Source organism: Sturnira hondurensis, unplaced genomic scaffold, assembly GCF_014824575.4.
Source record: "Sturnira hondurensis isolate 20B ecotype Veracruz unplaced genomic scaffold, ASM1482457v3 Scaffold0021795, whole genome shotgun sequence".
Classification (NCBI taxonomy): Eukaryota; Metazoa; Chordata; class Mammalia; order Chiroptera; family Phyllostomidae; genus Sturnira; species Sturnira hondurensis.
Genome location: NW_028094426.1, coordinates 11,633,731 through 11,705,556, shown reverse-complemented (window position 1 = coordinate 11,705,556; position 71,826 = coordinate 11,633,731). Strand labels below are relative to the sequence as shown.

At 45.4% G+C, this 71,826-nt stretch overlaps 1 protein-coding gene across 2 annotated transcripts; it reads left to right on the top strand.

Annotated features, from left to right (window-relative positions):
* Window positions 1–25,449: 25,449 nt before the first annotated feature.
* Window positions 25,450–44,680, top strand: EMP1 (epithelial membrane protein 1). Of its 2 annotated transcripts, none has more exons than XM_037033820.1 (5): window positions 25,450–25,606; window positions 39,211–39,322; window positions 41,104–41,200; window positions 41,312–41,452; window positions 42,387–44,680. In XM_037033820.1, exons 2-5 carry the CDS (start codon window positions 39,245–39,247, stop codon window positions 42,551–42,553), a joined length of 483 nt encoding a protein of 160 aa, XP_036889715.1. In that variant the 5' UTR covers window positions 25,450–25,606; window positions 39,211–39,244; the 3' UTR covers window positions 42,554–44,680. The 2 variants fall into 2 exon arrangements, with proteins under 2 accessions (XP_036889715.1, XP_036889714.1); XM_037033819.1 differs by having other exon boundaries at window positions 25,450–25,609; window positions 39,202–39,322.
* Window positions 44,681–71,826: the final 27,146 nt, after the last annotated feature.

Sequence of the window (71,826 nt, the reverse complement as noted above, 5' to 3'; positions counted from 1 at the left end):
CCAGAGCAGAGGCAGTTACAGCCGTTTGAGAGACTCTTACAGGCCTGGGTTAAGGCTTTCAACACGCGGGGAAACGGAAGTTCCAGAACTGTGACTGGGGTCAAAACTCTCCCTGCCCCTTTAGCCGCCTCCCTGGACTGCTGTCTGTCGTCCGTTGCCCTCCTGATGGCTGGGTGGTCCCTGCTCAGTGACAGCACAGATGGGGCAGCAGGTGGGTGGCAGCGAGCGGGCCCCATGGCCCCTCCCTTTCCCGCCTCATTCGGGAGCCAGTAGGAGCCCGCGCCTGGGTGGTGTCTGATTTCAGCTTTTTAGACCTTATGATAAACTGTTTTTTGGCCACTTTTCAAGACATGTTTTAGCTTTTAGTGCAGGACTTTTACCAACTTCTCCCCACCCCCCTCCACACCCTTTAATGGTTCCCTTGGGCTTTTATAGGTTTTTCAGTTTTTTCCTCCTGCCTTGCCAGCTCATCTAAGAAGTAGGATTTTTCCCTCGTCCTTTTATTATTAGTATTGATATTTTTAAAATAATAAAATGGAAACAATGAATGTAAACTTCTGGCCTCCTGCTTTCTAGGTTCACACCCACTCCTCTTCTCCCTCTGAGGCTTGTTAACGTTCTGCCCTGCTGGGTGTGTGTGTCTGTGTGACTAGGAGCCTCAGATGGCTTTATCCCAGTCTCTCCGGTTACCGTTTTTTCCTCCCTGCCTCCTTACCTACTTCCATCCTTGCCTTTCTCCTGCCCTCTGGTTGCCAGGCAACATAGCTCAGGGGCGAGAGAGGCTGGCTGGCAGTGCCCAGCTGAAAAAGCATTGGTGTTTCTCCCTTTTATAGCAGCCTCCTGGCTGGGAGTTGGGCAACCTACCGAAGGTCAAAGACAGCCATCCATAGCTGTGGCACTCTCTCTACTAGGTGTGAACCTGACTGTGAGAGGAAATACTTGAAGGCAGGGAATGGGATGAAGTAGGGCAATTAGTTTTCCGTTCACACCCAAGAGGCACATGGCTCCCGCCTCCTGGCAGGAATGGGTCAAAGTTGAGCTGAACAAGTCTGTGCATTTTAGGAATGTGAATTTCATTTCTCTCTGTGCCTCTCCTTCCTCTGACTGTGATTGAGATTGAGATTTGACACTGAAAACATGACAAATTCCTTTGCTAGCAGAGGTGGAATTTTCCGGCTTGGTGATCTACTTCCTTGTATCACGTTACTCAAAATACAGTCTGGGGACTAATAGCATAAGTATCACCTGGGAGTTTGTTAGAATCGCAAACCTCAGCCCACCCCAGAGCCGCTGGACCAGAACCTGCGTGTTGTCAGAATGGCCAGGTAATTTTTAAGCACCTTAAATTCGAGCGTCACAGAGCCACAGCCTTGGGGTCTCCCTGGGCTTTTGGAGAGGGGTGTGTGCCCATGCAGGGACTGTCTCAGCCTGACAGGAGCCCCTCCCCTTTCTTCTTCAATCTTCACCTTACCCCCGTGTGGGACCATGCGTGAGCAAATAGGTTATCTCGATTTACTCTGGCACATTCATATGGGGTAACAAAACAGGGTTATTAATCACATTTTAAAAAATGGACCCCAATTTTATTGATGTGGAAGTGACTAGTTCAAGTTCACAGAGCTAGGAACTGAACTTCCTGTTGCGATTGCTGAATATCTCCTTTTCCACCTTCCTTTTGCATGTGATCTAGCTTAGGACTTCAAGTCCTTTGCAACATGAAGCTCAGAAAAGTAATTATCATGAAAAGAAAAAGCAATCAGAAACAAAATGCTGGGTTTGGGTTGAGTCATAAATTCCACCACGTAGGGATAAAACTAAAGACTTTTTCCTGAGCCTCTGCAAATGATTCCAGTAGTTCAGAGGCCCTTTTGAACAAGAGGTTACATGGATTGAGTTTCAAAGAAAAAAAAATGTTGAAAGAAATCTTCCAGATGAGAATGGTCTCCAGATGTGAACATCGCTCTTCCAGATGTGTGGAAGCATGGGGTGGGGGGGAGTGAGATGCCTCACATGTCTGCAAAATGAAATGGAAAAACAGCTCTCAGCCACGGAGGAAAGTAGGACAAGGGGAAGAGAACTGAAATGAGAGAAACGGAATCCAAGTTAAACTCTCCAGTGTGGGGCCAGGCTAACTGGAAGGAATCATTCCCACGTGGGCTGACATTTTAAATATGCGGGTTAACATAGAGGCCCCGCCTCAAACCGCGATGCTAGAGAGAAAACAGTGAAGGTCCCGCGCCTGCAGGAACCCACGCTCTTCTAAGTGGATCTGATTCGGCCCTTAGAGGAGGTTCCCCATGCAGAGCAGTCAAAGCTGCAGGGCAGGCAGGGCAGGCTCTGAGAACTGAGGCCAGAAATGCGGAAGGAGAAGGAGCCAGTGCCTGCACAGTTCTTTCTTTCTTCAGCTTCCGAATCAGCAACAAATTCTCTCGGGGATCACCTGGTCTGTTCCTTTACAATGGCTAGGAAGTCCCATGTTTCACGGATGAGTAAACCTGAAACCGCACAAAACAGGCTTTGTGGCCAAGTGATCATGGCTTGTCACATCTCTGAAATCTGCACCATTGTCAGACTCCTGGCTGGAATAAAACCCCTTTATTTTCCTCACCGTCTCCAGAAAGAGGGGCCAGGTTACTGCTCCAGGTGTACGTCTCCCGACGCCCCCTCCACTTTCCCACCAATTTCGTTGTCACTCTGGACATGGAATTTTTATTCCTTCTTCCTTCTATATTGTACAGCAACACAAATAACTTACTGCACTGGTCCCACTGTGGGAATCTACATTTTCATCTCTGTCGGGATTTAAAGAACATACACCAACAAAATCAGTAAATTTAAGTTGCTAATTATTTATGTTATTCAAACATGTACACAGGTAGCAATGCCTATATACCGGTCTGACACACACACACACACACACACAAGGCATAATGTCTGCCCCATATGCTAATAATACAATTCATAATTACTAAGTTGTAAAAGTTAGCCAGCCACCTTCTGTTTCCCTATGTGAGGCCTAATCTTCCCCTGTGACCCATAGCTCGACCCGTTTCTCAAAGCCCACACCAGTGAGAAGGTAGATTATCCAGCTAGAAGGTACGGAGCTCATTGGGCTGGGAGCCCAGGTCCCCTGGGGACATAGACAGTTGTCATTACCCCGGGAGTCAAGTACCGGGAAGGACCGTAGTGTCAGTCGTGATCGCGTTCATCATCACCATCACCATCACCTGTATCATCATCATATCATCTTCATCATCGACTCTGTTGGCAAATTAAGAGTTCTTTAGTTCCTTTTGCTGTAATATAATTGGAGTTGAATTCTCAGGGTACTGTTTAAGCCTGATTAATTTTGATATTTCATTCAGTGCCTGATTCATTTTGTATAAAATAGATTCTGTTCTGGCACACTAGAATGTATGTCTTTAAATTTACATACTTAAACTCACTAATTGGTTTAAGGCTTAGGGAAATAAGTGAGTTAAATTTAGCTCAGCCTGTGGTTCAGAAAATGTACATATTTATTCCTACTTTCAACTACAAACTCAGTATATTTTATGCCTTTGAATCAGATAGATTTTGTTTGGCATTTGTGGTGGCAAATGATTTTGTTCTTGTAAGTTGGTTGTGTTCATTGTTTTTTAAATTTTTAATTTTATTTTAATTGTTTTTCAAGTAGTTTTCTGCCTTTTACTCCCATCCCAGCCCACCCCTCCAGCCCTCTCCACCTCCCTCCCATTTCCACCCCCCCGCTTGTTATTGTCCATGTATCCTTTACATTTGTTCCTGTATTCATTGTTTATGAAAAAATTCCAAAGAGCCTGGTGTTACCATGAGCCTACTTTGCCCCACAATGGTGCACTGTAGGCCTTGAGTCATTGCATCTTGCCTAAGCATCAGGGTTAAAAAGATTCCCCTCTGCTTTTTGGGGGAGGCTTTCCCCATACCTCCTAGCTGAGTCACACATCTCTAGCTCCAGGAAAGATGGTGCTTTAAACATTTTTTTCAACTACAGTTTATATTTAATATTGTTTTGTACTAGTTTTTTTAGGTGTACAGCATAGTGGTTAGATAATCATACTTTTCAAAGTGTTCCTGCTAAAATTTCAAGAATCCACTCAGCATCATACACAGTTGTTACAATATTATTGTCTGTATTTGCTATGCCGTACTTTACATCACTGTGATTATTTTGTAACTCTGAATTAAGAACTATTAATAGTTCTTAATCTCTTCACCTTTTCCACCCAGTCCCCCAACCCTCCTCACTTCTGGCAACCATCAATCTGTTCTATGTGTTTATGAGTCTGCTTCTGTTTTGTTTGTTCATTTATATTGTTCTCTAGATTCAACATATAAGTGAAATCACATGGTATTTGTCTTTCTCTGACTGACTCATTTCACTGGGCATAATACCCTCTAGGTCCATCCATGCTGTTGCAAATGGTAAGGTTCCATTTTTTATGGCCAACTAATATTCCATTGTATATGCAGGGTAGAACAAAAATAGGTTCATGGCCCTGGCTGGCGTAGCTCAGTGGACTGAGTGTGGGCCTACAAACCAAAATGTCGCTGGTTCGATTCCCAGTTAGGGCACATTCCTGGGTTGTGGGCCGGGTCCCTCACAGCAGGTCCATGAGAGGCAACCACACATTGATTTTTCTCTCCCTCTCTTTTTTTCCTTCCTTCCATTGTCTATAAAAATAAATAAGGCCTTAAAAAATTAAAAAACTCCTTTAAAAACAGTAGGTTCACAGTTGTGAATACATAAAACACAGAGTTTATTATTGTATTATTATTGATTAATTATTGTTTTATTTTCCATATGCACAACTGTAAACCTGCTTTGTCCTTCCTGTATGTTCCATAGCTTTCTCGTCCACGCACCTACTGATGGCCAGTTGGGTTGCTTTTAAATCTTGGCTATTGTAAATGACACTGCATAGGGGTTCATGTATTCACTGCACTTGCTTCCCTGGTTCCAGCAGCCTTTCCAGGGAGAGGGCAAATGGCTTTTCTACTATCACAATTCAGGACCTTGCTGGAGAGAGGATCTCAGCCCTGCCCTCCGTAGCAAATCATACCTCAGCAGTGACTAATGCTCAAAACCCAGCCCTTGTCTTTGAATTCCAAAGGCTGTAGTTTTAGATGGAATGTTCCTTTCTGTTGACTTGTCCTCCACCTTTCTTGTCACCTGTCTGTTACGCTTAGCTCTGCCCTCTTGCATGCATGTGTTAATTCTTATCTTTTGGTGACTTAAGCTACAGAACATGCTTCAGAAACAAACTACTCTCCATCCATGAGTTCTTTTCTCCATGCTATGGCACCTGGTCCTCTAACACTAATCTATTAGAATAAATTACCGTTTATTGCAGGCCTATGTGCCAGCAGTTTACTTGCATTTATCACATTTATTGTTACTAACACCCAGTCAGCTAGGTGGTATTATCCCCATTTTACAAGTGAGGCTCAAAGAGGCCGAATGCCTTGTCCAAGGCCCTCCACCTGGAAATCGGGTTAAATCCGGTCCATCTGACTCCAGAACCTCTTCTCTGAAGACTTTAGTTCTGATTCAAGTTACCCCAGGTGGCCCTCTGTGATTTTAAAAAATCCTCAAATGCCCAAACCGATCTACTTGAATTCATTTAAATACATATATATATCATTGATTATGCTATTATTACAGTTGTCCCACTTTTCTTTCCTCTTTATTCCCCTCCACCCTGCACTCTCCCCACCAGTATCCATCCCACCCGCTTTAGTTCATGTCCATGGGTCATACATATCAGTTCTTTGGCTTCTACATTTCCCATACTATTCTTAACCATCCTTGCCTATTTTGTACCTACCAATTTTGCTTCTTATTCTCTGTACGTTTTCCCACATTCTCCCCCTTCCCCCACCCCGCTGATAACCCTCCAGGTGATCTCCATTTCTGTGATTCTGTTCCGTTCTATTGTTTGCTTAGTTTGTTTTTGTTTTTGTTCTTTTTAAGTTCAGTCGTTGGTGGTTGTGAGTTTGTTGTCATTTTACTCTTCATATTTTTGATCATCTTCTTTTTCTTAGATAAGTCCTTTTAACATTTCATATAATAAGGACTTGGTGATGATGAACTCTTTTAACTTGACCTTTTCTGGGAAGCATTTTTTCTGCCCTTCCATTCTAAATGATAGCGTTGCTGAATAGAGTAACCTTGGATGCAGGTCCTTGCCTTTCATGACTTTGAATACTTCTTTTTAGCCCCTTCTTGCCTGCATGGTTTGTTTTGAGAAATCAGCTGATAGTCTTATGGGAACTCTTTCATAGGTAACTGTCTCCTTTTCTCTTGCTCCTTGTAAGATTCTCTCCTTATCTTTTTTTTAAAATATTTTATTTATTTATCTTTAGAGGGGAAAGGAAGGAGAGAGGAAGGAAACATCAATGTATGGTTGCTTCTCGTGCATCCCCTGCAGAGAACTGGCCCCTGCAGAGAACTGGCCCCTGCTGGAAACTGGCCTGCAACCCAAGCACGTGCCCTGACTGGGAATCGAACCTCGATAGTCTGGTTCGCAGGCCCGCACTCAATCCACTGAGCTACACCAGCCAGGGCTCTCTCCTTATCTTTAATTTTTGGTAATATAATTACAATGTGCCTCCTTGGGTCCAACTTCTTTGGAACTCTGAGCTTTCTAAAAAAATATTGAAAATGTACTTGAATTCACTTTATTAATAAAAATAATGATGCCCGTATGTCTCATAGGTAGTGTAATGAAGTGAGAGGGAGGAGGAAAGCGTGTCAGAGCTTGAAAGGTTAGAAACCACCCCCGTACACCAAAAGGAAGATTTTGGGTTAAAAATCAGATGTTTCCATCCGAATGACTTTTGCCATAGGTGTGTGAACTTGCTGCCACCCTTTTCATTGGGTAGGTTGATTTAAGTCTGTAGCTGAACCTGATTGAGGAGATTCCTTTCAGGTTCATGACTTTGCTCTTGGGGAGGCAGAGTCTGTGACTGGTAGGCCCTGAGTGATGGAACAAAGGGCTGGAATTATCGGAGTGAGATACAGTAGGATCAAGGACTTGCTACTTGTTTTTCTCAAACAATCAAAGGTGCAGCTATTCATGGTAGAACTTGTAAGAGGGTTGTATTTTTATTTAAAAAGTGCATAAACCATTTCCCCTCAAATTTATTTTCTTGGACATACCCCTGACACCTTCAAGAACAACCTCTCTTGGCCACCGGGGGACAAGCCTATGTAAGTATGGAGGGGGGCATGGCTGAGGGTAGACTTACACCCTCACCCTGCCTCCTTCTGTAGAGAAGTGGAGGCGCACACACCGAACGCGAGGCCTCAGCAGTGCCATCGCTTCCAAGGCTGACAATCCATGTGCTCCCATGTGCTCCTGGAGCTCGGCAGACACACCTGGGAAGACTGGCCCAGTCCTCGGACGGACGGAGGTCTGACAGCTGAAAGTCACAGTGCCACTCTGCAATCTTATCATGAGAAATGGCATTTCTGCTGGTGGCACAGGGCATTTTTCTTACGGCATTGAAGAGACTATTGAATCCAAGACAACCGTAGGAAAAAAGGTGTAATTTCTAAGCCCCTAAAATAAACTTTTAGAAAAGTGCCTTTTTATTCTTTATTGACTGCAAATAAAAGAGAGAAGGTCACACTTTTCCCAGAACCCACTTTTTGGATGTTTTCCCTTAAAGAGGGGTCAATAAATAAACATGAGGCCACTAGATAATGACATGGAGTATCTTATCAAAATGGCAAAGCAGCCCTGGCTGGAGTGACTCAGTGGATTGAGTGCTGGCCTGTGAACCAAAGGGTCACTGGTTTGATTCCCACTCTAGGGCACCTGCCTGGGTTGTAGGCCAGGTTACCAGTAGGGGGTGCGTGAGGGGCAACCACACATTGATGTTTCTCTCCCTTTCTTTCCCCTCCTTTCCCCCTCTAAGAATAAATAAAGAAAGAAATAAACAAACAAACAAATACATAAAAATTTAAAATAAATGGCAAAGCAAAGCCTATGCAGGGAGTCCCGAAGGGAATGGATATCAGTCTCGGGCAGCGTATCCTGGCTGAGGTTTGAAGGAAGGACGACACAGACTGGTTTGGAGAGTACGGGAAGCCATGTGGAGATGTTATCATGGAGGCAAAAGGGGTAGGAATCTTCAAGGTGAATGGAGGGCTGGGTAATTAATATACAAACAGGACTAGAGCCATAGGGCCATGTCCAGTTAAACCAGGTGGTAGTGGGGTAAAGGGAGGGTATGGGAGTGGGGAAGTGGGGAGCTATGCACCGGTCCTGAATCTGACAGAAAGTGGTCTGTGCAGCTAGTTTTTCTGAAGGGCTCCTTGTGCAATCATTTAACATAAAAAAATCAAAACCAAAGAAATCTCTAAGACAGCTCTAATCATCTAGCATTGAGAAGCTTAAAGATGAGCTACTGTTGGTACGTTCGGAAAGGAGAGAAATATCTCACAATAGGAAGTGAGACAGAGGAACGGTCAGGGGGACTGGGACTGGAGGAGTGACACTGGATGCATTTTTGTTGGATCTTGGAATCTTTGAGCGGGAAGAGCCCTTAGTTCAATATCCAATACCCTCTTTTTACAAACGAGGAAAACCAGGGCTCCGTCACGTCAGTAAAGAAGGTGTCCATACAGGCAGACATCCACCTGGGCCAGTGACGTTCCAGGAGGCCTGTATACTTTTTAGAAAATCATGTCAATGTATTTTAAGGTTTTGACATAGAAACTTCCATAATGTAATCGTGGGATCAGAGGAAACAGAAGGTTGGGCTTGGGTTCGTGACTTCCGCATGCTGATTCCAGAAACTTGACCCCTAATCTGCCCTGATCCTGGAGGCGTTTGGTCGGTAGAGAGTTGCACTGGGGCTGATGAGGATACAGAGAGACAGGTCATCAAAACACCTTTGGAAACATGGTCGGGAGAGAACTGGTAGGGTCCTGGAGCTACTCCCTGCTCCTGGGGGCTCCAGGATCAGGGGCCGGTTTGAGTGACTGGGTCTTTTCCAGGGTGCCCATTCTGGCTTGGGGTCACCTGGCTTCTGAGCAGACTCATGTCAGCTTCACACTGCAGGATGATCTGTGACGCTTCAGCCAGTACCGACTCTTCACACCGCGTTACATCCAGAAGCAAAAAGCAAAAACATCGAGAACTTTCCCACAGACTAGGAATGCATTTCATTGAGCTTCCTTTAACACAGTGTTACAGTTGTGTTCCACAAATCTGCCAGACACTATAAATACGCAGAAGTCACAGTGGCCTCCTACACCGATGGAGAGGCCAGTTTTGGGATGGATAACAGACAGGGAGAATTTTAAGTACATCCTGTTCTGCTAAAGCTTCCGTTTTCCCCCTATTCTGTTCTCCCTCCTTCTTCTACTCTTTCGTGCCCATCAACCTCCCCCACCCCAATCCAACAGAAAAAATAATTGACATGAGGGCTGAGCCTGGTGCAGGGCTCAAGATTTCTTCTTTCTCTCCCTTAAAGTGCTGTGAAACCTTAATACCAGAAGAAAATACTCCCCTACCCCACCCTGTGCCCCCTCAGCCCTCCTCTGGCAAACAGGAAACTGCCCGGGCCCGTGGGGATCCTGAGCCAGGAAATTGGTCTTTGCAGCTCTGGCTACCTTCCCCTTAGGTTCTTCCTGGCCATGCAACACGGTTAAAAATAGTAACCACCAAACCCAAAGAAAAGATGATTTCACTGTCTCCCCACTGCAAATTGTGGCCTGATTTGGGTGGTGGCAGATGGAACTAATCCTCTGACTCGGCACCTTGAGAATTCTCTTAGGGTCAAGGCTGATCCTTCCCACAAGATTTCAACACCTGGTGCTCCGTGAGGAGCCAGCCCATCTCGGGAGGGCTGTGTGAATCAGGCAGCGCTGGCTCCCCACACACGTGTTTGTATACACACATGCGCGCGCACGTGCACACACAGACACACGGTGGGTGAGGCAGCTGTGGAAACCGGCAGTCTCCTTGGGGTACAGCCTGTGTGCAGTGCAGGCAGCACATGCTTGTCTGGGCTCCTGAAGGCAAGCCTGCGGCACGACCTCTCTGTCATTTAGCTCACTCCCGCTGGTCCGGGGCATGTGCGTCCTTACCCAAACCTGGCACACATGAGAATTTGCACCGCATGCTGAATCCCACTCTTGGTCCGAGTGACAGGCCCTGAAGGGACTCAGTGAGCTTCCACGGCAAGGAGAAGAGAAAAATAAGTTGAGAAGGCACAAAGGGTCACCAGCCGTTAATTTTGAGGAGTAAAGGAGAGATAATTTTTCACCACGAAGTAGCCCACCTCTGCCTGCTGCCACGCAGATTAAAACCCTTGGATTGGAAGTAAATTCACAATGATGGAAAGATCCAGGTCACCTCAATATAGTACTTATGGCTCTCAATAATTTTGCTTAATTTGCTACACAATTAATTAGGCAAGTGGGTTTTAAAACAACTTCTATCTCCATGCCTGGCTCCTGTCAGGGTTGGGATGATACAGAAGATATACACAGGTGGACAAAAGTAGGTTTACAGTTGCTTGTGTGGAAAAAGACAAGCAGGTTGTGGTTATTACCATTGCTTTATTAACTCGAAAGAATGTCACAGTGGCACAGTGCACTCAGGTACGACCTCAGGAGCGCTCAAATTTCCGGCTTTCATCATTTATACATTCTTAAAGCCTACCTGCTATACTCTAGCACACTTTCATGTACTCACAACCGTGAACCTCTGTACAAGGTCTGCTTACTACCTTTGAGGACTTTATAGTTACTGAAAGAGGAAGAACTAACTTAGCTGAAGTACACTGGAAACAAAACACATCAAGCCTTCAAACAGTAAGTCCTGACCACCTATTGGACACTGCTCTGGGAAAGGCAACCAAGAGAAAAAGCATAAATCAAAGCCTACCCTCAGGAAGCTTACTCTGCAAGGGAGAAGGCAAGGAATCATGAGGAGAAATCAGTACAATGTATATGCCAGATAGTGTAAGTGTTTAGGAGAAAAATACAGCAGCAGAGGGGGCTAGCAAGTGTTGGGGTAGGGGCGTGTACTTTTAGAACAGGTGACCAGAAAAATTATTACTTGAGGAGATGATATTTGAGTAAAAACATGAAAGATAAAAGTACCGAAACGGCATGGTCCAGGCTGGGTAAGTACTTGAGGAGAAGGACAGACCAGTGAGTAGCCAGAGGAAATTCATGGAGGGGTGAGGCTAGATCCAAACCTTTGAAAATTGAGAAAGCTTTCTCTAGCTGGAAGAAGTGAGAGGGTCAAAACTGAAATCACATACTGAGATTCTGCACACCGCAATAAATGGTTTCTCCATGTGTCACGTTACGTACTTTAAAGAAAAATAACTATTTTGACTGATTATACGGGTAGATATATCAGCATCCTAAAATTTACTAGGGATGTCCAGGCATCCCCACCACTGCCTCTGGGGATGGGGGTGTCCTTTGCTCGAGCAGAGTTTTCTGGGGAGGTGACATGGGCCGAAAAGCAGGGCCCTGCCCTCAGCCACAGGGCCATGGGTTTAAGTCTCGTTTGGCCACTTACTACCCTTGTGACTGGGCATGCTCGTTAATTCTCTGAGCCTCGGTTTCTTCATCTCTCAGTTGGAAATACCGCCCTTAAAAGAAACAGGGCTGGTGTCAGGTACACACGAAGTGTGCTGAAGGTCGAACCCATTATTGTCATTACCATAATACCCCGTAACTATGCGAAATAAACTGGTGGGCCCTATGGTTGTTGCGGAATCTCGTCCTAAGTCAAACTCATATTTCACTGTGGAGCTTTCAGCCTGCGGTAAATGACTAAATGGGGGGCAAAGAGAGGTTAAGTGATATACCTTGGTGACTACGCACTGGGGGTGTGGTTGGGTTATATGTCTGGAGCCACCAGTGCAGAGAGCACTTCCAGGGCCTTGTGGCTGCTGATGGGAAAGGGCAGTCGAGAGATGAGGCAGAGAGAAGGTAGCGGGGCCGACCGAGGACGAGGAGGAGGAGGAGGGCCAAGGCAAGCATCAGCCAATGGGCCAGAGCTCCCTCCTGGAAACCTTCCTACCAGAAGTTGCTAGTTCGCCAGCATTGCAGAGTTGATGATCGCCTACCAGTCCTTCCCTGAGGAGTGACATTCAGGATGGGACCTGGGGGGAGCTGGCCCTGGGACAGCCACCCTCCCCATGCACCACTTCTTCCCCTCTCTTACTGATCTTAGTTCACCCATGTGACTGCTCAAAAGCCATCTGATAAAAAACCTGATAAAACCAACTCTGACACTATGAGAGGTTTCAGGCATCTAAAAGTGGCCTGCATAAGGCCTGAGGGAATGCATCGTGAGTCAGGAAGGCCAGAAAGCCCTTAGAAGTTTGGGAAATAAAGCAGCGGATGGAGAGAGCTGAGTGTTTCAGAGCAAATTAAAGGTCCATGGAGTGTGATATAGGCTAACACTTGGATGGTAGCAAGACGGGGAACTTCTGCAAATACCGCACTTGGCATCTTGAATGTTTCAGCCACTTTGCCAAGGCAAATGCTCACCACTGAGCTCAGGTCTCTCTTTAAGCACAGGGGACAAGACTTTCTGGGGCTTTGCACACTGTCCCTCCCACACAGGATCTAGATTCCATATAATGATGGTGACTCGGACCTGCCTTGGCTTCCCATGGGTCTAATAGACAGGCAGGCATTCAACTACTTGCTGATTCACTAACAAGGCAGTTACTAAGACTTCTTAACCCTTAATTTATTTTAAACATTTATTGAGCACATATCACATACTAGGCACTGTGCTTTGCCTGCATCCTCTTGTCTTGTTCTCATTAAACCTTTATGAAGCATGTACTCATTACATTTGTTTTGCAGAGAAGGAAACTGATCCTTAGAGAGATTACATTATATGCCCAGGCCTCACAGTAGGAAGTTGTAGGGTCAAAATTCAAACTCAGCCTCTGTCTAATGCCCATTGCTGTTGCTGGAGCACAGCTACAGGCTTCACAGTCCATCATTGCTGACTGCATTTTGCTATGTATAATGCTCAGTTTTTGTCCAAATTTTTTAGGGAAAAATAAGGATGCATATTATACATGGGTAGTACCTGGAGTACCTTGTACATGTTCTTGTGTTTTGCAATTATTTGCTACATAACATTTCTTGTACCATAATATGTTCAAAAATAAATGCTGAAATTCCTTTACATTACAAAAACAAGTATTAAATATAAACAAATAAATAAGCTAAATTTAAAAATTAAAATGAAAGATTTTTTTTACTTGAAAGTTTGGGTCAAAGATGTGGGTGTGCATTATACACTTTGACTTTTTTTGTCTATAAAGGTGAGTTCCTAAAGCTAGTGATTTTTTTTTTTTTTGGAGAGAGCAAAGAGATTAACTTATTTACAGTACATTTTCACAATCATCCATTTACTTATAAATATATTTTGATCAGTATAAATAATAGAACACTAACTATGCTTAGACACAGCTGATAGTTTGTGAGGGTTCAAACACAGAGGACCAACCTCGCCTTCTGGGACCTCACCATCTGATGGAAAGGGGGAGACAAACACAGAAGCGAATCTTGTGTTTCCTCGTGATGAGTGTAAAGACACGTGTGCTCAAAGGCTGTGGGAACTCCTAGGAGGGGAACCAAATCCACACTTGGGTGGAGAGTGTCTTCCTGGGGAAGTTGATGCCCAAGCTGAGTCTTGGAGACTAGGCCAGAATGAAAGGGTATTTCATCAGATCAGGACGTTGATGGCTTGGAGGTGTGCCAGAACCACGTGGCTGGAATATGAGGCACGTGGGGTGACATGTTGGTGAGAGGTGGGACCAGTGAGATCGGCAGGGATGGGACCATGAAAGTCCTTGGATACAGCCAAGCAGTGGGTCCATATTCTACCAATGATGGGTTGCCTTTGAATCCCCTTCCACAGAGGAAAGCCATGGTAGTTTTGGAAAGACATTCTGAGAGGAGCTCAGAAGAATCAGGGCAGGATGCTTGGAGTGGGAAGACAAAATAAGAAATGACCACAGGGATCCAGGTGAGTGATCAGGAAGAGGGCTGTGGAGGGCTTTGATTTTGGTAGAGGACTTCGAACACTCAATTCTCCTCCATTGCAAATCAGAAAATATTATACATCTTCTGCCTTCATGTAACATTATTAACATCATACCTAAATTCAAATTGGTATTTCTAGTTTTCATATAGCTAATGTTCATTGATCACCACTCACAGAGTCTGCAGACATTGTTGGCAGCCTTGGTGGTGAGGACCGTTCAAGGTTCCTACGTATGTCATGTTGTTTCTGGGATGGATTTCATCCTCTTTATTTTAGAGATAAAGAAGTTGAGGCTTGGAAAGGTTAAGGATTTGCCCAGGGTCCTTCAAAGTTACAAAGGTGGGATTCAAAATGAGCCCGTCTTCTCAATGAAGTCCATTATGGATTTTTCATATTTGTGTTGGGAGCTAGTTTTTTGCTTTTCCACCCACACTTTAGAACTGTACATTAGTAATCCAGATCTTACATGAAATTCATCTTTGTACCCTCCAATCCTCATATTAAATAAGGGTCACAGGTTGTGCCAGACCCTGGAACGAAGGTCTTGTAGTTGGTAAAATGTTTCACCTCTGGTCCCATCGTTAGGTCCTCATATATTCCAGTGAGGTGGGAAATGCATTATTATTTCCACCTTACCGTTGGGCAAACTGAGGCTCAGAGAAGCAAAAGTTGTGTAATTAGGTGACATGGCTTGCTCTTGATTCTCTGACTTTGTCCTTCTCCTTTTTACTGTCTTTTATTGACCACATTTAAGTGGCAAATGGCATCCTATGACAATCTTTGCTGTATGGAATTCTGGGGGACAGTTGTTTGACCCTCTGGTTGTTTCTGTCTTCACCACCAACCCAACTGATTCGAGAGACACTGAGCACCTACAGTATCTAGGCCCTGGGTGTTCGAAGATGCCCAGCTTGGCCCTTAGGAAGTGAGGGGTGCGAAGGGGGCGTGAGCACGGTTCAGCCAAGGGTGAGATGGGGCGGTCAGCGTCACACTAGAGGAAGGGGCAGAGCCCTCCGGCTCAGGGCGAGGGATTACTCACTCTACTGAGGGTGGGGTGGAGAAGGCCTCCCTGGGAAGGTGCACTGAACTGGCTGTGGAGGTAGAACTGCATTTCTTCAGGGAGAGAGGGCAGGACGACCGCAGCAACCGCAGCCCGGGTATCACTCGGTAAGCCCTTGCAATGTGCCAGGCCCCGCGCTGAGAACTTCACAAGGATTGTTTATTTGCTCCTCCCAATCACCTCACGAGGAGCCACCTAGTATTATCCCCACTTTACAAACCAGGAAATGAAGGCTTAGAGAGGGCAGGCACCTAAGCAGTCTGATTCTAGCACATTCCTTCTGCCACTGCAGCACAAGACTGGGCACTAACTGGGGACTAGAGCTTGAGAAAACGACCAGCACGTTCGAGGTGCGGGGTGGGTGACAGGAGGCCAGAGGCCTGAGAGGCGGATAGGGCCAGTGTGCGGTGGGCCTGGCATCCCATGATTTTACTTTGCCAGCAAAGTTAGATGCAGCCGTGTGATCCGATTTGGTAAGGTCTGTGTTTCATACAGATAACTCTGGTGTCAGGAAGCCACAGCCGCAGCAAACCCCCGTGGTTTGCTAGGTCTGGGAACCAGACCCAGAAAGCCCAGGGACCAGGCCATGTGGGAAGGAAGACATGTCCCTTATTCCCACAAGAAGGGACAGGCTCCTTCAAAGGTGGCAGGCTCCATGCTTGCAGCTCTTCACGGTTTGGTGCTGCCATGTGGGAATGTAGTCCTTTGGTTGCCAGTCCCTCTGATTTTCAAAGACAGTTTGGAAAGCCACCATTTTATTTGAAATTTCTTAATTTTGAAATGTGGAAAACTAATTCCGATTATTTTTAGAACTTTTCAGGGCCCAATTGTGAGTGCCTGCTAGTTTGCCACATCTGGTATAGAGGACGGCGTGGACCAGAGAGTGCTCAGAGGCAAGGACACCAGGGTCAGGGGGCCACTGTCGTGGTCTAGACAGAAGAAGCCCTCAGCACAGGCCACAGCAGGAGGCAGGATGAGGAGGGATCAGGCCTGAAATACACTTTAAATGGATGAGATCGAACTTGGAGACTTTGGACATGGACGGTGGCAGAGGGAGGAGTCTAAACTGACCGGGTGCATCACGAAGCCATTGATTGGCTTAATTTGAGACAGTTGTTTATTGAGCATCTACTGCGTGTAAGGTGTTGTGTTAGGAGCTGGGATAAATCAAGGACTCACATAGTGCTTTGCTGCGAAGGAGCCAAGAATTTTGTGCAGAGGTCTCTTGGAGGGTACGCACAGAGAGATTTGGGGGCGCAAGGGGGCACTTCCTCCAGTCTTAGGAAGTGGAGTGTCAGGGAAGGCTCTGCTAATTGGAAATACAGGAGACACGCACGTGTGAGAGGGAAGATCACGAGTTTGATTTCGGATTACTCCAGCCGAGCCTTATCTGTGATCTGATACTCTCTGTGCTGCTTTTAGTTTTGTGACAGTTGAAAGCCCAGATGGCTGGCTCACTTTTATGAGACATTCCTCTCTCGCAGTCATGTTTTCCCTCTGTCCTCTATTGACATGGTCAGCATCAGTGGGTACGTGGCTGAGGGTGTAGCAGATGCTGATGTCACCACCACCGTCCACAGCTTCCCCAGGTTCCTTCCCAATTGCTGTCTACCTTATGTGTTGCAATATTTGTGAAATGAGCCTGTGCTTGCTTTTTTAGTTTACTCGTCATCGTTGTGGTTAATGATCTGCCTTCTTTCAGGTCTTATTTTTATTTGGTGGATTAATTAAGGGGGAAGTACTATGTGCTGTTAATTACCTACTTCCCAAGAGTATTCCACATTCTTTATTCAAATCCTTTCAAAAGTTTCATTTCATTCACTCAACAAATATTTACTGGGCATCTATTAAGTGCCAGGAACTGTTCTAGCTGCTTGGAATGCATCTGTGAATAAAGAAGGATCCCTACCCTCGTGCAGCCTTATTTTACCGCAGCCTAAATGATTGGGCTCTTACTGATTTCTGTGTCGCTTTTTTGGGGTGTGCATAGATGGATGCCCACCCGCTTCCAGCCAGGACAATATTCCTCTAGCCCTCTCACAAGCGGGGCTGTGTGCTTCTTCACCTGAACCTCTCTACTCCCCTAGTGTGGATTTGCCACAGAATAGCAGCTTCTTAACTTGGCAACTGGGACTTCATTGTCCCAGACAGAAACTTCAGTGCTTTGCCCAAGTTCTAAACATCACTTCCACTGTCATTTCTCTATCACTTAAGAAAAAATCCTCACCCAAGGCTATGTTCTTTGATCTTTAGAGAGAAGAGAAAGGGGGTGGGGAGAGAGAGAGAGAGAGAGAGAGAGAGAAAGACTTGGATGTGAGAGAAATATCAATTGCTTCCTGTACGTGCCCCGACCAGGAATGGAACCCACAACCCAGATACATGCCCTGGCTAGGAATCAAACCTACAGCCTCCTGGTGTGCGGGATGACGCTCCAACCAACCGAGCCATTCTGCCAGGGCTCTGACCATAACTTTTCAAATCCCATAGGTGGCAGCCCCTCTACATAAATTGATAACAATTTATGTTTCCTTTTGAGAAGATGAATCTTCAATCCTCCCATTACCTTAATCATCAGGTGCGCACTTCTGTTATAAAGCCCTTACAATCTTTAATTCTTTATCCTCAGCTAAGAGTTCTTTCTCAGGGAAGGTCTCCACTGTGTCCAAATGGTACCTGGAGTTCTAGCTTGAGCTGGCTCACTAAGTTGAATTTGGAAGATAGAACAGGAGACTCAAGCAAATTTCCCTTGGAAGTTAGCTCTCTTCAGATCACCAGGTGTGCAAGACATGCCTGGAATGAGGAACCCAGATGTTTGCCCACTCAGGGGACACTGGTGCGGGGTGTGGAGAGGGGTCTCTTGGAGTCACGGCTGCTCCTTGACTGCATAGGAAGCCAACTGGAGTAGCTCCAAACCACCTCCCCCACTGGGAGCCCCCCGCCTTTGGGGCTCATCCTGGGTCTGTAGCAGACCCTTCACAGCTTTCACATGTCACAAAAAGTTAAGCAATGTAAAGGGGAGAGAAAAGTTACAGCAAAGAAAGAGTTAAAACACACACACACCTAAGAAACCTGGATGCTGTTTCTTACTAGTTCTGTGGCCTTGGCCTAGCAATTAGGCCTTTCTGAGCCTCAATGTTACTCGTCCTTTAAGGTTGAAAAAAAAAGGTTAAAATACAAGGAATGTATGTCCATAAGATGCTCTGCAAATGTAAATCTTTACTGTTGTTGTTATGACTTACTTTAGCAGGAATCCCTCTTGGCATCTATACCATTCTGAACCTGAACCCTCAGCGCTGCTCCAAGGGCACTCCTTCAACAGCCAGTGCCCAGTGAGTCACCCCTCCCTGCCCTGCCCATCAGTCAGCCAGCATGGGGCTAAGGAATCTGTGCAGCTGTCACCTTGCCCCTACTAGCACGGACCTTGCATTTCATTCGTTCTGAGCTAAGGCTGGAAACTCCTTGGCAAGAGCCCCACCAGCACAGACTTGTCCGTTTCACTTCATCCAGTCTGAAGAAGGCAGCACATGGTACCAGGAGGCAGGGCACTATAAACTTATCGGGGACAGATTACTAGTACATGTCCTGTGGACTCTCTGAGTTGAGTGGGGCCTCTGTCCTGTGCAGCTGGCTAGGATCTCATCCTGAGCCAGGGAATTAAGGCATACAGGAGAGTGAAATGATGCCATGAGCCTGGAATTTTGGGAAATGGGTGTGTTCAAGTTGAGAACACCAATGAAACAGTCCATGGAATTTAGCCAGAACTAAAGAATGTTTAAAATCTCAAATTCCTGGCAACTACCCAGCCCTATATTTTTAGGGCTCAGCAATCCCATTTGGATCCACGTTCTCAGATAAAAGATGAGAAGGACAATTGTGTGAACTGTCGATTGCTGTTGATGAGGTGGAGAAGGAGGAAGCTAGAGAGAGCTGGTTGGCATCCATTTAGACAGGCTTCACGTGAGTTTGTAGAATTGGGAAAGTGACTACCCTAAAATGGTAATACTGAAAGGAACCCTCAAGATCACAAGAACAGGATCCAGAGTGCTTAAGTAAGTATTGTAAGACTGCACAGAATTGAGTAATGAAATCTGTACTATCTGCCAATTCAGTGAAGGGGCGGGGGGAGAATATTCAGTAAGATGGCAAATGAGTCATTCTGTGTGCAGATATGTTATGTGCAAAGATTTTCATCACAGGATTGTTTAGGGTGACAAAAAAATCAAAGCAACATAAATATCCATTTTTCACTAATAGGGAATCTTACAAATAACCTTACGGCAGATGGGCGTAGCAGAATACTTGGTAGCCACTACAGACAACGGTGCCGATCTGGACTTACGGACACTGGAAGCTGCGAGGCTGAGCCAGAGGGACAGTGCAGCCTGTTGTGTGATAACAGCGCATGTCAATACAGTGTGTCTGGATGGTATTTTACATGTGTATACCTATACACGAATGACTGTGTACAATAATTATCTCAGAGGCGAGGTTTTGGATGATTTTACTTTTCCTATTTACATTTTCATGCATTATTGGAATTTTGTTCAAAGATAGTGATTCATTTTTTACAATCAGAAATCACATACTGAAAGGATATCCTGTTTTTGGATCATGGACCAAAAACAGGTCAGAGGCTCGCAGGATCATGTGCAGTTTCAGAGGCTTGCAGGATGGGGGGGAGGAAATTTCCCCACGTCCAGTTGGTTTACAGTTTCTTTCCCTTCAACAATACGCAAGTGCTGCCCAGCACATGATCCAAAGAGAAGGGCATCTTGGAGGGCATGACGCCTTGGATCTTCAAGTAAAAGTTCTTAGTACAAAGAATATATTAAGACATCCCCAGAACATCAGAATTAAATCCTCATTTAAGAGTAAGAATTAGGCAAGCCCTTCATGGGGCACGCCCACTCGAATCTCCTTCTGGGGTGAATTTTCTTTTTCCTAAACTCTAAGGGTCCCCAGAAACTTATAACTGAGGGAGAAGTGGGGAGCGGCAGCTTGTCCCTGGCTAAGCCCCCAAACCTGTCTCCAAAGGTCCCTTTCCTCTGGCTTTTCAATGAGCTGACAGCAGCCCGCCTTGGCTCACTTCTTTCCTATGTCATTTCTAGAGAGCCAAAGCAGTCCCCCCCCGCCCCCTCCAGGCTCTCTCCTGTTGCCTCTTCTTGTTTCACTATCCCCAGGTTTAATAAATTTAATCTCCAAATAGAAAAAATTTTAAAAAGTGAAAATGAGGAGGAATAGGTTGGTTTGAGCCCCTGTGGATGTGACCCCTCCAAATTGTCACAAAAGGTGTCAGAGATTTATGGCCCCCCAACTCTAAGTAAGATGCTTGGGTGTAGTCACTGGCAAGAGTGGCCAAGGTGAGACTCTCACTAGAAAGATGTACCTGAATAAATCACACTGGGTAGCACTGTAATTTGGCTGAAGGTCCACTGTGCTAACCAAAGGGGGATGATCAGTGCAGGGTCTGGAAAAGGAGCTGTACGTGTTCGTCAGCACTGACCCAGCCCTGCTGGAAGGAATGGCTGGACATGCTTTGAACACACACTCTTCCAGGTTCAGTGCCTTGAGCCGACTCCCTACACACCACCACCCACAAGGAGTAGGGTGGGCCTGGCATTGTGTGTTTGGAATGGCCAAGGTCACCTTGTGTGTGTGTGTGTGTGTGTGTGTGTGTGTGTGTATGTCTTAAGGATTCAAAAGATGTCATTTAAGTCTTATAAGACCTAAAAATATTCAACTAATCGCCCTGAAATTTAACCAGAAAGAATTTCCAATGAAGCCGAGTTATTGAGTCACTCTATTTAGTTATTACTCGTTATCACCATGAAACACTTTGTGAGCCTGAAAGTGCTAATTTGGTCTCAAAGGTCACTTCTAGAGTGACCTCTATGTGCTCTGCTGACCACACAGTCCTAGTGGGGAATATATTTTACAAATCCCCCAGGATGGGCTGCCAGGCCCCCTTCCACGACAATTTCCTTGGACAAATTTAAAAATATGTGCTTATTGCTTTTCTTATAGCTGTGGGGGCTTAGCTACAGTGAGCTCTGGTCAGCAGCTGAAATCTCGGAGGAGGATACTATATCTTTTACCTGGAAATTGGACACTCTATTGATTAAATGTGCTAGATTTTAATGGAATACCTGCTATGTAGGCAGCATCTAAGTACTGGACCTGCTGCCTACTCCACGCGTATTCATTGCTTACGACTATGCAGCCCCTGAAATGGTCCATTAAACAGCAGGATTGTGCGTTCAGCAGCATGAGGAGTAAAGTGAAGAAGGTGATATACTTTTAAGGTCTCCCTTCTGGTATTGCAGTTGACGTTAGTTGGAGAAAGAATCTTTTCCCTTCTTATTTTGTTTGCTTGATATTCTCTTGCTCTGAAGCCATAACCATGTAGACACAGCTTGGGAGGTCTGTTCTTTTAGACATTTCAACCACCCTTACACTCCCAACTGCCTGAACAAGTGGATTACAGGATTAATATCAACCTGCTAACTGTCCAAGGTGGCAGGGTCGACTTATTTCACCTGCCAGGTTCAGACGTCACTGCCAACACAGCCGTGTCTCTCCTGCAACCCTGTCCATTGCCCCATCACTGCCTTTGCTGTCCAGACTTTTCACGAAGCTGGAGCAGTCAGGCCAAGGGCCAGCGTTCATGGAAACTTGGAGTTCCATCAGTTTTATCTGTCAAAGCAGTTTCAGGACAAGCCCTCTAAGGGACAAGAAAGGGGAAGACTAAGGGGATTCTAGAGACTCCTCCTTGTGGAAAATTATATTACAGTTTGATGAGAAGACTTTAAGGAAGCAAACAATGAAAGCAGGAAGAAAGCAGCCTGCAGGAGAAATAAAGAGCAGAGCAGAAAGAGGTGACAGGGAGGAAGATGAGATTTCTGGTAAATTCTCAAATTTCACACAGGGGTGGCAAGGAACGGACATCCATTCGACTTTGAAAAATACGATTTGGTATTTTTTCATTGACTTACCTTTCAGGCATGGGTTGCTCAGATGCACAGGGACATCCTGGTGCATAGCATCGCTTTGGGGAACATGTTTGAGATTCTTTGGGGCTGAGTTTGAGCAAAAACAAATGCATGCTATTCTTAGGTTTTTCTTTTTTTTCTGAGGGCCACCAGGGCCAGACCTATTTTAAGAGATTTCTCCTTACATCTAGTCATTAAAAGCCCTTGGTTCATCCATTCACTGAAAGTATTTACGCCAGTTCAGACTTGGAAAATCTGCCCCACATGGCATCATGCCAGGAGTTGATTTTTGTTCCTTCAGACGGAGGAGGAAACCTCGCTGTGTCTGAAACAGCGGCATTGGACAAGAGGGGACACTCTTTCCCAAGAATATACGGCTTCATTGGGGTCAAATGAAATTTTGCTCAGTTCTTTACTCACACGGAAAGTGAATGTGTCCAATCCACCTTCCAGAAGAAGAGAAGGGGAGTGCAGAGCAGAATGGCAGGTGCCCCTACCTGTTTGAAAGGACAGAAGAGGCCAGACAGGGGCCAGGCCCGTATGGTTCTAGACCCCTGAACCTTTTGCTACCTGCAGACTGAAAACTGTCCAGCTCACAGCCATGGAAAACAGCAGACTTAATGCTTTAATCCCATCCAGAGGCTCGATGAACTAGAGCTTGAGCCAGAGCAGATTCAATTTCCTTCCCAGACTTGATAACTTTGTTTGATAAAATGAGCTCAGTGACATTTCAAGGGTTAATTATGAGTCTTTAGCAATCCTGGATGGGCATTTATTTTTAAAAAATAGTTACGCAACTTAGCTTTTATGGTATCAGTGTTTGTGTGTGTGTGTGTGTGTGTGTGTGAGTGAGTGTGTGTGTGTGCCTGAAGAGCTCAAAGCATTTAACATTTTCTCTCCAAATCCCACATCTCCAAAAGTACACGGAAGGTGAGATTTATTAGGCTGTGTATCTACTCACTCTAAAGTTGAACGGCAGCAGGCAGATCACTGGCTCACCTCAAGGCCAGGCAGTGGGAGCACAAAACCACAAATCCTGTTTTCCGAGTCCCATTTTCAGGACCCACTGAAACCCGCTGCCTCTCCCTTTCAGACCCACAGTGGGAATGCAGAAGGATCAAACACCCCTCTACTGAAGTACCTAAGGGGAAGCCTCTGCTTGTTGCCATAGTTGACCCTGAGAGGGTCGCAGGAGGCAGCATGATCCCTGTCAATGTTCCCGGGCCCCAGAGATTTCTCTTTAAGAAATGTCACCAGACCAGATGCCTCAGCATCTCGGGACTCTAGAGCCCAGCCCTCCTTTACAAGCTGCCGAGGGAAGAGTTTGAAACTGGCAGAAGGTCTTGGACGTGAAAGGCAAGTGGAAGGGCGGGGGAAGGCCAGGGAGGGTGGTAGAATGCTGCTCTGAAAGAATGTGTGTCATTCCGTTCCTCTAGCCCAAGAGGACTTTTGGGCCCCAACGTCCAGCCCTCCCAGAGGGCTAGGCTGCTCAGAGATCACAGGGATGCAACCCATTGCTGGGAGTGGCTCCTCTCAAACAGGCATTTTTGTTATGGAACAAGTGATGGGGGAGGGGGTGATGAAAGAGAAGAGAAACTGAAGCAATCTGCTATCATATCACCAGTTTTTAATGAAAAATGGACACTGTCTCATCCTTACAGGGACAGAATTCAGTTCTTTGGACTTGGGAAGATTTGGCATCAACTCAGGGTGCTTGGATGTGCGGCACACACACACATGTGTATGTGCATGTGCACACATGTGTGTGGTGTTTTTCTCATCATCTATTTCAAAAAAATATTCTCTCCTTTCCATTAAATTTTTTCCTAAAAGCCAATGTTTTATAGGTTCATTGCAGAAGATTTGGAAAATGTGAAAATGTTACACAGAAGAAATGAAAATTCACCTATAATTTTACCACCTAATTTTATCAATATTTTGGTGAATAGCCACCAGTCTGTTTTCTTTTTTTTAATGGAATGTAAGTCCAAGAACATACACACAGTGATCTTGCTCACATCTGAGGCCCAATGCTCTGACAATGCCTAGTGTGTTATGACCTATAGATGTTGGTTGAACGAATGAGTGGATGAATGAATGAATAACCACATATGAATAATTTGAATTGAAATAGGTTGTTATGATGCAGCAGAGAATAATAGATACAGATTTGTTTGGATGTGACAAAGTTGGAACGAAGCTGCCACTGCTACTGTGTCTCCAGGGATTAGTCGCTTGAGCTCCCTGGGCCTCAGTTTCTCCATTGATAAAACAATTGTTATAGTTAACATTTATTGAGTGCTTACTTTGTGCAAAGCATTGTTATAAGCTCTGAGTACTTCTCCCCACAATTCTATGAGATAGCTACCTTCTATCTTCATTTTATGCCCAATGAAACAGGCCTGGAGAAGTTGATTTTGGTTTGCACACAGTCAGTCACACAGAAAATAAAGGGGACAGCTGGGCTTGAACCCAGGTATCTGGGCCTTCTCTACAGTGGAATGCCTGGCTGTGGGATCAGATGACTCCTCCGGCCCCTCCCCGCTCCAGTCCCAAGTGAGAGAGGAGGGGTACAGGGAAGCCATGAGATTACACTCTGGGCCAAGCACACGAAAGTCCATTGCGGAGCAAGGTCCACACAATTAGTGTGTGGAGATCAGAGAGCAAAGTTATCAGCCAGCGGACTTCCTCCCAAATGTGTGGAGGCCACCTGGGCCCTCACAGGGCAGAAGGATGATAAATCAGTCTGCTCTCAGCAGAGCTCCTTCATTCAGAGGCGGGATGAACTTGACTCTTGGTTTTTTCCCCTTCCGCTTCCAGGGCCCCACCTCATAGGACAGTGCACCGGGGTCAGGCAGGGAAGTAAAGAAGCAGATCTGATCGTTCTTGATTGTGAGTAGCAGCTGATGCATTTGATGGGAGAGGAAGGAGGGGACTTTCCTTTGATGACTGAACAGAATTTCCAGGGGCCGGACACTGCCCCTCTGCCTCCCCCTCCCCACATGAAACTATGAGCAGATAACTTGCGCTCTGCCTCATTCCCTTGGTAACCAAGACTCCTTTTTGGTGAGGAGGAATGGGCTTCGGTAAACAGGTCTATTTGTGTGACTTCTATTACTCACTTGAAGCCATGTCAGTCTTTTTTCCACTGTGGTCTGTGTGTCTGAGTCAGAGGGAGCCTAAACAGGCCTCTTTTGAATTGATGGCTCACTCCCAGCCTCTCTTGACTGACTGCCAGCCTAGCAGGGCGTAGCTTACCAGCAAATCTTTCTTTCTTTCTTTTTTTTTTTTTTAAAGCCAGACTGATTCATAGAAACTCCTTTAAAACAGAGTGAAAAGAAACCGCCCATCACACACCCCAGCACACCAGCGCAGGAAACTTATAACCTCGGGAGGCAGGTCCCTCCCTTCACTGTGGTCACAGAGCCCCAGCCGAGCGGACGATCCTCCAGCAGCCGCCAGCTCCTGCCACTCTGCAGCTGCCCCAGGTAGGACGGTGCCCAGCCTTGTGAGGAAACAGAAGTCTCTCTCCTTTCCACTGCTCTCCTTCTTCTGACCTCATCTAAGTCCTGCTTTCTCTTTTTCCCTTTGCCATTTTTCTATGATTCCTTGAAACTTTTGGCTGAAAGTAGATACTGAGACAACTTTTTCCATAAGGTTCAGAAACATGTATTTGGACCGTGGACTGTGGAGAGGGTCAGGGAAATCAGCAGGACTGGGCTGTAGTTCTGTCCCGCCGGACCTGGGTTCTCACTCTGAAGATGGGAAGGGAGCAGGGACTTTGGAACACACCTGGATAGGACGGTCTTTATGGAGGAAACGCCACACACCTTTGAAATGACAAGCTGTGCCTGCCACATGTTTTCCACTCCTCCATTTTGATTCAAATTGCTCGAGGACTTGAATTGTGTGATTCTGCCTGTTGGTTGTTGGCTGGTCTTTCTGGGGTGACGGTGGGTCGAGTGCCGCTTTGCAGATTGTTTTCTGCTGTTGCTTTTACTGCTGCCTTTTTGCTTCTTCATTCACTTCTGTTTGAATTTAAGTGGTTTTTCCTCCCCACAGGGTGGGACAAGAGAGGGGTTTTGTTTAAAGAAAACCGTTAGAGCACGAAGAGGAGGGAGGGAGGGAGGGAGGGAGAGAGAGAGAGAGAGAGAGAGAAGAGGGGGGAGCAACTGGTGTTTCAAATAAAACGCGGGAGGGGTTGACTTGCTGAAACGAGGAGCCTGATGCAGACTCCAGACCTCCTTCTCTCCTTGGCCAGATGTGCGAGTCGGGAGAGGCGGGAGGGAAACTGGATTTGGGGGAGAGGGTGGGGCTGGGGAACCTCATCTGTTCCTGCAACAAAACTGTTGAATGGCTTTGTGCTCCCACCCCAGAAATGGCCGAATTTTAGTGCCGAGTGGAAAGTTGGTATATCAGAAGTGATAATAAAAATTTTTTTAGATCGATGTGGAATTTTTCTGCATGGAAGCCAGTGATTGTTTGGGCACATTTGTTCTTTCACTCTTTTCCAAATTGTGATTGTCAGATGCAAATGTTCGCGCTAATCACAAAGTGAATCTTGAGAAAGGAAGGAGGGTGATTTCTGTTTTTTGCTCTTTTTTTTTTTTTTGGTTAGCATTTTGGTTGAGGTGTGGCCCATTTCAACATAGATACTGGTGGATTTACCACCCCCACCCCCTAACTCAGCATAAACAAGATGAGGAAAATGACAGGACTCAGCTTGTCTGATGAAATGAAACTTTTCCTCTAGAAATGCAGTCTGTTGGACGGGAAGATTTCAATGTAATCAGCCTGTGTGCATTGCACAGGCAACGTACTCCTAGTAAAACTGCCCGCAGGGGGATGATTAAGGAAATTCGAGGGCAACTTTTCAAGATGCAGGGAACTCCTACATTTGCTTAAAAGGTTTATTATTTCCAGATTACCTGCATGTGAACTAGGGAAGCCATTAAGTTGATAGTAATGGTATTCTATGAAGTCAGTACGAACCTTTTAGTTCTGTGCAGGTTAAAACTAATGAGCTAATTTAACCAGTGGGCAAATAGAAAGCACTGAAAATTCTGGGGGCGTAAACCGCCATGGACTGCATTATTTGGGCAGTGTTTCGCATTATACTGTAGTTTTATGCATGAAAAAGTAGTCCGTGTGCTGTTTCCTGGGCTTTGAGGGCAACTGAAAAGAATGCTACTCTGGTTCCCACTTTCCCCTCTTCCTCCCAGAAGCGGTGAGAGAGTCCTTAGCTGCAGCGGCGTTTCTGGAATGCAGCTGGAAGCCATTGACAGCGCTGAACTGTGAGGGTTATGTTCTCCCCTGCTGCCTCCCACCCGCGCAGGAGGATCGGATTCCACCCCAGACTCTGAAGAATGGGTGGGGGCGGGGTGCTGTCTGGAGGGCAGCAGGACGTCCGGTCTGGTGGCTGGTGGGAGGACCCCCCAGACTGCCAGGGTTTGAGGGGACTAAACTGTCCTGGGAGCTGTCCGAAGGCCATCAAGGACCAACCCAGAACAGATCACATCCCAGAACAGACCCTGGCTTCCTCCCAAGAGTACAGGGCAGACCTCTGAGGAAGGAAAGACATCCTTCCACAGACCACTGAAAAGACTCGCTGTGGCTTTCTCGGCTCTTCCCCGCTTCCGCCCGGAGACCAGCGTGGGGCTCCTGTGGTTCCCGGGGCAACATCCAGATTTGGGGATGAGGGGGTGTGGTTACTGAATGGGCTTCACCGAGACTGTCCTGGGATGCAGACCCTCTCGGACTGGTCTGGCTGGCTCTGTGCGTTTTGTCTGGTTCATGCCGGGCCCACTGAGATCAATGGTTCCCATGTGAAGAAGCACAGCAGCTTTTTAAAAAAGAGGCTCCTCCGAGGCGGATGGGGAACACGTTTGAAAAGAGGCCACAGAGAAGGGCACAAGACAAATTTAGTTACATTCCACTCTTAGTTTTGTTCATCAAATTCTTGGTCTGGGAAGAACCTTGAAGGTCAAGTCTTTTGCTCTCCTACCAGATGCAGAAATCCTACTTTTACACCACTCCGGACATTGACATTTCTTTAACATCTCGGGGAGTTTTGGGGATGAAGCTCACTACCTCGGAGTGCACGCCATGCTCACCCCCCTCACTGGATAGCTCTAGGTACTAGAGTCTCTTACATCTGGCAAAATTGTTTTTTTTTTTTATAACTTCCATTCTTTGTTCTAGTTCTGCGGTCCTGTAGTGACCCAGAAAATATCTATTCCATTTTGGTTGTTGCTGCTTTGCCCTAAACCTTTAACCCTTACTCAATACTTAATGGGTAAAACTTGATTAGTACTAATATTATGGCCTGACACTCAGCAAGAGGGGCAGGAAACATTCTGAAGCTTGGAAACTACATGTGTAGTAAACCGTAGCCATATGATTCGATTCTGAGGTATTTCCTTCTCTGCACATGAATATGGTTCCTTCTTTAACTTGCCGCATGTATATACAAAAGCTCAGAGACGTTCCAGGCTCTCAGATGTGCGTACTTGGGGGACACACCCAGTTGCTACTCATAAGGTCATGGTTAAATCAGTTTAACGCTAGACACAGAGGCTTCTAGCTTGGCCCTGTGGGGTTGTCTCTTAACTTGGTCCATAGCTCAGGTAGCCCAGGCCTTCACACTGGAACCACTTGTCATGGCAACTCTGGGAACAGGCTGCCAACCCAGTGTAACCTCCGTGTCACTGCTGGCACGCCACCTGGATGGCAATCCCTTAGAGAGAGTTAGTTCGTCATCCCAGCCAGGGCAGAACAGGGATATTCTGACCATAAACTTCCCATTTTCAGTCCCCTTCCCAGTTCTGCCCAGATGACTCCAGATTTTATTCAGTCATTAAGGGGGCCCAAATGTGGTTCCAATTAGTAGTTTACTTGGCTTTCCCACACTCTCCCCAAACACACGTCTCATGATCATACTTTGTAACACTTCAGTCCCTGGTGCTGTGACTGGGTAAATCGTTTCTCTCAATTTCATTGTAAGATGCACTGATATGACGCATAAAGATAAAACTATAAATTCTTGTGAAGATTGCTGTTTTCCATTTTCTAAAAAAAAATTTATTTGCTTATTTTTAGAGAGAGGGAAAGGGGGAGAGGAAGAGAGGGAGAAAAACGTTGACGTGAGAGAGAAACGTCAATCAGTTGCCTCTCGTACATGCCCTGACCAGGGACCAAACCTGGGACCCAGGCGTGTGCCCTGCCTGGGAATCGAAGCAAGGACTTTTTGCTTTGTGGCACGATGCCCACCCAACTGAGCCACACTGGTCAGGGCTTCTCTTTTGTTTTAACAAAGTATTTGGGTCAACATTTCCTTCCCTGCTGTGGAAATGGCGTTTTCCTAGAACTAAAATGGACTCCTCTGCTCCTGGTGCCGGCAGCCTTATGTGCATCTGGCGGTTTCTGCATTTTCTGAGCCTGTTTCATAAAATCTCTCTTCCCATGGAGTAAGTGAAATTGAGAGCCCTTTCAGCCCAGGTTGGTCTGGTGGCAGAAACCCTGGAGTAGATGCAAGGTGGCTGAACAAGACAACCAGGGGCTGAGGACGTGTCCCGACTCTGCCGTGGGACCATGATTAGGTCCTCTGTCTTCTCAGTTGAGGAGACTGAGGAGACTGAACTCAGTGGGATCCAATGCCCCTTGTGGCTCTGAAATTCTGTTGTTCTAAGGTCCTAACATTTCTATTTTGAGAAATCCTTGACTCATTTGAGTAGCCAGTTTAATCCATAAAAATTGGTAGAAAAGTGGAACAAGGCAACCTGTTGCATCGAAACAGGCATTTGGAGGACTGGGGACTCCGTCTGTTTCCTCTGCTTCATCAGCTCGGAGATTCCTTAGCTGTGGGGTGGGCAGCCTTTATCACCCAATAGCAATGAGCACTCACGCAGCCTGGGGATGAAAAGGAAGAGGTTTTGATTAAGGAAACAAAGGAGCCAGCTCAGATGAGGAGGGGCAGGCTAGCTAAGCCTGCTAAGACCAAGAACAGCCAGGGACCCAACCAGGTTCAGGGAGAAACTGAGCAGGTCCTGGGAAAGGAGCTCCACCCTCTTCTCAAGGAGGGAGACCCTGCAGCATGAGGGTGTGGCTGCAAAGGTGTGGATGGGAACCAATGAGGAGCAGGTTGGGAGGAGGAAAGGGAAGGTGCAAGGAGGAAATGGCAGAGAAGGAGCAAGTGGGACTGCCTGTGGTTCCCTGGGGCCCCGGTGTTGGGGCAAAGCAAAGGTGCAAACACTGAGGTCTGGGAGAGGAAAAAAAAATGAAGCAGTGAGGGAAAGACCAAGATGCTGAAAGAGCAAGACAGAAGTGTGAGGATGTTTCTACTCCCAAGTCTCTCCTCTCTTGTTCGGGGACCACCTGCCCTCAGTGTTTCAGGATCTTCCTTGGAGTCAAATACTCTGTTCGTTGTGCGGGTGAAGAATTTTCTGTTGCTCAAGCACAAATGTTGGTCAATACATCCTTGCTGTCATTTGTGTTTCCATGGAATATTTGTGCCAATAGGGCGGCAATTTTCCCAACATTTCTCCTCTTCTTAGGTCAGAGCTGAGAGCAAAATGAGGTTTTTGATACTTAGACTTATTTTAAATAATCGAAGGCCCCTCCTCAGCGGCCTGGAGCTACAGCCTGGTGGAGAGAGCATTAGTGTCCTGAACAATGAGTTGGGCATGGGGGTGTGTTCATACTTAGCTCAGAGAATGCTGAGGCCTGGAGCTTCCCTTTGCTTTGTGCTTTAGTGGGGAGGGGACTCCGTGCTGTGGGTAAGGGGCAGCTTGTCTCAGGGTTTGCAGTGTGGGGGTGGATGGGTTTGGGCCTTTGGTGGCCAGGCAGGAAGAAGCAATGGCCCTTGAAAGAGATTTTGCTTTTGCCAATGGCCCTGTTTTGAGGAGCTATATTGACCCTCTAACTAGGAGGTAGCAGAGGAACAGAGTGAAGTCCCAGAAGTCTGCTGGACTCTAAGACCCACACGCGAGAGAGATCACCCTGGAGTGAAGAGGCCCGGTCTAGGTGCCCGGAGACGGTGGGCTTCGGCTCTGATTCCGTTTTTCCTCTGGGGACCCCCACTTCCTCCTTTATCAAGGGCTTGGACTGAATACCCAAAACACCTCTGAACTTCTAAACAACCAACTGCCTTCAAAAAGAGAAACAAAACCCGCAGCCCACCCAGTGCTTTCCCAGGGCACCTCTGGTTGAGGGGGAGGGTCCCAGCCAGCTAGACGCCACCCCTCAAGGCTGCAGTTTTGCTGGTTGAAGCATGTCGCCGCCATCTATTGTCGACCCGCCCAAGCGCCGCTGGGGTTGGGCCACACCTTGATATTTCTTCCCAAACCCTAGTTATTATCTTGGCAACCTCTCCCTTGAAGACATTCTGGCTGCCAGAACACTCTTCTTTGTCAGAAGCAGAAGACATTGAAGCTTCCGTCCTCGCCCAGGAGACCTCTCCAGATGGCCTGACCAGCTGCGGTCTGGGGGCGTAGGCTAGGCCTGCTTCTTCCCAGCCCAAGGCTGGCCTCAGCCTTTGCAGTTGTGGCCCTGAACCACCCCCTTGGCGGACATGACGGAGCACAAGGGGAAATAGCAGAGGCATGTTATTCTCCATGGGAGCATTTGCAAAAGCCAGATTCGTGCTGTTTGTTTGCCTTTACCGTAGTTGGTGCTCAGAGTCTGCCAGAGAAGCGTAAAGTCCATTTCGCTCGCCCCAGCCTCTCATTTAATGTGAATGAACAAAAATTATCACCAACAACCACATAGCCTCACTGTGAGGCTCCACCCCTTTAATCCCCACATCAACCCCAGGTGGTTCACAGATCGCAGCTACGAAGCGGTGGAGTCAGCAAATCACCGCAGTATATACTTTACTTGTCTAAAAATCTTATATGTCAATTATACCTCAGTAACACTGAAAGAAAAAAAAAAGAAGTGGAGTCAGGATTTGAACCATGAACCCGTGCACCTCACCATTAGGTACTGTCTCTCTAGGAACCACTGACCAGAGAGGTTGTATGATTTTCCCAAGTCAGCAGCTGGTCAGAGGCCGAGTTTTTATGAGAAGCTGGTTTTCTAATAGGAGCTCTTTCTTCTTCTTTTTCAAAAATAACATGCTTGTCCCCCACCTGGTTTCTCCTCCCTAATTATGTGGGAGTCTCTACCAGTGCCTGATAAACACTACCCTTTCCATAATAACCCCATTTACTGTGGCCCCCCTTTGGGAGATGTGGTCTCTGTTCCTGCAGGACCCTAAAAAAAAAAACAGACGTTTTCCTTGGAGCATGTGGATCCTTGTTACTTTTCCTGCTCAATGGCCGATTTTCTCCAGGGTATAGAAATTTCCCTGCACTTAAAAACATGAGGCCTGGGATGATGTGTATAGTGAGGTGCAACCTGGAGCTCTTTCCTTCCACCCCAAGCCTCAGACATCCTGAGACAGGAGGAAAAGGCCCTTTAGCAGCCTTTTTCTCCGCATGTTTCCCACGGAGAAATGAATGCCCTCCTCCCCCAACCCTATGTGAAAACAATATTTAGAATGGAAAGTACGCTTGACATGAAACAACAATAACAATGGCCAGAAAAGCTCATCCAAGGTCCCATCCACTGGGCCTGACTTTCATCCCAGCCTTTTCCTCCTCTGGACACTTCCTCTATGGCTGCCCCCAAAAGAGCATTTCCTTCTCTGCTTTTGTGTTCAATGGCCATTCATTTTCGCCAACTCAAATGACCCTCTGTGGGAAGCAAACACATAAAAAACAAACAAAAGCAAAATGATCTTGACGTGTGGAGGATAGGAAGGCGTGCGTGCCGCCGCCCTACACAGTGTCCCAGGGGGAGAAGCAGCCACCGGAGTTTTGGGTGCCCTGCTGAGGAAGACGGCACCGGGACACGGGCTGACTCATGGAGATCATATGACCAGGAGCGGCGTGGCCTTTCACTCCTCTTGTGCCTTGGAGGAAGCAGCACGCCTTCGATCAGATGGTGTGAGAAAGCTCTCTTCCAAGTTTGCATTTATCCAGAGAGTGGGATGTGGCTGTTGGAAAGACATCAGTCAATGAAAAGGCGGAGTCGTGTCTTGCAGCCAAGGAATCTCAGGACTGTGTTCTAATATGATAGAGATTTGGGAACCTGAGGTGATGTCCTCTGGCTAATTCTGATAACCTGATCTTTCTGTAAAGGTAACCATTTGAGAAAAGGGGAAGCATTAGCCAAAGGGCAGGACTAAGTGCAGGGGTAGTCATTGCCAAGGGCAAACTCTGATGCTTTGTCAGAAGGACATCCTAACTGGGGGGAGCAGGGTTTCTCCATAGGCAGTCAGTTCTCCATGACTGGAGGAGTGTAGGCATGATTTAGATAGTTCCTTGGTACAGCTTTATAGATGAGCTCCCATGTCCTGCAGGGGAATGTTAAGGCCCCCTCTGCATTCAGAGATTCTATAACTTAAAGCGATAGATAGAAATGTTAAATCTGTGGACCGATTAGTGTTTAGAAATTTAAGTATCTTTGCATTAACTTACTTCCTCTGGAATAAAAGGCACAGAACGCAGTGCCTTCTAGAACACTATTATACCCCTATATATTCAAGTGTCAAAGGTACTCAGGAAATACATATTGACATAGGTACTTATATGGAAATATGTAACAGAGTTTGCATGTAATAAGATGCTCGATACATAGTTATGGTAAAATATAAATAATGTCTAAAAATAAAAAGGACAAGAGTTCGTGTATGTTAAAAAATGAAACATTTTTCCTCTAGAATTCTGTTGTTTATTTTAAAGCCTACAGTCGCTTTGACATTGATTATTTTCTACCAAGGAGAAAATATTTATTTGCTCACTGAAGAGATATTTATTTGGTATCTATCATAGACAAGACTCTCCCTTCAGGTACTTAGAATCTTTGGAATGGGGGAGCCAAACATTTCTCAAATAACTGTTACCAGGCGGGCACCACTGGTGGTTTTAATAAAGGTCTATGGGAAGGCTATAGCTGAACTGGGGGAAATGCCGACTGCTGACCTCTGTATCTGGGAAGGCTTCCTAGAGGGGGCAGGATTTGAGCTCTTTGGTAAGAATTTTATAGGTAGTGGAGGAAGGACATTCTTTTCCTTTTTGAGACCAAATTCCTAAGGTCCTCAAATTTCTGGGATCACCAGGACCAGTGTGCATGCCGTGTGCGGAGTCTCTTTCCAGGTGTTGGGGAGTTTGGAGGGTTTTGAGCAGAGTAGCATGGTCAGATAACACACTGGCAGTGTGGAGGGAATAGTAGAGGGCAAGTTCAGAGGAAGGATCTTGGGAGAAGCTGATGCTCTGGTCCAGCCTAGGACTAGAACTGGACAAGGACAATGGGAAGTAAAGAATGGATGCGAGATGAATAATGGCGGAAGATGTTTTGTGCAATGAAACCGGATGAGAAGAAGGAGAAGTAGGGAACTTAGCATCTGGCTGTCACTGCTCTGTTCTCCCCAGAAAAGCCTGGTCCATCTCAGGCTGCCAGGGAAATGGCCCAACTGCCTTGTCTAGCCAGCCAGATCTACAGGCTTCCCAGAAAGCTCTCTTGCGCCATCTGGTAGAGGGTGTCTCCATGCTGCCATGGTCTGGGAGAATCTCACCCACTCTCAGATGAATCATGGCTTTTGCACTCTGCGGGACTCTGCCCCAAGGACTGTGCCCCATGGACTCTCCTGCTGCTCGCACAGCCCCCAGCCTCCCTGCTTCTGGTTATGCGATACCGCCAGGCTCAGGGTAGGTCTTCCATGACTCAGGCCCAGGATTTCCACCGCTTCCTTTTCTGGAAAAGTAGGTTTGGGGTTACTCTATCTTATTGCATTGCTCTCCACTGTTGTACCTCAAATCACCCTTAAAGAGCCTCTTTCCCCAGACCCCAGGGGAAGCTTAATAAACTCACAATAACATGGCAGAAAGAAGTTACGTGACCTGGAGCTCAGCAACCAAATTACCAACATTTTTGTTTGCATTAATTAATTAATTAAACCACCATTTTTAGAAGTCAGTTATTCTTAAAGTCTCTTCAGTATTGGTTGCTCATTGAAAAGGAAAAGGTGTTCACAGAGGTGATTAACTTCTCATGGTCAGAGGACCGTAGAAGGGCTAGACTAACTTCATAAAGGCAAAGAGGCAACGCGAGGCAGCCTCAGAGCTGTGTTCCTTCCGTTCTTTCATTTGTGGTGTGCGTGTGGAGGGAGTCCAGGCACTGATAAGAATTTAAATGGATGGAGACACCAGGTGAGGGCAGTTGTGCCCCTGGTCCACGTGCGGTAGCCCTTTACTGCTCTCGTCAGCCGCAGGGTTATCCTCAGGGTCATTTCCATGGACTGTAGTAAATTTCCTATTAGTGAAGAGTTCAATCCAAATCTAGAACAGTCAGTGGTTGTGGTGCTTGTGTCTGGGACAGACACAAAGAGACTGCTTCTCTAAAGTGGCCGGGCGTGGTGGGGAGGAAAGAAGCCTGGTCAGAAACAAAAATGGTACTGGTGGAGAGGGAACTGCGTGTTAGCGCAAGAAGAAGAACCAGGGAGGGGTCACAGAGAACCAACGTGTGGCTTTAAGTCTCTTCCATTTTTCTTAACAGTCATGCTCTCTAAAGCCAACATCCATGCCTCCTATATTTTTTTCAGTTTCCCACCCAGCCCCATGGAGTCTTATCCATGACTGTCCTGAGCATGTCGATTTGGTGAGGGTAAACAGAGAGATCTTACTTGCTTACAGGGCTGGGTGGAGAAATGTGTTGCTGGAACCTCACAGTCAGTGGGTATCCTACTCCTTAAAGGCAGTGTGAGTTGACTGGCTCTGGTGGCCTGGGAGAATCTAAGCACCACAAATAATGCTATTGTTAAGGGAGTTCCCAATAATCAACTGACAAAGCTGGGGGCTGCCCGGTGCACCAAATGCTCAGAGAGAGGCAGACATTGCACCCAAGAACTCAGAATTGCAATGCAGTTATTGTCTACCTCTGGGTTCTAGCTGCCCAGCTATGACTAGCGGTGTGTTTTCCACTGGAGATGGCCATCCATAGCATTTGAGGGAGTCATTTATTGCTTTAGTGAAGCATGCTGCCAGGAAAGAAAGTTGTAGCAACCGATACTTCCAATGATATAAGTGCTCAGAAATGCTGTCTTTTCAGTGCTTTTGTATGAAGCAAGATACATACCCGGGCAGGAAATGAGTGTCCCTGCAAGCAGCGCTGCGAGTGATGGGTGGGTGGAGGTCAAGAGAATGGGAACTGCTGTTGTTTAAACCCCTTCTCTGCCGTTTGTTAGACCCTCAGACATTTGCTCATTGGGTTCATAAGGAGTGTAAGTGGTGTCTCTGTTGGGTGGTCATTAGTATAGGAATGGAATAGCTAGGGATGATCCAGTCCAGGAATTTAAGAATATAGTTTACTGTGTTTTCGTATATGCTGGGAGGGCCACTGAAAACAATGGAAGCCCCTCTTTGCTGACAATGGATGACACTAGGTATTATGTGATACCCCAGCTAAACAGCCCCTAACTCTGGCTGTATCCAGCAGCCAGAAGCAAAGAGAATTGTTGCAAAGAACAATTGCTGTATTTCAAGACATTGTGCTCCTTTCCTTGCTTGCTTGGTGAACGAATATGCCATGATCATGGAAGTCAGAGATGAAAGAGAGTTGCTTCTTTACTTGATTCCCGCCCCCATCCCCCACCCCCACCACTCCTCCTGCCTGTGCTGGGCAGGGGACAATGATCAATGATCAGTGGGGCTTTGGTGTAGATCAGAAGTGAGATGTGCCGGCCAGGAACTCCAGTGCCCCGGAGGTGCGTGGATGGGCCAAGGTGGGGGTGCAGGGAGGGGAGAGGGTCTTTGGAACACAATGATGTTCCAGGCATCAAAATGGAGAGTGCAATGGGCAGGTGCAAATTAGGCTGACCCAGGAGACAGAAATGCTGTGAAATCCTCAGAGTCACGTAAGGCTTCGAAGAATGAACTTTCTCTTCTTTGTTCCTGCGGGTGTGTGTTCTTAGTGGTCTCACCACTCACGCGGCGAGGATTAGTCATGATGGCAATTTCTGAGAGGACTGATTTTAGACACACACCCTTGTGAACTGGTTGGCAGACATCCTATTACTCGCACTTAACATGGGACAGCCTCGTGAGGGTTGGCAACAGCTCTTCAGTTTCATATAATAATAACAGTAAAACTAATAACCACAAGCGAAGCAACCCCCTTAGTACCTGCTGTGTGCCAGGCACCATGCAAGGAGTTTCACATATGGGATCCAACATAATCTCATATTTCCCTCTACAATTGGTGTTGCCACTCTCCACTTCGTATAGGAGGAAACTGAGACCAAAAGTCAAAAACTTTATACGATTCCAACTCTCCCTCTGTCTAACTCCAAAACCTCTTTCACGGTGCGTTAAAGTCAAGCAGAAAATTGTGGAAGTGTGCAAGAAACTGAGAAACGCAAGAATGAATTTGAATGTGTGTGGAGTATTCATAACAGACTTGAAAGCTCCAAGTTCTTCCCTGGGGTGGCAGGAGAAACTGCAGCTCTGTGTCACTCACAGTGAGATTGGACAAATTCCTACAAAATGGCCTGGGTGGGAGGGAAGTCCTTGGATTGGGAAGGTGGGCGGGGCTTGTTGGAGAGGGATGGGGGGTGGGGGGTAGAAGTGGGAGCCAGTGTCTGCTTCTCACTCCTGGCCTGTGACGAGCAAGGCACTGTAGTGTATCCCCAGCAGAGACAAAAGGCCCCTGAAGTGTTGGCAGGAGAGTGTCAGTGCTTTCCAGCCAATACCCAGTACAATAGGAAAGTGGCTTGAGCACACTCAAAGCTTCAATTAAGGAAGGTGGAGTGAGAGAGAGAAGTGGGAAGTGGGACGACGGCAGGAAGTGCAGAGCCATCTCCTGCCTGGGTGGGCACGTCCACAGGCTCACCCTGCCCAGGGTGTGAGGAAGCCAATCAGCCGGAGCCCTTTGCTTTGAAGTCCCTGCGAGCCTGCACTACCCGTGACTACCTTGGGCATGATGAAGCACTCCTGCAGCTGACCATGACCAGAATAGCCTCCCATGTGCCTCCTCCGCATTTCCTTTACTTTCTGGGTGTGCGATCAATGGGCTCTTGTTTCCTACACCGCTGAGGTTATTATGGCTTACTGCTCTTGTTTATCCATGCATATCCTTAATCTCTATTAGTTCCCAATTCTCCCACCATGTGATTTACGCACTTGCCTGTCTTCTGTACTGAGTCATCATGAAGGACTGGAATTTGTGTAAATGTCATGCACAAGTAGAAGGTATATTTGGTGATATCCCAAGCTGCGTATTTCTAAAGCCCCAGAACTGTCACATTGAGTCACAGGACCAATAAGACTCAACAGGAGCAACAGACGCCCAGACCAATGGCAGCTTCCCTACCGTGGGGCACACATAGCCCAAAGGCGCAGTTCCCGCAATACACGTCTGAACCAGTCAACGCCGAGTAGGCGATCAGACCACTAAACTGTAATTAGGTTGTTACAACTACTGAATACCAAACAGCATGATAATAATAGAAAGTGTGGCGCTCACATTTTATATCTCACCTGGGATCAAATTAGTAGCATATTCAGTCTAGGGGATTGAGCAAGAGCTGTTCCGTGGAAGGCGTCCATTTCTGTTACGATTGCTGGATGGGTAGTTGGAGAGAGGCAGGGACACTTCCCAGAGGGAAACGGAAATTTACATGACATTGCTGCACTGGAAATTAGAGTCATCAACAGGCTTTTTTCAAAACTCAAGTCCTACTTTTGGCCTCTAAAACACAAATGAAATAAAATATTAACAGTTATCCTAAAATGTTCTTTTTAAGGGAAACAGGCTGTATTAGAGAGATGGATATATAAATACCTGAAACACAGAATTATATTTATATTTAGGTATATGTAAATAGACAAATAGGCACTTAGGCAACCAGGCCAACCAAATGTTTTTAGAAATGTACGGTGGAATTGCAATGCTTTTCATTGCAACTTCAGATTTTAGCAGATAGTCCAAATGTGTGGGAAAGCGGAACTGTCTTCTTGAATCTGATCATAACCTTTGTTTTCTCCTTTCTTCTCAGGACTCTGCACTTGCCAAATCATCAGAAAGCCAAGATGTTGGTATTACTGGCTGGCATCTTTGTGGTCCACATCGCCACTGTCATCATGTTATTTGTTTCCACCATTGCCAATGTGAGTGGTGTTCTTTTGTTCATTCACTCATTCAGAAGTTTAAGCCTCAGTCCCTGCCCTTCATGAATTTTCAGCTTAGTTGTGGAAGAAAACACACACACGTACTCCAAACAACTCAGTAAGAGGAAGATAAAAGCCAGTGTCCGCCTGAAGGTCTAGACTCATTGAGGGGTCTTCAGTCTCCACAGGAGTCTGCTCAGCTGGGGTGGAGCTTGCAGGACTGGTAATTGGCTGGGCTTTTTCTCAGCATGAGATGAGCAGGGGAGGGAACATAGGGATACATTCCAGGCAGAAGTGCTAGCCCAGGGGCCCAGGTAGGAGGCACAGGCTTTGTTCAGGGCATCACTCAGGCACCCAGGTGTCAGGAGCAGAACGTCCCCTCCTTCTGGGAGCCTTGATTAGAAGCAGAGGTGGGAGTGAGATGATGAGAAGCTTTGGTCACCAGACTGACAGATCCAAGTTCTGACCAGAGAGCAGTAGTGTGTGAACGTGGAATTCTGCAAGATTATCACGCACTCAAAACAACGTCAAAATAAGGAGGTAGGGAGTCTCTTCTCTCTGAACCTTGGGCTTTTCCGCCCTCTAGTGGTAGTTTGTAGCTTCCAGTTTGCTTTTCTGGTGCTTTCCTCAGAAAAAACGAGACAGCTCTTTGGACACTAGAACCAAAGCCACCAGACAGGCAAATGATGGTTCCAGAATCTGTTTCGGTCCCTGTTACGGTCAAAGGATTTTAAAAGACTTTAAAAACCCATTTTAAATGTAAGCAAAATTTAGAACCCATTTTCAATAGGCTTTAAAGTTCAGATAGATGAGTTTGGCCAACCTCGGTGGGTGTGATTTTAAGCAAGGCTAACGCAAGCATGATGGTGATGAGATGGAACCCTTGCCCTCGCAGCCTCCTCCAAACTGTGGTTCAGCTGTTCTGTACACCGGTGCTCGAGCCTCTCAGGGTAATAGGTCTGTAAGTGACTTCCAACTGTATCAGCAGATGCCCAAGTGGATGCTGCCTTCAGTGGATGCTGAATATTGGATCAAGAGCAGGCAATGGCACATCCTTGACCTTACCTGTCGTGTAACATGCATTTTTACTGTGTGTTTGTTTTCCAAGATAACCGTTTTTCTTGGGCCCAGTAAGAGGGGAGCTGGCACTGTGGTGAGCCTCGGGGACTATATCCTGGACACTTTCCCACTTCCAGCTGACCCCATAGTAAAGCTCTTGCTGCACTATTTGGCTATGGAATTACTTTGCATGTTGTGACAATTAAAACTTGATTCTCCTGTTTAGATGAAAGTGGCGTATGAACCACGCAGACTCATCGCTGTTTTCTTAGTTACCCTTGTGTTTCTTAGTTGTCTCCAGCTGAACATTTTTCCTTACTTTTTTTTTCTTTTTAGCCAGGCCCTTATCTGACACACTCTTGATAGCGTGTACGAGTTTTGTATGAATTGTGCATATTTAAAACCAATTTCCTCATCCAGGGTTTCCATTTCTTAGAACCTTAGAATTTTGAATCACTGTGGTTAAATTTTTTCTTTTTTTTTTAACCTGATGAGAAATGAGAGGCTAGGTAATTTTTCCCTTGGTCACATTTTCTTCTTTCTTTTCTCTTGGGAACTTTGTAACTTCAGTTTTAGTCAAATCTTACTTCCATCAAGAGATGGGTTGTGTAGCCATATTCATGGCTAAATATGGTCTGGGCACAAGCTGATTTGGTATTTACTCTTATTTAAAGAAGAGGGTCAGTTTTTAAACCCAACTCTTGTGTTCTTTCTGGTTTCAGGTCTGGGTGGTTTCAGATATGACAAGAGCATCAGTGGGCCTTTGGAAAAACTGTACCGGAGTTAACTGTGATGGAGCCCTGGAGTATGCCCATGAAGGTATCTATAAAGATATTGTATTCAGAGCTGACCAATCATATGATTAGGGAAGCATCTAGCCTGTCGGGACTGGCTGGCCTGACCCCTTGCTCCCTCTCCCTGTGTCCACAGATGCGCTTAAGGCAGTGCAGGCCTTCATGATCCTTTCCATCATCTTCTCTGTCATCTCCCTCGTGGTCTTCGTGTTCCAGCTCTTCACCATGGAGAAGGGAAATCGCTTCTTCCTCTCGGGTGCCACCATGCTGGTGTGCTGTGAGTATCTGAGGCCCAGCCTCCAGTTTACCCAGGCAAATCTTTACAGTACGTCTTACCACGGATGCTCCTGGCAACTTGAACAGATGAGCACATGGCTCTGGTTATTTGTTTTCTTTGTGAGGACCCCTGATAGATGCTTGGACTAATAACCCTCACTGCTTCCCTGTTTAAGTCTAGTGCTCTGAGGCAGCTACTGAGTGGCGGCCCGCCCACCGGTAGAACTTGTGTGTAAGACGCTTGAAGAGGGCTGACGGGTAGGAGGCCTCAAAAGATAAAAAACACCACCACCAGGCTCACAATGATTGCCATTCTCATTCTCCTGTCATTCTCCCCAAATATACAGTTCGGTGGCATGCTTGCGTTCCCAGGTGGCCTGCCCACATGTGCTGGGCCACGGACACGAGGTTCTGCATTTGCCTTCACACTGGTAGCCACACAGCCCCGTGCAAATGGGAGGGGCCAGACAGCTCTCATTTACCAACAGAACCACCAAGCTTGGGTCCGGGTAGATCAACAGAACTACTGTTTGGGCCAAACAGCCAGATTTCATTGTCCCAGTGCAGATGAGGAAAATAGGATCTTTTAAAAATTATAGAACACTGGTAACAAACACAAGGCCCGTAGGCCGAATCCAGCCCTCCACCTTGTTTTATCTGGCCTAGCGCCTTGTTTCTACCCAGCGGCAGTGCCGAGCTCTGGCTTAATTGTTAAGGAGTAGTTACATTCATACAGTCCTAAAATTACATTCGACCCTTTGAAGGCAACTGCGAGGTGGGTGTGGCCCCTGGTGAAAATGAGTTTGACACCCCTATATAGAACCTGTTCTTGGTTTTAGTGGAAAAAAAAAAAAGAACCCCTCCAAACCCCAACCAACCAACCAACCAACAAAACAAACAGTCAAACCTTACCTTAACTTCTTTTTCCTCTGCAGGGCTATGCATTATGGTTGGCGTGTCCATCTACACTTATCATTATGCCGGTGGTCAGCAGACCCTCTACGATCGAAGTCACCACGGCTATTGCTTCATCCTGACCTGGATCTGCTTCTGCTTTAGCTTCATCATTGGCATTCTCTACCTGGTCCTGAGAAAGAAATAAGGCCGAACGAGTTTATGGGGATATGGGGGTGGGGAGGAGGAAGCCATGGAATCTGGGAGGGAAGTGAAAGTTGCTCTGCAGGAAAAACCAAGACAGGGGAGGGGGGTGGGGGAGGGACACTTAAGGGTGGGAGAGGCTGAAGCCCAAACTGTTACTCAGGAGGTTCTTTATGGTCCAGCCCCTGCCCCTGGGAGAAAGCATTTGGCTAGAACTTCCATGCTCCCTTGATGTGGGCTGGAGAGCCTCTCTCCAGCCGCCCGACTTGGCCTCCAGCTGTTCTCAGTTACACACACCGCCTGGGGCCCCACCAGCTGCCACACCACTGGCTCCACTTCCAAGGGTGAATTCTCGGTCTTACACTGCGGTCCTCAGACCTACTGCAGCAAGTTAAAATAGCGGTACAAGTTCCAGCAAGGGCAGATATTGTTTTATGTTGAATGTGTTAAGCTTGGAGGCCATCCACCCTCCTGACCCAAAGCAAAACATCACATTCCAGTCTGAAGGGCCCATAGGAGGGCTTTGGCCAGTGAGCCATTATTCCTCTTTACAACAGATATTTAGCTCTGTGGAATTCAGTGGTATTTGTGACAAAATGGTAGGAAGAGATAGAGTCGTAAAACCAAGTTGGTGGGTTAATTAAACCAAGAAAGAGAACTATTCACAATGAAAGGCCTGGGGCATGGTCCGAGCCCGGCCCAGACCTCACACAGCTATCCCGCATGGAGACCTCTTGCTACAGACTTTGCTAGGCCTCTTGCTTAAAGCCAAGGCGGCTCTTCTGGAGTTTCTGTAAAGCCACTAACGACCAATTCTGTGATGAAAGTGCCACACAAATTATGGGACCAAAAGGCCATCTTGTAACAGTGCTGTATTAGGGTTATGATTTTAGGATTCCCTCCCCATGCAATCAATGTTTCTTTTAAATACATAACAAGAAAGAGACGGATATAGCTCCTTGGAACACAATCTGTCACTCTCCCTCTAAAGTACAAACTTTTCAGGACATTTTTGTCTAATTACCCACATTGGGGGCCAAGACTCCTAGGCTCAGTGGCAATTCCAGCTTTGACACTGGCTGGAGTGGTCACCCTTCTGAGGACCTGCCCACCCTGCTTCCGAGGTGAGGCAAGACAATCCTGGAAGCTTATTGAAACACACACACAAGCCAAAACCACACACACAAGCCACAACAAACCCTTGCGTGAGAGGTGCTATATACTTGCAGAGTGTTAAGCACATTAGATTTAAGTCATGGTGAGAACAGAGTGCCTCTGTTCCCAGGAAAATAAGAAAAGTTCTGTGAGGTAAATAAAAATATAGGTGACGGGCAGATATTTTCTTTAAGAAAACAAACAAACTCTGGTGGTGCCCAGTCAGATGGTAATTGATCTGTCTGTTGCCACAGAGCATCTCTATATAGGCCTTAGAAGTAGTTCGTTATCCCTGGGTAAGCAGGCGTGGCTCTGGCCTGGAGCAGCTGTTTTAAGCCATCTCAGAGTCTGCCTAAAGAGCTGATTTTAGGAACAGATTTCCTCTTACCACCCTCAGTAGATCCACCTTAGGGAGAATCTGAGACATCTTGCCTACTTTGTCTCCCAGCTCTCTCCTCATCCCGTTTCTTCTATACTTTTCCTTTCCGGGGAGCTGTTATGCCATGATTGCCGGTGTTTGTGTACAAGGACTCCTACTAGGTCTCTTTCTCCATGTTCATTCTGGTTAAGGGGATATTGAGGGCAGACCACCAAATGCCCTGGGCTGGAGGTAGAGAGGCTGGCAAGCAAAAACTGCGGGGTGATAAACTTTTAAATTATCATTTGATTATCACGTGATTATAGAAGGCTGTTTTATGTGCAGAAGTATACTTACATATCAGATATATCCAAGAGAGATACTCGCATTATGTTAGAAAGTCAAACTATGACTGGAGTGAAACATGTATTCCTTTGTCTTTTACTTTTTTCTGTGCCATTTATGTCTCATGTAATTTGCATTACATTGGTGGGTTGTTCTAGTACTGTATTTGGCTTCTTCTTTAATAGATTGATATTTCATATACTATAATTGTAAATATTTTGATACAAATGTTTATAACTCTAGGGATATAAAAACAGATTCTGATTCCCTTCACCGTGTGGATGCTTTCTTTTGAGAATTGTAGAAAAATATGGGTAACAGTGATAATTACTCCTATTTAAGTTGTCAGTTTGATTTGGGCAACTTGGCATTTATTCGAGTCATTGGGCACTTCTGGCAATACACTGGGCATTTTTACAATAACTCTTTCAAGCTGAATGTTATTAAATGTAGTTTTATCTTGCTTGAACTAAACTCTTAAGCATGAAATGGAACTTCATAAGCTACTACATTAGAGGGAGGTTATGATCTTGAATCGGGTGGCTTTTGACATTAAAAAAATGAGATACTTGCAAGGTGCCTTGGAAAGAGCCACCTCTTCTAACATGTCTTCAATACATGAAGCAATTTGCAAAGATGTGGGACACGCCCATTTGTAGGAGCCCATTCATTGCATCAACTGGAGCATATCTGTATGTGCTTTTTGAGAAGAAAGTTTTACTGCTCTCTGTGAGCTGTAAGGACTGGACTCCATGCTAGAAAACGGGGTAGACACTGGGTGCCCCAGCTCCACCTCAACACTGATGTCAGGATGGTTGTCGTGTGAGGTTGTCAATCTTCCAGTCCCCTGTGATCTTGGATGAAATGACTTCACAGAGCAGTACACACACACACACACACACACACACACACAAAATACACAAAGGAACTGGAAAATCAAACTTCAACATATTTTAAGTTCAATTAATTAAATTGCATTAACTACTGATACCCTCTCAGAGACCTATGTGATTTCTTAGATTGCTTCGGGGACATTAGAATAAAAGGGATTCTTTACCCCACATCATATGTCCAGTCACAGATAAGACCTCCAGAGCATCCTTCTTCCCTTCTGCCTGTGTGTCTTTAGTCGGAATCTCCATTAAACGGCCAACTCTACCCAAATTGCTGGGTCCTGCCAGGATGGAATCTCCACCTCAAGGACTTGGGTGGTACATGAGGGTGTATTAATTGGGATTCCCCAGAGAAACAACCAATAGGTTTTGTGTGTGTGCGTAAAGAAATTTATTTTAAGGAATCTGGTCACAGGATTATGGAGGCAAGTCTAAAATCTGCAGCGGGGGAGGTGCACTGGCAGCCTAGAGATCCAGAGACGAGCCTCTGCAGTGGTTCAAGTCCAAGGGCTGTCTGCTAGCAGACTACCCCTTGTTTAGGGAAGGTCAGTCTTTTGTCCTAATCAGGCTTTCAACTGACTGAATGAGGCCCACCACATTATGGGGGACAACATGTTTTACTCAAAGCCCACTGGTTTAAATGTTAATCCTCTCCAAAATGCCCTCACAGAAACATCCAGAATAATATTTGACCATGTATCTGGGCACCATGACCCAGTTGAGTTGACACGTCAAATTAACCATCATGGCGGTGGGCAGGGGGAGCATCCTTATAAAGGATAAAAAGACACTGACTTACTAAATATTTTAGAAATAATTTAAAAGAACCTTAAGCAGTAATTAGAGTTGACACTTAGCTTTTTTAAGGGGTGACACAGTACGTGGGGGTCAACCTGCAAGACGATCTTAGATATCCTGTGAATGGACAGAAAATTGTTGGAGTCTCTTCTATACGAGCATAGTAACTATTTGCTGAATTAAATACCATAGGAAACATCAAATCGAATAGAATACTGAAGTATTTAATTATTAATTAAACAGTCCTAGAAGAAATTGGTCTAGATTATGAGAGCAGGGAAGATGAGCTGCGGAGCTCTCTGTCACTGCTGAAGAATGGGACATATGGGCAAATAACAACTTCTTTACTCAGCTGAGTGATACACAGGAGGTACCAAGTGGTTAATAGACAGATTCACCATTCTTCCCTGGACCGGGCCATTATAGTCCCTGTGTAAAACTTTATTGGCTTTCAGGCACAGAAACACAATCTTTCAGGAAGGCCTGGAAAGAAGGCATATGACAACGAAGAGAATACTGTGCAGGACTCTACACTTGAACAAAAAGGGAAGTCGTTTCCTATGTTTAGTGAGGAATAGCCACAATACACTAAAAATTCTAAGCGAGAGTTTAAGGAGAAGGCAACAAAAGTCATAAGCCTGGACACTGGGAAACTGGCCATGCTGCTAATGAAACAGGCAAGCTGGAGGGAGGATTGACTTTAGGGGGAAGATGACAAACTCAGATCTGAACTTGCTAAGTATCAGAGCCAGCTGGACATTTAGGGAGCCCCTGACCTCCCCTTCCCTTCCAAGTCTAAAGAGGTCCTAGGATAATCTTGAAGGGTTCTCTTCCAGAGTGGTCCCGGAAGTCCCCAAGGCACCCAAAATACAAACCCTGAACAGGCTGCATATTTTCCACGTTTAAACTCTGGATAGTTAAGCTTTTCTGGGCACATCCATCATTCTGAGTCAACTCACTTGGGACTAACCCTTCTTATATCTGTTTTAATTCAGCTGTCTTCTTGTTTTAAATTTTACTTTTAAATTGTTTTATGGCCAAATTTAGCTGCCTCAAATTAACATCATAGTTTCTCTTTATCTTAGCTCCAATCTGGATCATGTGGCCCCATGGGAACAAGGCAGTTGGGGTGGCGTGGGCACAGAGCGGTGACGTGGGCACTGAGGGGTGACGAGAGAGCAGGGCGTGGGTCTGGGTCACTCCGGAGTTTTCATTTGGAATCTCGTAAAACTTCTCATTAAAATATCTGATTTGCTTGAACTTTTCTTTCAAAAATGCTGCCTTTAACTAATTTTTGCTTTTGAACATTTTTAACATCTGTTTTTGTTTTAAAAATAATTACTTTTTTCCCTCCTTAAAAGATGTCTTTTCCTTTTGTCCAAACTTTCTTACCCTCAAAATGGAGACTTCTTTTGGGCAAACTATTCTGATACTAAACCTCTGAACATCCATCTTACCAAAGAGAAAGATCTATAAGAGTGCCTGGACACAGACTGCAGTGACCTGGCGTGGACACTAGTTAGATGCCGTTATGAAAAGCTCATGTGATATTAGGGTGTATAAGGAAATAGAAAGATAAAGAGCAAGAATTTCTCCATGTTCTACACTGGCCAGATTATAGTCTGAATTAGAGGGCTGTGCCCAGTAATGGTCACCATGGTTCAAAGGGAGGTGAAGCGATTGGAACAACAAAGATGACTGAAACGTTGGAAAATAGGTCCCAGGGTGAAAGGTGAAAAGACTTTTGATGTGGGAAGATTTCAGGATGGAAAACTAAGGTGAGACATAGTTCTGAAAGGTTTGTATAAGGCGATGGATGGTTAACGAACAGATATAACACTAGAATGTATGATGGAGGAAGATTGTGAGCAAACCTAAGAAAAAATGCTCTGTCTTGGATAATTTAAACCATAGTCAACCTTTGACCCTTCCCTGTGCTCAGCAGATATTTCTAATCAAGCACAACACTCTTGCAGAGTTTGGGCGAGCTCTCAAAATTCTCTGCTTGGAATTCCAGGCGACCTCTATCAGTCCTTTGAAATTTTTACGTAAGAAGAAACCCGTTTGCCACTCTAGGTTTAGATGTTCTATTTTCTGAGGCTTGAGGTTTTGCCAGATGATTTCTTAAAGCTCTTTGCAGGACCATGATCCTACCAATTCATGTGGTTAAATGGGTTTCATGAGGCACTTAGTATAAAGATGATAATGGATCTTGGCCCTTTGACCAACTGGACATCTTTGGAACTCTTTTAGTGAAGGAATTGGGGGTTTTGCTGCTTATTTTATCCCATAAAGTTTAGCTGTCCTTTCAAACAAGCTCTTCACAGGCATCCTAGAAAGTCTCATAAAGCTAACAAAAAGAGTCTTACAACACTTGAGAGAAAAGAAATACATGGATGGAGCTAGTTGTAAGGGAAGTGCTTCTACCAGGATCCTCTCTTTAAAACACACTGTTTGGTCCAGGAGAAGAAAATCGGCTCTTGGTTGACCTTGAATGCCGAGGAAAGGCACCGCGGTGCGCGAGTGAAGGTAACTGAAACCTCTGCCTTTACTGCAGCTCTTTATGTGTTTTTATGAACAAATCTGATGAACAGTGCTTTTCTGACATGCGTCTCTGGGTGGTAAACAGTGACGAAGGGCAGATCAGGAAGTTGAGGGCTGAAATCAATACTTGCTGTTACACTGTAGTAAAGAGAAGGGTTGGACCACACAGAGAGATGTTACTTTTCAAATCACACTGAACTTTCATTGTTTACAAAGGTCCCTCCTCCCTGTGGGTGTAGGTTTCTGTCTTTGCTTTGCGTACCCTCATCACATGGGGGTGCGTATCAGGGCAGCTTAAGGGGTGGCAGGTCAGTCATCCAACTTCTTAGTGTCTGATTTTCTTCTCTGCCATCTAATTTCTGTAGCTTTTCTAATGATAACTCCTTTGTTTTGTTGAAGGAAAGGTTCTGAATCTCAAAATGGATTAAAATAAAATAAAAAGAACTAATTTGCTTTAAAAGAACCTCAAGCCATTCCCATGCTACGCTGCAGGGCAGGTCCTTTCTCAGTGCTGTGCGGCTCATGCACAGTTTGAAGTGGAAGTACAAACACAAGACAGGTTCCTAAACAACGGTTTCTTTCCAAAGAGGACAGCACCAGTTTTCACCATGTTTTATGTAAATTCACCACGTTCCTCCAAGTCAGGTATTTACATATGCTCACTTGACGGTTCACCTCTGAAAATAATAAAGAAATGACAACCAGTCTTCAAAGATATTTTTGCTGTCCTGGGGGCAGTTCAACAACTGACTTTTAGTGTTTATTTGTTTTTCTGTCTTTTATTTATAGTTTCCCCAACCCTTGCTTTTTTTTTTTCTTGTAAAAGAATGGAGTAGCTTCTTGAAATTTGAGCTGAGAAGGCTGCTGTTAGGAAATTTGCTGATCAGGCTGATAATCCGAGGAAATGTGTGAGACCTCACTGGGGAGCCTTCTTAGAGCTAAGCATTTGGCACTTCACTGCTGCTTTCCTGAAGCTGCCGTCGGGCACTGTCCGGGACACACTCAGACGGGGTGTCCAGATTCAAGACTGTGGAGAGAATATCCCCAGCACAGTGCCCGCATCACCCTGGGCCTGGCAACCGCAGAGGGAGGGGTCAGCTCTTCCCCCCCCCCCCCCCCCCCCCCCCCCCCNTCCCCCCCCCCCCCCCAGCCTTGCCTGCTTAGGAACTGCAAACTCACCTGACCAACCTATAAACCAGAGCTCAGAAGGAGGGGAAGCCTCCTGCCAGGCCCGATAATGATTATTTTGAAAGAGAGAAAGAGACCCAGAGGAAAAAAATGTAAAATGCAACCAGGAGAGACTTACCTCAAGGCTTTGAGGCACAGACATGGTGGTTTGAAGGGCTGACTTGAGACCAGATCATGACCACGGCGGAGACCTGACCTACTGAACACCAGGTGTGCCTCCTTACCAACGGTAAGTGCCTTGAGGGCTTGTTCTGTGAAGGCTTCCAGACTGTTTTCCCAGAGCTGGCCACGTTGCCTGCCTGTAGTAGACACAGAGTAAACATTCACTGAACAAATATTAAAAAAGGGGGTAAAAGACTTTTGACCTGCATGAAGGAGAAAGGGACTCCCATGGAAGCATCAGTGACGTGAGGTATAGCTGCAGGGGAGCTTCTTGGCGGGGAATACGGTTGAAGTCTGTTATGGGTTACTGAGGGAGTTTCGTGTAATCTAAGGTGATGATGACCGCGGTGGAATGTCAAGAGCTCCGGAATGGTTTCCGTGGGCTGCCTGGAGGAGGGCGAGGACTAGCTGCTCCAGCCTCTCAGCCTTCGCTTGCTGTTGATGGTTCTGATTCTCAGGAAATTTCCTCACTTCCCTGCTCCCCTAACGGGATGAGTCTATTTTCTCGGGTCTTTCTAACTTCCTTACAGTCACTGCAGTGTAGGAGCCAACGATCCTGAAGCATTACTGACAGTATGGTGCTGGGAAAGACTTTTTCAGAGCAGAGATGTTGGCTTCTTCAATACATTAATGGCATCATCTGCTGAAGGACCCGAAGGACTAAAATGTGAGGCCAGTGGCCCCTGTTAAAAAAATACAGTGCGTCAGTGCATCCTGGTGCTAGCGATCAAGTGTTAAGAACCTGATTCAGGAGTAGCTTCCACCCATTTTTTCTTATCTTCTCCCCTCCCCTCCCACTCTCCCTTTGTTCTTCTCTGGTCTTTTCTTTCTTCTTCTCCTCCTCCTCCTCCTTCTTCTCTCTCTCTCCCCCCTCCCCCACATTGGCATCTGTTGACCTATATTGCACATTCTGTGTAAATTTCATATTCCAGAAAAATCAAGGGTAAACAGGTCATGTTCAGGCAGAGAATGGGTTAGAGACGACCCTGAATAAAAAGACTCAGAGTAAGAGGACACTTTATGAAGATGGAAATCATATTGCCTGATATTTTTTCAACAAGAAGGTAAATAAGCCCAAATAATGCAATACCAATAAGACATATTTTACACTAAGAAAAATAATGAATTTCTATTTTCCAGGTGCATCTTTGTTCCTTCTGTCTTGGGGCTACCTGTGAGGGGGTGAAGTTCAGAGTGGCTTATGGACGGACCCTTCAAGGCTGAGCCCACGAGCCCACCGCTTAAGGAGTGCTGATGCCAACCCAGTTAACAAATGGGGTTAACATCCTTGTCTTAATGAGGGGCTGGTCCCCACTCTGTTATTTCACACTTTGACACTAGATGTCAGGGAAAGACTTAGCATCCTAATGTGCAGGGCTCAACACCCCTTCAGCAGAGAGGAAGGCTGCCTGCTGAGAGAAACCAGGCACTGAAAACCGGCAAATTTCCCACCGTGACTACTGGGGACACGGGGGCTCTTACGTCAAAACATCATACCCTGCACATGGCCCATTACCCATTTCCTTGACGCTGTTAACCCCACTCACAGAATGGGTTAGATCAAGGTCACTTCAGAGAATTAGGGTATTTTGGGGGGAGAGAACTAAGAATCCCCAATTTACTCTTTTAACTTTATTATTAAAAATATTCAGTTTTACTTAAGAAAAAGAGGACAGTAGATATAACATAGTCATAGTCTCATAATCCTTTTTATTAGTGAACTAGGAAACAGCCCAACTGATTAAAAATTACACAAACGTCTCATAAGATCATTCCAATATCCTGCGGTAGTTCCTTTCATTTTGTAAAAATGGCATTTTGTTTTAGATGATAGTAAGTAAAAATGTGGTTTGACTGCAGAATAACTGAATCTTGACCTGCTTTAGTTACAAGGATGGATTCCCAAGGCTCTCAGCCCCGTAACAGGCTTTCTGATGTAATAAAAAGCCATGTGTTCTTTCATTACTGTGGATGGCACGTACCAAAAACTTTCCTCCTTCCCACTGTGCCCCTCTCTCTCATTCTCAGTCCTTTTCTATTTCTTCCTGCCTGTGCGAAGGAAAGCAGTGTGAACAAAGGGAAATCAGACAAGACAGCTGCAAAGGACAAAGCCAGAAAAGGGCTCATGATTTTGCTCGTTTTGTACAGCCTCCACCCCCCACCCCAGCTCTAAAGGGTCATGATCATAGTCTTCTCAACCGTCTTCCCAAAACAAGGAGTCATCGACCCGCCCCAGGTTAAAAATAGCACTCCCACCAGCGGGAGAAGGGTCCACCCAGACGCGATCCTACAGTCCCACCCTCCTGGGGAAATCCATTCCAGGAGTCTTCTTGGTGATTCTGGAAGCCATTATATCATCATCAAAAATAGCATTAATGTCACATGGGTGTGTCCTACATTTATTGGTGAGCTGGATGTTGGGCAAGACACATAACACAAGAAGAAAAAGACGGCTTCTCTGGCGGATTTTAATAAAGACAGGAGAGAAACATGCCAACAAGCCGTTCTAACACTCACAATAGAGATATACAGGGATTGCCTGTTGCCACACACAGCCACCTTGATAAGCCCCCCCGCTCCCCCGCGGGCGCTCTCAGGTAAATTAATGTGGACTGACAAGAAAGGCTGTTACTCAGTGTAACACAGATTAGAAGAATACTCAGACATGAAGGTCTGTCAGTAGTATTGATTGACTGACTTATTGACTTATTTATTGATTTATTTATTAATAAAATACTCATATGGTACATACTGTGTGCCAGATATCATTCTAAGAATTTTGCAACTATCACTCCATCTCATCCTTAAAACAGCCCTACTAAGTAGGTACCAGTACAGGTCCTATGTTGCAGATAAGTAACCTGAGGCACGAAGAGGTTGAGTAACTTGCCTCAGTGTTGAGAGCTAGGGCTAGAATCTGGGGGCTGTTTCACTTACCTTTTCTTTTACCCGATTTGAAACTCCACCCAACGACTTACACCTTCTCTCCTGCGCTATGGAGTTTTACAGCTTATGATGTTGGAATTGGTTGGACTTGTGTCTGCCTCTTTCCTAGGCCCGCCACTTAGTAAGTGAGTTTGGGTAACCTTTTACTTAACTTCTCTGAAACCAGCCTTTCTTATAGGGAACAATGATAAATAATTCCTACGGTCACTGGAAGAGTAAACGAAGACATCGCAATGAGATTACATAGAATAGGTAAACGTTCTTGCTCTCCATGGAAGCCAGCCTTCAAGCTCTTCTCCCCAGACGACCATGACCTCATGGATTTCCTCCCACTTGGAACAGGGTTGACCTGGGTAACCAATGGAACATTGCAAAAGCATCAGAGTGTGACTTCCGAAGCTAGGTCATAAAAGGCATCACTGCTCTCGCTATGCTCTCTCCTGTGATGATCAGTCACCCCGGGAAGGCCAGCTGCCACGTCTTGGGGACCCACACGCAGCCCATGGGAGAGCTCCACTTGGTGACGGAAGCCTCCTACCAGCAGCCAGTGCCAACTTGCCAGCCCTGGGAATGAGTGGCCATTACCTTGATAGCAATTACACTACTTGAATCATCTCATTCATTTCTTTGTCCACTTATTTTGTCATCCCCTCCCTCACTGCTCCTGTCACATACATGTCACAAGAGCAAGCATTCTCTTGTTCACTCACTGTATCCCAAGGGCTTGGAATAGCAGGTGCTATACAGTGGCTGCCCAGTAAACATCCTGGTGAGCGAACTTCTTACTTGGTTTTGTTGGCTGTAAAATGAGACCACGTGTAGTGATCTTGTAGAAATCATGTATATATTAGACCCAGGAGAAAAGCATGTAGCACACGGTCCTGATATATAAGGTATATTGGGAATGCAATAAACATGATTCTCACTTGCCCATGTTGCANTCACATACATGTCACAAGAGCAAGCATTCTCTTGTTCACTCACTGTATCCCAAGGGCTTGGAATAGCAGGTGCTATACAGTGGCTGCCCAGTAAACATCCTGGTGAGCGAACTTCTTACTTGGTTTTGTTGGCTGTAAAATGAGACCACGTGTAGTGATCTTGTAGAAATCATGTATATATTAGACCCAGGAGAAAAGCATGTAGCACATGGTCGTGATATACAAGGTATATTGGGAACGCAATAAACATGATTCTCACTTGCCCATGTTGCAAAATGATCTTGTTTCCTAAACAATAAGAATTCCATTCCTCTCGCCTTGATTATCCCATCCTCCCCCCCGCCCCCCAAGGGACTGCCTGCCCCTGGACTACTTTACTACCCCTTACCTCTTCCCACCCTGTGTTCTGCTTTAATCCCTAGTGTCTACACCCCACTGGGACGGTTTCTTTTCTGGTCTCTTTTACCGTTGTTAGGATAAGTGTGCCCCCTGGTGTCCACTTTAGATATGACACATTGTGGAAGGTGGCGGGATGAGTTAGAGGGGAGACACCAGCTCCAAGTTCAGATAAAAGTGTGGCCCACAGAAGCTATGGTCTCCATATGCATTCTTCGTGAAATCTGCACCCCCCTACATGACCTCACTGCTTGGCCTCCGTTTGGGATCTAGCATGTCATCTGAATTATTGCCTCCTCTCATCCGAAAAGTCAGGCTCCAGTGATTTTCCTTCCACGTATTCTCTTCCTTTAACACCAACATTTTCTTGATGACTTTATTTCTCAGGCCATTACTGTGCTCAGAAACATTCAATGGCTCCCAATTACGTGTGGAATAAAGTTTTGTCTCCTTAGTCTGCCATTCCAGACGCTGCAAAGTCTGGGCTCAGTCTGTGTTTGCAGTTTCAGTCTGTTCTACTCTCCCCCTGCCTTCCCCACCTTCACATGTGTTGGGTGCCTTGACCAAAGCTTCACCAAAATCATGTTGCCCTCATGCTGTTTTCTCTGTCTGAAATGCCATCCCTTCGCTTTCACCTGCCCATTCAATCCCACGTGATTCCAGACCAGCTCAAGGCTCTGACTTCCATGAACTGCTCGACTATTGTTCATGTTGCCACCAAAATAATCTATGTTTTATAATTGGTTTGATTTTTAACAGACTTGCCTTGGTCAGATTTGTAAGTTTCTTTAGGGCAAGGGTGGTGGTCGATCTGCTTTAAGACCATGTTGTGTGCCGAGTAGGTCCATGATAGTTGCTGAATGGGGGAGGGAATATCAACCCTGAGGCTGGAGTCCATGTTTTCTGGAACCCAGTCAGACTGGCCTGAGAAGGAAGAGGCTACCTATGTTGATAATAGGACAGAATCTTTAAAATTGGAATCATCTTGGGCAGCCTGCGATGTGTAGTTACTCAAAACTGCATGTTGGGTGGCCACTGCAATTCTGTGAGCCCAGGCTTCCTTGGAGAAATGAAGCAGATGATCATTTCTGACTCTTCTTTATATTGGAAGGAAGAAGGTGAGGCTCTCGGGATAATGTCTTCTATATTCTGATATGCCAAAATAAAAGACAAAGTGTGAAAGTTGATATTATTAGACTAGCAATCACACGTGTACGGGAAATTGTATTTCTGCAGCAGTGTGTCTTTCCAAAATTTAATTGAGTTTTATATTTCTTTTGATTGTATCCCATGGTAGCTGTATATTATAATTGAGACAAATAAGACTGATGCTATGATATAATCTCTTAAGTAATTTTCAGACGAAAGACTCAGTAATATCTCACACAAACAACACAGTCCTGGGATTCAGTAACTAGATCCATAAATTTATCTTTTTGCTGAGTCACTTTGTTGTTTTTCTCTATGGTCTTTTGTCTCAGTTTTCTCATCTGAAATTTGGTATGACTTCTAACGTTACCAACAGTTTAGCTGTCTAGAGAAAACTGAGTCAGTCCTCTAAAATTGAACATTTTCCAGAAACATGCCAATTGTCTTAGAAAAAGTTACATTTGAAGTTGCATCCTTGGGACCTGTCTTTCTGGACCATTGACCTGCACCCCGAGACCAGCATCATGGGGTGCATTGGCCTCTATTGCTTCTCTTGGCGTTTGCCTGGCTCAGAGAACAACCTTCCTACATTGAGGTGGCTCAGTTTGGAATATCTACTATCAGGCTTTATGCAGAAGGCTACTTCAGGCCAAGTCCCAACATCCAACCTCAATGGGAGCTCCAAACTAGCTAGAGAGACCGGTAGCGGCCACTCAGCCTGCCTTTGCATTTCTATCTCTATTTCTGGGTGGAAGAATACCTTTTTTCATAGACATGTTCTACTAATAAAAAAAGGGAGACCAACTATATTGCTTACAATCACTTGCACCAGACATTTTATAAGTAAGATATGCCATAAATGCTTAGCTCTCAGGCTTAGGGCAATAGAAACTCAGTAACTGAGTGTAATTTTTAGAGTAATTACAGTTTGATGGGTTTGGGGCAAGTTCCCACATTCCCTGGGTTTTTGAAAGAACTTCGTAAGCCAACTGGATCTTAAGTACTTTGAAGACCAATTAAGTAGGGCTTCCCGCTGACTATCCAGGGCAACTTTTCATTCAGCGCTGGTCTGCTGGAGACCTTCAAACTCCTCCTCGGGCGAAGGTTCAGAGATTTCTTGAGGGCACTCGCTGGAAGGTGGCACCTTCAGGCCCACCCTGAGAAGAAAGTGCTCTTGTGGACCAGACCGTTCGTGCAGGTGCGAACTTGTAGAAGGGTTATCCCAACAGCCCCAGCCACAACTCAGGACACAGCGCGTCATTCACATAGTTTTCCCGGCAAACTCAAGCTCCTCTGTGGGACCCTGCAATTTACACTCCCAGCCATGAGAATAAAGGCAAAGCCCACACCAATGGAGTCGTGTATATTCCCAGGCAAATGGTTCACATCTCCCGAGATGCTTCTCATACCGAGATCAGGTCTGTGATATGAACACCAGTTGCCTGGGGCATGGTTACTTCGCTTTGTTTGAAAGCCTCTTTCAAACACACCACCCACCAGTACTACTACTGGCTCTGGATAAGTAGGGGAACCCTCTTGTAGGTTATAGATGAGCCAAGCTCAACAGCTTTCACGACTGTTCAGGGCCAAGTTTGCCCACCAGGGCACTTGCTGCTGAGCAATGCAAATACATTTACAGAGGAGGCTGTGAACGCAGCTGCCAGTGTCTTCTGTTCTGGGAGTGAACACTGTCTTCCATAATAGAGATGCAGTCTTGGCTAAATGTATATTCAGCACTGTTCCTCTCAGCCCTGCTCTAAGGAGATACGGATAATGCTGTTCCATCAGCTGGTGAGAGAGTGTCAAGAAAAACAGTGGCCACTTAGAGCACCAGGCTGTGACATATGCCTGGTCTTATGCAATCTCTTAGGCATACTTTTTATGTCAGATTGAGCCTGTGTGAATGAATGAGAGAGGTAGAGAGGAAAAGGAAGTGAGAGAGGAGAAAGTGGGAAAGACAGTGAAAAGATGAATGGGAATAAATAACGGTAGGTAGAGATAAAAGAAAAACAATATAAAGTAGAAGGATATAAATGAAGTAATACGTGCTGATAATTGTGGATATAAATCAGAAGTAGGATTGTGGAAAAATGGGATTAGGACTGTGAGCAGGAATGTCGAGGGTATGGCTGTAGATTGTAGAAAGAAAGAAGACATGAACAACAGGGCAAGGTGTCCGGGTGAGGAGGAGAAAAAGGTAAAAACATTTCAAGAAAGAAGTAGGAAACAGTAATGTGCTTTTGGAATTTCAATGAATTATTTTGTCTTCCAAAGTTTTAACTTACAATGTGCTCTGTCCGTGACAGTCTAATTCCCAATTAAGATATGCTAATAAAGCTGACCGTATGCTTGGACCCCCCAGGCCTGATAAGCAGCTTATTTTCTATTTGGGTTGGGGGAAGGCAGTTATCTTGTCTTTCCACACCTAAGTTTCTCATTGGCATTCCTCTTCCAAAGACGCAAAATGACTACATATTGTTCTAACTAATATTTGTTTTCATCTAAGACACTTTCATCTCTGCTGAATTGACTGCTAACTGCTCATAAAAACTTTGTATTCCTCCACTGGCTTTCAATTGCCTTGATCAAAAGTAATATGCACTTGAATCATTATTAATGGGGAAAATTGATTTCATTCTGGTCTGTTTATCTGCAGAGAAATATAATTATTTTCCAGCATGCAAAGCATCTTAGGAGACTGCATATGTGCTTTAGAAGTAACACTGACAGAAAGAGGGGAGCAATGCCACAGAGTTAACTTTGCTGACCTGCCCAAAACGGAATGAGTATGAGCTGAATCATGGAGACTGAGTGGAAAACCTGGATTGTCCTTCAAGGGACACTGGAAAGAGCATCAGGAATGCAGGAAGACTTAACATGTACGGCAACCAATTACGGGGTGTCCGAGCCCTGTGAAACACTGGGCGAGCTGTCCCATTTCCCAGAGGTGGAACTCACCCTCTTTACATGCACATTTCTCCTAAGAGAGTCATTGTCCCAAAAGGTACAGCAAGAACTCCAGGGTCCTTCCCCGGGGGTTCTGAGATTCCCAGGAACTGCTTATGTTCATTATCTTCGCTCAGCTCATTTTCACCTCTTCATGGTGACCGACATTTCTGGTGCACTCCATTCCAAAAGGTCCTCACAGGTCCTCCCTTCAGTTCCCCAGCTAACACAAACCTAAAGAGACAGAGGGTAGTAGTGGTTACGGTTATGACTCTGCAGTCAGACTTCACGAGTTCAATTCGGGCTTTGACCCTTACTTACTGAGTGGGCTTAAGCAAGTTACTTGTACCTTGGTTTCTTCCTCTGCGCCATGGAGATACAAATAATAGTTCCTTTGTTGAGTTGCTGTGAGAACCAACGAGTTAATTCTATGAAGAGCTTGTGGCACACTGTAAGCCCGCAGTACATCTTAATTATTACTAGTGATAGGTTGTAATGGTTAAGAAACTTTACTGAAGGAGTTAGGTGATAGGAAAATTACAGCCTTGGGAAGAACAATGTGAAACTGGATCTGAGATGCTGCCGCTGCTGAATCCATTGGCCACTCTGTAATGCCCAGTCCCTGACAGGTTGTTTTTCTCCTTGGTCCCTGGCCTCTGCCTCCCACTGTAATTGCCCTCTTCCGTAGTTCGCACATTCCTTTCTCATCTCCCATTTCCCCCCTGCCCTGGACCACAGTCCCTAGTCTCTGAGTCCTGGGGAAGCCAAAAATTGGTAAACAGCATGACTGTCTCTGTACTCAAGGCAGACAATTCTTTCAATTTTACCATTTAGAAACCGTACGTCATCATAGCCTTCATCTTCCCCTAGATTGGGCACTGAGCCTTTCATTTGGGTAACCACAAGTTCCACTTAAGAATTTCCCAAAGAGGAATTTTTCTGCCAGTCCCAGTGGAGTGGAAGCCCCTCCGTAGTCTCAGGATTTATCTGTCAGCACCAGAAACATTGAAAACACCTCCCTTGATGAAGACTTGCCTGTTTGGAGCCCACACAGCTCGCTTGGTGGTGTCGACGATCATCACCTTGAGGAAAGTCGGGGGGGGGTGGTTCGAGAAATGGTCTAAATAGTGATTCCACTTCTGGGAACACATCTGAAGAAACCCGAAACATGAATTCAGGAGAATATCTGCACCCCCGTGTTCACTGCAGTGTTGTTTACAACAGCCAGGCTGTGGACGCAGCCCGAGTGCCCACCAATAAAAGAGTGGATAAAAATGCTGTGATTACACATACACCATGGAATAGTACTTGGCCATAAAAAAGAACAGAATATTACCATTTGTGACTGCATAGAGCATCTAGAGGGTGTTATGTTAAGTGAAATAAGTCAGTCAGAGAAAGACAAATGCCATATGATTTCACTTACATGTGGAATCTAAAGAACAATATTGAGAAACAAACAAAACAGAAACGGAGTCATAGATACAGAGAACAGACTGATGGTTGCTGAAGGGAAGCGGGTGGGGCACCGGGTGAAGGGATTGAGAAGTATAGATTGATCGTTACAAAACAGTCATGGGGATGGAAAGTACAGCGTAGGAAAGATAGTCAATAATATTGTAATACATGCAATAACCATGCATGGTGCCAGTTGGGTACTGGAAATGCCGGGGGCGGGGGGACACTTGGTAAATCCCATTTTTATCTTGACATTTGTTGTCTGCACTCACTTTTTCCACTGCCTTTGTTCCTTTCTATTTAGATATTCAGCTGAAACCTTAAAATCAAACTCAAAAGTCTTCATCTTCAAAACCACTGGTGTTTGTTAATGTGTCTGTTAAAAAAAACCCCACAAAACTAATGGCCTCATAGTTTTACATTAATGAAGATTTAGAACCTCCAGTCAATGTTTTCAACTTTTTTCCACCATGATCTACTGTAAGAAATACAGTCTACATCATGACTGGTATACACACACATATGTACTAGTATACATATACACACACGTAAATGAAGCAAAATTTCACAAAACAGTCCTTACCCATCTTATGTATGATGCTCTCTAGTTTACTTTATTCCAATTTGTTCCATTCCATTAAAAAAGTCTGATTGTCTGACCCATTTAATCACTTTCATGACCCACTAAGGAGATATTGCAGTTTTAAAAATATTGCTTTTATATAATCTTTGACTCATCTTTCCTTTCTAACTCCCAAATCTAATCAGTCATCACATAACAGGTTTATTCTCAAAATGTCTTGCATATTCAGTCTTTTTTCTATTTTCTCTCTGGTTCTGTCCATCCCCTTCCCTGGGAAGCCTTCCCAGGTGTCCCCAGCTCCGGGTGCTCTCGCCGTCCTCCAAGCAACTCCACTCCTTCGGGTGTGTCTCTCTTAGATCAGTATCACAGCGCACAATGTTCTGTCCTCTTACTTTGCTTCGTTTTTTTTCTTCTTAGACCTTGTCACTTGGCAGTAGGCAGTGCGTTTTTATATGTTTATTTTCTGCCTCTTTCACGACCTTTTGAGATTGAAGACTTGGTATTCCCAGCACTGGGAATGGAGCTGTGCCTGTCACCCAGCAGCGACAGGGACTGCTGCTTCCTCTGGGGCCAGGGCTGAGGGGAAGGAACCTCCTACTGCCTTCTTTTGTTTTTGTTTTTTATTTTTAACCACTTGGGACCTTGCACCCACACTCATGGCCAAGGAATCGACGTGTGAATATTGCCTTAATGCCTCAGTTTGTTGCCTTGTACCGGATCATTCACTGTGAATGGTTCCTAGCGTTGCCCGCCTTACAGATTCAACCAAAAACCCCTGGGTGTTTACACTGTAGAAGTTGGGGAGGAGTTGGAATGGATGCCGAAAGGCGATCAAACTGCCTGCTGTAAGAATTCAGAGCCGGTCTACCTTTAAAACTGACTTGTACTTTAACTGGCACGTGTAAAACTGGCTACTCTATGAAGTCAATTAAAGGACATACCTTCCCTTCCCTAGACCCGCCCCTCCCTCCTCCTTCCGGATAAATCTTTTGGTTTACAATAAAGCATTTGTCATTCTCTAAAACACATTAAAAACACACTGTCACACAGTTGCTTTGAATAGAATGATAAAAACGAAGGATTGATGCAGAACGCTGTCCTCTACATTCAAAGGTGGAGGGATATTCAGAGACGGCTGAAGTGCTGCTGGGAATGTTTTTTTTTTTTATCAGAATAATTTTATTTATAAAGACAGGCCAGAGGTTTCCCATACAACCTGCACCCAGTTTCCTCTATCATTAATATCTTACACTACTGTGGCAAATTCATTGATACTAAAAAAAAACAGATTGGTATATCATTAACTAAAATCCCCACGTTATTTGGGTTTTCTTTTTTAAAATTATTATTATTATTTTTTAAAAGATTTAATTTATTTATTTATCTTTAGAGGGGAAGGAGAGAGGAAGAGAAACATCAATGTATGGTTGCCTTTCATGCATCCCCTGCTGGGAGTTGTCCTGCAGGGAACCGACCTGCAACCCAGGCATGTGCCCTGACTGGGAATCGAACCTCGAATCTCTGGTTCACAGGCCTGTGCTCAATCCACTGAGCTACACCAGCCAGGGCTTAAATTATTATTTTTATTTAATTCTTGTTGAAGTACAGTTTTCTGTCTTATATTCCTAGCCCCGCCCCCCCCACCCCAGTGCTCCCCACCTCCCTCCCATTTCCGCCCCCACCTTAGTTATTGTCCATGTGTCCTTCATACTTGTTCCTGTGAGCCCATGTTTAGGTTGCAGTTGCAGGAAATGCGGCCCAGAGGAGGTCGTTTCTACAACTTGTAGGAGCTTTCCAGCAGGTAAAGTCCATTTTCTACAGGAATCCTCGGAGCCAGGATGGGACAGCAGATTCAAATCCTCCAAGACCTCAACACGCTGAATCTCCAATACCCACCGCGTGTTCCTGTATATGAGAGAGAGGAACCCCACTCTCATTGCTTTTCTCGCACCCTGAAGCTGCTCTTGCAAACAGAAAAGCCGAGGACTGTTGGGAAAGCTCATAAGGGCTCTCAGTCAGTGACGTGTGGGCATCTCTAGTGGGTGTCACGGCAGCACGCTCTGACACACAAAGATCCTGACTGCTCCTGCAGCCTCCACAGCCCTTAGCACGCCCAGCCAGTGCGGGGCAAATTCAGCCTGAGTGCCCAGGCTTTGCAGAGACCTCCCGCAGCCCTGCTGAGAGGACTCCGAGATGGAGACATCTTTGGGGCAGGGAGAGGCGGGCCAGTTAATGTGCTCTATAGAAAACCCCAGACTCCCTTCTGTCCAAGTGATCTTGGTCAGGAGGGCTTTCTGTCATCAAAAGTTCCCTGGAAGTCTTTCACACCTACCCGCCCTTTTGTGTCACTGCCTCCCTTTTTATTTATTTATTTATCTTGCTTTTGAAGGCCATTTCAGTCAGAAGCAACTTGGATAAAACTACATTGTAGGACTGGGAGAGAAGATGTTCGAGGGTGGTGTTCACTAGTGCAGAGCGATCTGTGGAAGGGGGAGACATCTGTTCACAAATATTTCTTTCAATCAAAGAGTGTAAAAATTCAAGCTCAGCCACTCTTTTCAATCAAAGTGTAAAGACACTGACACAACCTAGGAGGATTAACACCTCAACGCATGGCATGTTATGTCCACTAGTAGAGACTGGCTGTCTCAGATTACCTAGTCAGTCCATTCTGATATTAGCTCAGGACAAATCTTCCTGTATGGCATCTTATTTGATTTTCCAAACAATCTTATGTGGCAGATCTTATTGTACAGATAAGAAAATTGAGGTCTAAAGAGAATGTAACTTTATTCATTCATTTATCTACCCCTCCATCTAGCACATTTAACAAATGCCTGCAGCATGTAATAGATATTGTGCTAGAAGCCAGGGTACAGAGATGAAGCAATGTAAGGCCTCTGACCCCAATGAATTCTCAATTAAGTAGGACAGAAAGATGGTGAATGCACACTGGTAATCGTACCGGGAGACGTATATGCAGCTAGTTAACGGATGAACTGGGATCATGACTCGGGTCTCAGAACTCCCTAGCCAATTTTTTTTTTCATTGCGTCAAACTGTCTCTTTCATCGCAGCAACTGATTTCTTGATGTGTGAAATATGGCTAATGTATGAGATGTGGCGCAGATAATAAAAATGATCACAGTTCACCTCTTGTGGAAGACTCTTCTGAACAGCCTTAATGCATCAAGTGAGATAAAAATAATAATCAGAATACTTTTTAAACTACCCTGCAAAACTGTCACTGATCTGTCTCTGCTCTTAATCACTCAGCGATGCCTCCTTCAACACCAGTGGGTATCCATGGCCTAAAGAACCATGGTGTAGTTTCTCTGCTTCATAATTTTGAATTATATTAAAATTCTTTCTTTTGCGGGGTAGCATTTCTTTCCCAGCCAAACTAGTTTGCATGGCCTTTGCTAATCTGTGTGGTTATTTAGCTCAATAAGAGGGGCAGGTAGAAGGAAGGGCTAAGGAGCATTGAAGAACAGCTTGAAGCAATGCCACCAACAGGCAGATGACAGTAATTCAGAATCACTGCTCAGGGCAGTGAAGCGAGTCATTGAAGTCACAGAGCAGGTGAGTGTCAGAGTCAAGACCAGGGTGGAGTTCAAGTGCCCTAACACCCAGTCCTTGATCCCAATGCTGCCTTAGCAGGAGAAAGAAACTGTGTTCCTTTGGCCAACACTTTGAGGAGAGAGAATCCAACAAAGATGAATGAAGCTGTAGAAATTTAGGAATCAATTTTCATAGTTATTACCCCCAGAAAGTCATTGAACAATGTATGTCAAATTACCTGGGCTACAGCTCTAATCTGTCCTTTTATATCCAAATGATCTTTTATCCATGCAAACGCATATTCTTACTCTGCTTTTTGGATGGGGACCCGTCATGGGTCTCTTGAAGAAGTGATGAAAGCCATAGACCTTTCCCCCAGATATTTGTACATATGTTCATAATTTTACAAACATTTCCAAGGGTTTCGTGAGCTTCTTGAATCTTATTCATGGGACAAGCATAGCATTCAGATAGGTCTAAAGAGACCCTGGGGCTCAGGGAAGCTGACAAGATATGACCATGACTTATTTCACCTGCCTCTAGGAGTGTCTTGATGGAGGGCAGGAGAGAACTCTGCCAGTGGACTGCCTTTGGACTCAAACGGCACACATACTGTTTGTTTTATTTCCCGCCGAATCTTGACTGACACAGATTTTCCCAAAGGGTACAGATGTTTAGTGGCGAAAAGGAATATGATGCCCAGAGTGCACCTTGTTTCCCGACGGTAGTGCTGCACTGGCTTCTGCCAAGGTGGCAGATAAAATGTGCGCTTGTTCCAACTGACGAAGCTTACAACTGCCCTTTGAGACTTATTATTTCAGGAGAGTGTAAGCAATTTATGCACTTGCAAAAGCAGTGGGATGACCTCACAGAATGAAAGTATCAGATTCCTAGAATCTATTTTATGGGAGGAAGGCATAGAATGGTCAGGCCAGTCAGTAAGACTGGGCTCCAGAACAGCGCTGGCAGACTGACTGAACCACTTGGCGTTGTCCAGACCTGCCACGCAGCCTCAGGCCTCCATGCCTTCGCACATGCTGTTCCTTCTGTCTAGAATACCCCCACTGACATTGCACATTAGTCAGGGCTCTCCAGAGAGACAGACCAACGGGAATGAAGAAGCACAACAAACATACAAGTCCTCAGTAACTATGTAGATAGGTTCTTGGAATTATGGCAAAAAGGTGTATAACATGATTAATTTTACCATGGGTTAATTGATATAAACAAAAGTTAAGTTCCTATGCAGGCATCTCATCAATGTTATAATGAAACAATATATTTGAAGATCTACGGTGTTTATGTGTGTGTGTGTGTATGAAATATATAATATATATGGAGCACATACATATATGGAGAGACAGAGAGGTGAGCTGGGGAGATAGGAGTTAGGTAAATAGATTTATTTTTAAGGAATTGGCTCACATGATTATGGAAGAAGGTGAGCAAGTCCAAAATCTGCAGGATGAAGAGATAATGCTGCAGTTCAAGTCCAAAGGCCATCTGCTGGCATAATTGCCTCTTGTTTGGGGAAGGTTAATCTTTTGTTTCATTCAGGCCCTCAGTTCATTGAATGAGGCCCACGCACATTGTAGAGGACACTTTGCTTCTCTCAAAGTCCACTGATTTAAATATTAATCTCATCTAAAAGATCCTCATGGGGACTCCCAGAACGATGTTTGACCACATATCTGGACACCAAGGCCCAGAGAAGCTGACACATCGTTTGCCTGGAAACGTCACCTAATTCTTTAAGGTCCTGCCTAAACATATCACTCTTTCTCTGTTTCTCCACTGGACCCAGCCCATCCTTAGATTCTAATCCATAGTCCACAGTATTGTAATTATCTGACTGCACGCCCATGAGCTCTCCAAGGGAAGGAAGGCACTGTGTGTCTGTGGAGACAGTATTGCAAGATGACACGCTAGCCCTACCCAATGCCCAGCTTAGACAGTGGCTCAGTGTAATTTTTGAATAAGGTGATGAGTTAATGGAAAGATTCACAAACTAGAAATAATAGCAGCATTAAGTCATTTAATCTCCAAATAACAATTTTCTTCTGAATATTTTGTGCATCAGCCATGCAACAAAGCTTGGCCACCCTGTTCCAAGAACACATATACACACACACCCATGTTCACTTGGACAGATCCTGGAAAGATTTTCCAAGGCCATTAGAGGTGGGTACAGGGATTAGGCCTTTCTGCCTTTCTCCGGGCAGAATGAAGCAGAGGGGAGAGCCCAGGTTTATAGGTTCAAATAGGCTTGCCTTTGACTCAGGTAGCAGCCCCTGGTTAGTTGCCTGAACTTGGGCACGATTCACATACTCTCAAAGCCCTGTGTGTGTGTGTGTGTGTGTGTGTGTGTGTGTGTTTAATCAATTATATGAGAACAACAATAATGATACTTACAAAACCATATTATTAGAAAAATTAAGTGCCTCACTTAGACACCAGTCCCCCCTTATCTGTGGTTTCACTTTCTGTGGTTTCAGTTACTGGCAGTGAACTCTGATTCAAAAATATTAAATGGAAAAATTTCAGAAATGAACAATTCATTAGTTTTAAATTGCATGCCATTCTGAGTAGCATAATGAAATCTCACACCATCCCCCTTTGCCCTGCCTGGGCGGTGAGTTAGTCCTTTGTCCAGTATCTCTCTGCTGTTCATGCTCCCCACCCATTAGTCACTTCACCGTCTCCTGGGTTATCAGATCAACTGCTGTGGTATCATAACACTTGTTTAAGGAAGCCTTATTGTACCTAATAATGTCCCCAAAACACAGAGAAGTGATAATGGCAATTTGGACAGACCAAAGAGAAGCTGTAAAGTGCTTTCTTTAAGTGAAAAAATGGAAGTTTGGTATTACTGGTGGTTTCAGGCATTCCCTGGAGGTCTTGGAACACATAACCCATGGATAAGAGGGAGCTACTGTATGTGTCTTTAGTAAAAGCTGATCCTCCTCCACCTGGCTGGTATGGCTCAGTGGACTGAGCCCAGGTAAGTGAACCAGAAAGTTGCTGGTTGGATTGCCAGTCAGGGCACATGCCTGGGTTGCCGGCCACGTCCCTGATTGGGGGTGTGTGAGAGGCAACCAACTGATGTTTCTCTCTCACGTGGATGTCTCTCTCCCTCTCTCCCTCGTTCTCCTCTCTCTGAAAATAAATAAATAAATAAATAAATAAATAAAATTCTTTAAAAACTATATATAAGAAAGTTGATCCTCTTCTTTATCTGTGGTTGAATTAATATCTAGTACATAGTGCATTAATTTTTGAATAACTAAGAACATGTTGATGTATTAAGACAGTCTTAATGTCTTCTGTTGGTCTAGGCTTCCTTTTTGCCTTCTTTCGATTTCTGACCAAAAGGGAACATGTAGGTTGTGTATGAGATGGTCCTACATGAAAGAACAGAGGAGATAGCTGGGTGTTTGCACAATTTTGTTCTTAATTGCGATTGGTAATTTCTAATTTTTTCTGGAACACAGGTACTTTTCAGGATCTTTAAAATGCTAAGGACTTTTTCCCCTAGAAAAAAATGCACATACACACGACACTTTGCATATAATCTCAGGATGTTCATGGGTCCCATAGACTCCAGGTTGAAATGCTGGGTCAAAATCTCCTCATTGGCTGTCTGTCTGTCTTCTGCTTCTTGCCCCCACATGCTCTCTCCCTCACTCTCTCTGTCTCTGTCTCTCACCTCTGCCTCTATCTCTTTGTTTCAATTTTCATCTATATTTTCTTCTATTTCACTAAAGTGTTTAGGATTAGGATGAGGATTGTGCATGGATAAATAGATGATGGACAGCATAGAAGAAGGCAAGAACTAGCTACTCAGTTAGAATCAGAGTGTTTCCTTTTTTTCTTTCAGGAAAGTTCATTGGTGTGTCACCTTGGAGATGCTGGTTTAGTGTAAGGCAACAGGTCAAAATGGTTAAACCCATACATAGCCTCTGAAACTAGACCCCGTGTCCAAATCCTGGCTGCGTGCAGCTTTGGCAGTTAGTTCTGTCAGTCTTTTAGTTTCCCTGTTTTAAAAATAGGGATAATGATAGTATCATCATAGTGAACTGTTGTAAAAATGTAATAATCTAAGATATATATATATATGTATGTATATATATATACATACATATATATACAGATTTTAGAATGATATATTTTAGTAAGTGCTCAGTAACTGTTAGCTGCTATTATTAATTTTGATGATTTTAAATCACCATGATATAACTACTTATATGCAAAGCATGACATACTACAAATAATAAATTCAACATTACTAAGAGAAAAACTGTCACTTGAAATGCTCCTTTCAGGGAAACAAAAAACAAAACAACAGCAGCAAAAAAACCCCCAACTCCCCTTTCTTCAAGGTGACTTACTCTTAAAAACAAATAGTAGGTTAATGGTAACCAGAATACCATCTGGACTTTTTCCTGAGACCCAGTGAGAAATGGGATCCTTTGCTCATAAGGTGTTTTTTCTATAATAACCAGGCTTTCCTTTTGGTGGGGGAAGCCCCAGCTTCTACACATCTCCAGGACGGTTTATGTCTTTTCGTCTCTTACTTAGGGAGGGTCTCTAGCCTGGTAATTATTTTTATGCCAAGGCAAAAGGTACACCATTGTATCAAATTATAAAGCTGACGCTTTCCCATGAGAAGTTGCTGGAAAGAAAAAAAGAGATGAAAAAGAAATGTAAATGTGCAGTCATTACTGCTAACACTTCACAGTTTTAAGGTAAAAGGCTGTCTAAGATGAAATTCATTTTTCCTAAATTGTAGGTCTTGTTTACACTTGGCCCGTCATTCTTCTCTTACAATGAGTGTCTCTTTGCTTTTCAAAAGCAAAGGTTAACTACTGCAGGTCTGCTGCAGATGTGTTCGGTTTAGGCAGCGCTACCAGGAGGTGAAGATCCATTCACCCTGGCTGGCCAGCTCCTGGCACCCCACCCCCACAACCAGAACAGGAAACTGCCTTGAGTTTGCATACAGAGGGTGGCGCTGCCTGCAAAACCTGGGAGGGAGGGGTAGTCAGGGCGAAGGGGCGGAGGGGGAGGGGGCACACATCAGTGACCAGGGGAGGGGGAGAGGAGGCAAGGGGGACTGAGCAGTGGCAGTGGTAGTTGGTTCCAGAAGTGAGAATTGGGACTTTTGAAGGGAGCATAATTGGATTCTAATTGTAACGGAGGTGGGAGGAGACACCTGCTTTAAGGCAGACAGATCTGGGACTGTCTAGAAACAAGATGAGCTGGCTCTCTTAGTAACCTATTTGCTTGAGAATTGCAGCTCCTCCTGGGACAAACTCATCCTGAGAGAAGGGGTGGCGGTGCTGAGCTTGACCAGTAACAGTTGGGTCCTGGATCACTAAGTGCTCATTGTTCAAGGGGCCTGAAAATGGCTCCAGGGTCATGACACGAGCCTGCCTCTTCACACACACACACACACACACACACACACACACACACACACACACACAGAGATCCATGTAAATACCAGAAGAGACCTTGTACTAAAAATCCTAGAAGGCTCTGAGGTACAAGCTACACAACCTTGTGACTCTCTTGGCAGAGTGTGAGACCAGGGGTGGGCCCAGAGCAGGTACCTGCTCATCAGGTACCCATGCTGTGACTGGGCTGGTGGGGATATTACTAATGATGGCCATAATCGGCATGCACCCAGGACTTATTTTCTGCCAGGCCTCATGCTATGTGCTTTGTAGTTTCCTCTCATTTAGGTTTCAAACCAAATCTAAGAGGTAGATTCTATTTCTAGTCTCATTTTACAGAAGAGTAACCTGAGGGTGACTTTGCTCACGGACAGAGGTAAGAAACAGAGGATCTGGGTTTGCAGCAGATGGACTGGGTCCCAGGGCGCATGGCTGCCATCCTGGCCCTGGTGCCAATTTGAACTTTGTGCTAGTGGCAGGACTGGATGTTTCCAGAGGACAAGATGGGGTTGTGATGGAGAGTTCAAAGCAGTGCTGAGTAGCATTATCTCAAGGTCACTGTGGTCCTCGTGGACTAGAGCCAAGCCTTGAAGGCTTGGGTTTGGGAAAGAGTCAAGCCTTTCCAGAATGGACCTAGAAGGGAGAAAGGAGTGAGGCAGGGGAGGGTAAGTTGTGATCAGGAGCAATGATGGACCAGTCTGACCAGGTGGAGGGATTGGTGGCACGAAGCCTGTGCAGGAGGGCTGGCGCTGGCAGGCTGGAATGACGCGTTGCTGATGCTGGCACACGTGGGCACAAAGACAACCCAGTGGAAGGACGGTGAGGTGGGCTCGACTTCCCCACGATCCAGAGACCTGGGCAGTCTTCCCTCTGGGGGCTCTCTCACCAAGCTTTGAGGACACAGATTATTTATGGGTCTTGGTCATCCCACTGTGCGATGGCATCAGAAATGAAATATTTTTTTTTCTGAAGAAAGTTGCAGAAAAAATAACTTTATTGTCAATTATCTGTGAGGAAATAAGGTGAATAGAAATCTAGAGATTTCAATAGCTAATAGCTTTGCCTTCCTTGGCCATCCATTTTTCATCATGGCACCCAGAAAATAGCAAAATGGACCAACCAGATTTTCACTTTTCCTCTTTCATGTCCTTCATCTGAAGTGTTAATAAGCATTGAAGTGGGAGCAAGAGGAAGGGAAGCAGAATGTCTGGATAACTGTCCACCTAGATGTTAACGTCCCAAGAAACCCAGAACTGAGGATTTGGTTGTGTTTGTACCAACACCATTGTGGCTGCCCACTAGTGGGAACCAGGAGGTGGGATATGGGGGGGGATCCGGGGCCTAATAGCTGCAGATGTCATTGAAATTCAGAGTTCAAGGACACCCCGCACAGTCCTCATGTCCTAAGAAGTTTGACAAACTTTCCTGTAGGGGAGGCTGACATGCGGGGCACAGGTACAAAATTGGGGTGAGCTGAACTGAGCTCCAGCTGGTGATGCGAAGGGATTCCGTGAACAACTCCATGCTCCTCATCATTGCTTTCCTCTCCTGTTCTCCTGGGCAGTGGTTTTGTGTGGTAAGTATTTTATGTAATATCTGAATTATTGGTGATGTCATACAATCCCTTAGAATATATTGTGATTTAGAGTTGAAATACTTTATCATCCCAATTTCTCCTAAGGAAGATCTATTCTTGAGATGAGGATGTGAAACCTTGAGAAGAACATTTGTGACTGAGAGAAAAGGGCTTGGTGTGTAATCGGAGAGCATCTTTCCTTTCTTTTACAAGTGGGGGAAATGGGTTTTGGCTCAATAATGAGGTTGTAAGTAGGGGTGAAGGGGCAGGGCACTGAAGAGAGGAAAGTCAAGTATTTTGCACCTTTCTTGACAGTAGAGTAGGAGGCAGTAGAGTAGACACTAGAATAGAGTAGGCATTAGAGTAGAGTAGGCAGTAGAGTAGAGTAGGCATTAGAGTAGAGTAGAGTAGACACTAGAGTAGAGTAGGCATTAGAGTAGAGTAGGCAGTAGAGTAGGACACAGGAGAGCAGGAGGCAGGTGCCCTAGGGTGGGAAGAATCAGTCTGCAGCCCAGGGATTTGGGGAAAGAGGGTGAGGCCACCTGGCAGGAAGAGGCAGGGATGGGATGGGCTCTGTGTACCTGCAACCTCTGCTCAGACCCTTGTCCACTGTTCTGACAGAGCTGCACAGAGAGAGGAAGGGGCTGCGACAGTTCCTTTTTTTCTTAGAGCACACTGCCCCTTCATCTGTGGCCTACGACTTCTCACCCTGACAGCTGCTATGCTGGCCTCTTGTAGCCCAAGAGCCCAGGAGCAAGGCCTGGCCTTGCAGCTTCCTACTATGCTGGGCACACCCTGGAGCCGAAACTTCATGGGAATCTAGAT

Coding starts and splice junctions, on each gene's coding strand:
- EMP1 (XM_037033820.1), top strand. CDS start 39,245: ATGTTGGTATTACTGGCTGGCATCTTTGTGGTCCACATCGCCACTGTC. Junction 39,323..41,103: donor TTGTTTCCACCATTGCCAAT/GTGAGTGGTGTT, acceptor TTCTGGTTTCAG/GTCTGGGTGGTTTCAGATAT. Junction 41,453..42,386: donor TGCCACCATGCTGGTGTGCT/GTGAGTATCTGA, acceptor TTTCCTCTGCAG/GGCTATGCATTATGGTTGGC.